This window comes from Thalia democratica, chromosome 2, assembly GCF_965202585.1.
Source record: "Thalia democratica chromosome 2, ktThaDemo2.hap1.1, whole genome shotgun sequence".
NCBI lineage: Eukaryota > Metazoa > Chordata > Thaliacea > Salpida > Salpidae > Thalia > Thalia democratica.
In genome coordinates this window covers 29,182,721-29,254,423 of record NC_139166.1, presented here as the reverse complement: position 1 = coordinate 29,254,423, position 71,703 = coordinate 29,182,721, and the positions used below count along the sequence as shown (strand labels likewise).

The window sequence follows — 71,703 nt, the reverse complement described above, 5'->3', positions numbered from 1 at the left end:
AGTTTATTACCAATGAGTCAACCGAACTGTATTGTCTAAGTAATTTTCTTACTGATAATTACTATTCTTAAATTTAAAATAATTCTTTTTATTTTTTAGGTCATCTACATCTTCTGCTTGTTTGTGAGGAGTAGAGAACCTTTTTAAGTTACGTATCACATTTTATAAAACTTAATGAAAATATCACACATGTGCAGACGTACTAATCTTTAACTTTTATATTTAACTAAAGTGTTTAACTATTTTTCACATTTAAATTATCATAAAATATTTATTCAAATAAGTTCACATCTTATAAAAATTATTTACTGAAGACAACAGAAACATAATTTTGTTTGTAAATATAGTAAACGAGATACTGTAAATACTTTCATACGGTCTTGTAAAAAAACAGGGTATACTCACAATTCTCACCCGCGAACAATTCCACCCATTTTTTTTTTATTATTTATTCATTTATATTTTAATATCACTGTTACCCCTAACCCTTGGTCGATAAGTGGTTCTCGGATTTGATCGGGGGGGAATAATGCGCGAGTAGAACTGAGCGGTTCCCATAAAACAAAAATTTCTAATTTTAATAAAAAACTAATCAAAGCTATTACGAAAGTTTTTAATAATATCTTGAATATTTATTATAACACAAAGAATAAGAATTTGATTTTAAACAGTTGTAAAATCAGTACTAATATTTAATTCGGTTTATTTTCTTAGTTATAAATAATGTCACAATAATAGTAAAAGAGTAAGTTTTAAAAAAAATCACAGTAGAATTCTCATATATAGCGTCACAATTATTATCATTATTGGGGTTTATTATGCAAAGATGAACTCTGGCATTAAAACCTGAGCCGCTTAAACAATACACACGATATTAACCTAAAAACTTTTTTTTCTTGTTTATTACGTTTTGTAAATTAGTCTTTGATTTTTAATTACTTTTTAAAATATAATATCACAAAAAAAAACAACTATAGTATTTAAAATTTGTAACATGAAAATTTTTAATACAATTTATATTAACTAAATTAATTATAACTAACTAATTTAACCTTTCTTAATTCTGTTGTTTTTAAAAACAAAACATCAAGTTTATTACTTTTCCATATTAATACTAAATAAAATTATGAAAGTAAAATATCACATCAAACATAGATAGCATTTAAAAAAAAATTCTTTAGATAGTTCTTCCATAAATCATTAAAGCAACAAAAAATAGTACTTTTTAAAAGCAACAAACTTTAAATTGTATACTTTCGTATGTGTACTTTCAGATATAACTATAAAAAAAATTAATATAAAACCTAACTCAGCCTTTTCATTCTTACACCTTTTATAAAAAAGACTTAGTTAACTTTAATTAAGTGTATTAAAAGTGTTTAAAACGTTTGTTAGACTTTTTCTTTCGTTAAAGAAAGTTTCCTTTTACTACACAAAACATTGTTATATGATAACAAAATTTTCCATGTCGGGCATTTTCGACCACGAGTCAGCTGCGTTATCGTACGCTTCAACCGAGTTTACAAGGGGCAGTTTTAGACTGGTTCTCTAAAGTCTGAGCTACCAAAGGTTAAAAAAAACTTATATTGTTCACTAGAAAACGTTTTTAACAAGAAACTTTACGTATCTTAATAGATTTACTTGCATTTATTAATTAAAAATAATAACAATGAATTTATAAATTATAAATCATACATTATATGCAAACATTATAAATCATAAGTTTCCTTTTAGATCTGACTTCCACTTACAATTAACTATTACAAGTTTCAAGTTGAAAATTCATTGTATAAAAAAGTTTGAGATACAAGATGTCATAAATAGTTTATTCAAATACATTGTAGAATATGTTTCGGGTAACCCATATAAATTACATCGAATTCATTTAAAAACCGTTTCCTTGGCGATCGTTTTGCCCTATACACAGTTCTAGCTAATGTTTTTTCACAAGTGTGAAGTTAGCTTAGTAACGTTTTTAAAGAACTTTTTAAAAAATTCCAAACTTTAGACCCAATTATTTTCCTTATCTTAATAGCTAAATAATTTTTTTTTTTCATTATAGAAAAAGGTTTTTTGTACTTAATCAAAAAAAATTCATTGGATTGGGGTTTGACTTTTAGTGTGGGGCCCCTTAGAAAAGGGGTCCCCCACAAAATTGTTTTGTGATCAATTTTTACTAAGCTCGAATTTAATAAAAAAAATTAAGAATAAACTAAACTTTTTTTTAAATATTTATATTTGTTTGTGAATAAATGTTATACGACTTTTTTTCTAAATGTTAATATTTTGTACTATTTGGCCTTATTCTAGAATTCGTAATTACAGAAAAAGGCAAAATAGTACGAAATATGAGTTTTGTTATCAATTTTTACTTAGCTCGAATTAAAAGAAAAAATTTTTTTTTTTTTTTTTATATTTATACGTGAATAAGGCAATCCAGAAATTTTTTTTCCGAAAAATCGTTTTATTTGGCCTTATTCCGGAATAAGGAGTTCTGAAATAAGGCCAAATAGTACAAAATATTAACAGTTGGAAAAAAAGTTATGTATAACATTTATTCACAAAAAAATATAAATGTTAATAAATATATATATATATGTTAATTTTATATTAAATTCGAGCTTAGTAAAAATTGATAACAAAACTAATTTTTTTCTAAGGCCCCCCCCACACTAAAATTCACACCCCAATCCAATGGATTTTTTTAATTAAAAACAAAGAACCGTTCTCTAAAACAAAAAAATGGTTTTTATTTAGCTATTAAGATAAGGAAAATAATTGGGTCTAAAGTTTAGACATTTTTTGAAAAATCTTGAAAAACGTTACCAATATAACTTCACACCCGTGTTTTTTTTTTAATTTTAACTTTATTGTACATAAAGCAGAATTGGTAATTCTCTTTTCTTTACTGGGTATACTTTTATTTTTAGAAGTTAGACTTTTAAAGTAAACTTTACTAATTTCATATTATGTATGTGAGATTTATATTTCAAAAACAATACTATTAAAAAAATATTATTGCTTTTCAAATCAGAATCTAAATAAGCTTACTTAATTATTTTTTAAATTGTTTTTATTCTTTTTTATTTAATTAAACTTATAAAAAGCTTCAAAATTAACGTAAACTACTTAAGTTATTCAAGTTTTTTTAGGAAGAAACCTATTTAAAATTTTAAGAACTGTTTTAGAATTTTAATTTCACATCTATGAACTAGAAATTTATGCAACTTTAAGAAATCAGGAAATAAAAGTGTATATTATAATCATAAGATCGTAACTTCAAAAAAAGTCTTAAAAGTACAATCGGGGATGAGCTTCAAATACATAGAAAGTTAAAAATATAAGCCTTTATTTAAACTCTCCTTTTTTCTAAACAGAAGAGCATGGACAAGTCGCTGTCAGACTAATGTTTGCAATTCAAATCCCATAAGCCTGAACCGAAAACGAGCGATGCGGAAATGAGAGATCCGGATTCCGGAAATTAACGTTGGGAGCAAACTAACCGCTTCTCTTAGTTTGCTGACCGTAATTGTTGTGGCCTTTCACAATTAAACTTAGTGCGTGGGCAAAAGTGAAATTTGAATTTTTTATGCTAAACTAAATTAATTTAGTTTAGCTTCTTTTTTTCATCGAGTTTCTAAATAAATGTAACAAAACAACAACATTTATTTTGAAACCACTAATTTCAAACAATTTTTTTTACAATAATGTTTTGAATGTTTGATATTAAAAAAAGAATTTCTACAATCTAAATGAAAAACATCAAAATGTTTTTTTTTGGCCCTATAACCAAACGTAAAACTTAATGTTTGCTAAAAACTTTAAAGTCAAAAGTATTTGAAACGTTTAGTTTTTTTTAGTTAAAAACAGTCTAAAAATATTGAATAGATTAACGTTTAGAATAAAGTTTACTTTCTAAAATGAATTGAACTTATTGTTTTAATTTAACTAGTATCTTAAAAAAAGTATTAAAGAAAAAATAGAAATAGTAATATAAGTTTAGGTAAAACATAAAAGAAAAGTAAATTTTGTTTAATTTGTTTAGCAATAGTAAAAAGTAAACATTTTTACATTTTTTCTCAATGTTACAATACTTTTTAGATTATCTGTAGATTATTATAGTTATTCTAAGAAAATGGTAATTCAGACTTTGTAACTATGGTAGTTAAAAATAATTAAAAGCAATAGACTGAAGTATTAGTTGTAATAATTTTACCTCACTAATGAAATACGTTCCTAAACTTTTATTGAGTTAATTTGTCTGAATTTCTTTATTTGTGTATTTCAAAGAACATAAAACTTTACTAATTATGACGTATGCTATAAAAAAAGGAAACAATGACGTCAAAATGATCATTGTAAAGAAAATTGATTGCTTTTCATATTTTTTTAGTAGGATAAGTTTTAAATTTTAATGTGTAATTTATTTAGAAAACTTAAAATATGTCTGAAATTTTGAATGTATTATTAATAGTGTTTATTAAAAAAAGCATTTTTTAAGTTATAATAGACTTTTAAATACATTAATACGCTAAACCAGGGGTCGGCACGGTGTACACTGGTGCACACTAGTGTACATGAAATATTTTTTAGGGTGCACGAGACTTTTGGGGTGCATGAAACTTATTTTGGGGTACATGAATTTTTTTTTGTTTCGCTCAGAAACTAAATTAATATTATTTTTTAAATGTTTCCACATTTAAGACATATTCAACCTTGATATCTTGTTGACCATTTTGTTGTTAATAAAACGACCAACGACGATTTTTGTACTCTCCTAAATCTATTTTGTTACATAATGTAAAACTTCTTCCACCCTTTGCCACCAAAAGAAAAACTGAAGTGAGCAAATCTTTCAAGATTCTTAAAAACAAAATAAAACGGTTCGTATTCTATTAATGTTTAATTTTATTAACTCTTATTGTTTAAAATCTTTTTGCTACATTAAAAAATCACTATATTAATCAGCTTATTCCACTGATATTTGAACAGAAAATTAGTTTGGCCAAAAAAATTCAATTATGTTTTACTTATAATAAAGTTAAAGTATAGAAAGGGTCAATAACATCAGGTCTGTCACATATTTAGCTCTCCAAGGATGACTAAGTCTAGTTTTAAATCATGAAAAATTAATCTAGTTAGTATTTTAGACCTAGGTGATACAAGTAAAATATTGTTGTAAAAATAAGATGAAATAAAATTGATACTAAAAGTTTATTAAAATAGATAAGTTAAACTGGTTAATTTTTAGTTAGCGCGTAAAAATTAATTTGGGGTTACCGAAATATTAGTAAAGAGACGATTAAAAGTGTTTACATATTTTTAAACACTAGCGGCGCTAAAAAATGTAAATTGGGGTGCACAGAATTTTAATTTTGTGATTTAAGGTTCACGGATTCGAATTAGCGTGCCGACCACTGCGCTAAACTAAGTTACAGTAAGAAAGATATACTCAGAAGTTACACTTCGTGCACAAGTGTAACTCCATGCAAAATAAACGCCGTGCTAAAGTGATACTTCTTGCTAAAGTGACACTCGTGCTAAAGTGATGCCATATTAAACTGTCATTTTGTGCTAAAGTTACACCGTGCTAAAGCGACGCTATGCTCAACTGACATTTCTACTCTACCCTAATAAGTTACTTTTAGTTTTAAAGTTTGATCTAGACCAGATTCTAGTAAGTCGGATTTTGGTAAACAGTTTTAGCTTAGGGTATTTAATACCATAAAAGTTTCCTTATGCTTAATGAAAATGAGCATGAACTTGTTTCATACCTAGTTTCAGTATAATATAAAATAAAAGAAGAAAACTTATTTACAGCATGTTAACTGTATTAACATTCTTAACTTAAGAATACAATTTAAATATTTTAGTTGACAAATGTTACTCAATCAACTTTTTTTTCTTAATTATCTTAAAAAAAGTTAAAGTTATTGAACATGTGAAGTTTATGTGGGGTGTCACAGGTTAAAGATAATGTACAAGTATCTTTTATAAATAGTTTTAGTGAAAAAATATGTCAGGCAATCATTTTTAAAACCTAATATGGTAAATACTGAATATGGCCACCAAATTATTTCCTGTATATTAAAAATTTTATATTTACAAAAGTTTCATAGTCTTGTAAAAAAAGTGATGTTAATAACTATAGACCTATTTCTCTTTTGTCAAAAATTTTTGAGTCCTTAGTGTGTGAGAGATTGAATAATTTTATTTTGTCCTATGATGTTTTGCATAAAAAACAGTATGGTTTAGGAAAAAATAGTACAACTGAGCTGGCTGTGAATCAGATTGTGGATGAGTTGACTGAGGCTTGTGAGAAAAAGTTAGGTAATTGTTCTGTTTTTTTAGATTTAGCAAAAGCATTCAATACAGTTAATCATGAAATACTCTTGTCAAAATTACAAGGTTATAAAGTTAAAGGATCTATGTTAAATTTACTACAAAGCTACTTAAATAATAGAAGCCAATCGACTGTTATCAATAATGTTGTGTCTGAGCATGAAATTGTTATTGTTGGTATACCGCAAGGTTCTTGTTTGGGTCCTTTGTTGTTTCTTGTGTATATAAATGATATTTTTTCTTCTACTGAGATTAATATAAGATTGCTTGCTGATGATGCCTGCTTAAGCTACCAACATAGTGATCCTGCTTGTGTGAACAGTGTTATTAATGAAGAGCTGAGAAAAATTGATTTATGGTAGCGTGCTAATATAAACTTTTTTATTAACTATTCTAAAACTAAATTGTTGCTTTTTAGCAATACTTCTAAACATGTGAGTTTAAAGTAAATATAAATGAATTTGCTCTTTAAGAGACAGAAAGTATAAGATATTTAGGTGTGGTTTTGGATGAAAAACTGAATTGGAGGCTCACTTAAGATCTCTCAAATCAAAGCTGTCTAGAAATTATTTTGTCTTGTCAAAATTGAGGTACTATTTGGATGTGAGTACACTTAAAATGGTGTATTATAGTTTGTTTTATCCGCATATTCAATACTGTATATCTGCTTGGGGTGGTGCTGCTGAATGTTTTATTTGAAACAAATTGTTACTATGCAAAAAAGGATAGTGAGGTATGTTTGCTGTGTGCCTGCTTTGACTCTAACAAACCCATTGTTTGTGAAAACTGGTCTGCTGAAATTGAATGATGTGTTTTAATTGCAAGTTTGTAAATTGATGCAGAATAGTATGACTGGATTTGATGTTGAGCATTAAAGTTGTACTCTTGCTAGTTCTCTTAACTCACACAATACAAGGTTTTCTAAAACATTAAATTATATATCATAACTGAAAGACCTAGATCAAGACTTTTCCCAAACTCCTTTAAGTATTTGGGTCCAAGGTTTTGGTCTAGTGTCCCAGAAAATTTAAAAGAACTAAAAAAGATAAGTTTAAATGCGGTTATAAAATTTTCTATTAACTTGAAAAAGTTAACAAGAAGTGAAACCTGAGTGCTTAAAATAGTATGCCTGAGTGTATTATTTTATTGTCTTATTTTTTTGTCCATTTGTGTATAAACTAGATGGTTACATGACAATTCAAATTAACAACTCAAATTTCAACAATGCAAATTCTTAAAAAAATATTTAAAAGACTACATCTCAAAAAAGAATATAAATTTGAAAAAAATGAAAATTACATATGTAGATCTAAACTAAATCTATAAGCCATTTTTTCTCTTTTGCAAAATCTTAAATATTTTTGAAGTTATTTTAAAATTAGTAAAAATAACTATTTTTTTACTTTATTTAAGCCATATCTCAAAAACTGTTTAATTTTATGCAAAAAGAAAAAAATGGCTTGTAGATATTTATATGACTTATATATTTATTTTTCATATTTGACAAATATACATTACTTATTTAGTTGTGGCCCTTTCAATTTTCTTTGAATTGTCGGAATTTGAATTGTCCAAATTTGAATAGTTGTGCACCCAAACTAGATTAATTATATATTTTGTTTTCCCTGTTGATTTCTGTATAAATTCAAGTTTAAATATTTTATGTTATTTATCTTATTTTTATTATTATATGTTTTGGTTTTAAGAAAACAAATAGAGAGATCTCAACTGCTGGAGGAGAAGTAATATATTTATTCTTTCAAAAATTTATTTTGCAAACTAAGTTTTGGTCAAAGACCTCCTCAGTGCTTAAATAAATCTTATTCAAATAGAATTATTTTTATTATATAAAAGAACGTTTCTGTTGAGATGTTCTACTTTTTCTAATATAAGTTTGATATGAGAGAAATAATTTGTCAAGTTGTAAATATTGATCAAGATTTTTGTTAACTTAATGCTAGCAATACATTAGTTTTTCTTTTAGAAGTTTATTGTTTTGTAGTTATTTGTTTTTAAATTATACTGCTTAATGGTATATTGCTACTTAAATTTTCAACGGCTAATTGTGGAATCACTTGGTGGCGGTCATATCATAATTAGGTTGTTATTATTGTTGTTTTGTTCAGAACCTCGGCAGCACTTGCTTGGGAATTTGAGCTTCAGGGTTTTTTCACACTATGTGGTTTTCAGTGTTGAGATTTTTACCTTGTGAGTGTTTGCCAAATGACGTGTCACCAAGGGTTTTTTCAATAAAGGGTTAGGATTAGTTTTTCTTATGTTTATTTTGATTAGTTAAAACTTCTTTTTTTTTGCTTATAGATAGATAGATTTAGTTTTATTTTTTTAATTAAAAGGTTAAATTTCTAATTGATAAGTTTAAAGATAGGGCAGTTGGAATAAGACTTGTTGAGCTTAAACTCACTTGCTTGACTTTCAGAAAACGTTTATTGTTGAAGAGGGGAGAGTGAGTTCTTTTGATGTTTTTCTACGTTAAAAAAAAAGATTATTTAATTATGCAAGTAGATTATAAATAGTGATGTACCGGACTCACTATCCGGGTCCGTGTCCGGCCGGATATTGCCATTTTTGTCTGATATCTGGATCCAGCCGGATTCTAATTTGAAAAAAAAGTCCGTATCCGGTTCCGGCCAGATTCTAATTTAAAAAAAAAGTCTGGATCCTGTTCCGGCCGGATTCTAATTTAAAAAAAAGTCCGGATCCGGGTCCGGCCGGATTTTGTTAGGATCTGGCAGGACCCGGATCTAGTTAGTAAAAAAGAGCATACTGAAAAGTATTTTTTCAAAAACTAACCCTGTGTAAATTAATAAGAGCCATTTTCGTCAGTTAAAATTAAACACCTACCTTGATTGGCTCATTTTGTACACGTGACTAATTTACATTTGTTTACATTTAAACTATGAAATAAACATTTCAGAAATGCAACTCTTTACATAATTTGTAAAATTGAAAACTTTAGAATGAATACTTGCATTATTTATTGTTTAAAGTTGAGCTCAGAGAATATTTATAGTTAATACGGTTGAATGTACGAGCCAATGAGAATCATATGACAAAATGTTTCAAACTAAATACTGATGCAACAAAACATCAGAACATGACAGGCAGTTTATATGTAAGCAGTTAGTCAGTTTGGTGTGCAGCTTGAAGCAACAAAATATCTTGAACTTTTTTGTGAATGGTTATTGTAAGTAGTGTTTTGTTTTAAAAGTGAATATTTCAACTGGTGTTTAATTGTTTAAATATTTAAGCTAGGTTTATAGTTTGATAGTTTTTTAAAAATTTTACAGTTTCCATTTTACTAAAAGTTTTATTTAATTTTTAGTTTATTGTTTTAAGTCTTTTAATATAAATTTAAAGAGCTTCCAGTTCTTAAAGTGTTACCAAAGTAATTAATAATTTGTATATGCTAGTATTTCTTGTTGTGTTTTATATAAAAGATTCATCACTCAAAACTGTCGTGTCTGATTATAGAAAGTAGTCTCAGTTAGAATTTAGCATTTGTTAGATATTAATTAAATAATATAGGATTTAAATATGATGGGTAGTACTAATAAATTAAGTGTACCACAATCAGTCCACAACTCTACTACCAAATTGTCAACCTTTGCTAGCTGTTCTACTGATTATTAGATTAAAGTAGTTTTTTCAGTTTTTAAAAACCTCATTCTTACTCAGGCTTGTTTATACTCACTCTAGATAGTTTTAATGACGTAAACAGTGGCAACCCTGCTAGTTTGAAAATTTTTGGGAATTTTAGAAAATCTCTGACAGCCTCAGGCTAGTTTAGTTTTTTAAAAAAACTCAGGCTAGTTTTCTTTTAGATTTTGAATGGGTTGAGCTGATCCAGTTTTCAATATTTTGTAATTTTCTAGTGTATTTTGTTCTAGGGGTAGGGAGTACACCACATTTTTTTGGTCATGTTGTAAAATTTATATTTTTCTTTTTGATTTAGATGTGTTTTAGCATCATTAAGAAGAATTTAATATTAAAAAAAAAAATTGCCAAAAAAAAAAATTCCGAACCCAAAAATTGATTGTGACCCCAAAAATCACTTATTTTCATTATTTTTGACTATAGTAATAAAGTCACTTATACATGTCCTATACTTATAGTTTTTATCTTAAATTAAAGTTTACAGTTATAGGCAAACATTTAAAGACATTTCAACTGTTTTTGTTACATTATGATGTCATAATCACACAAAATATGTAAATGTTTTCGATAAAATAGTACTTTTTAAAAATTTAATAAGCATAGCTCTATTTAAAATTTTTTATTCCAAAAGTAACAGTTACTTTAACATTTTAAACAAACTTCTTACTTACCTTTAAAGATTTAAATGATGTGGTACTGGTATGTATATTAGCGTGATGTTTGATGTCATAATTCATTTAGTCTTAAGTGTTTAAAAAACTCTTAGATAATTATTCAATTAGTATAACAACAAAATAAATAACCAAACATTAAAAAATTATAATGTATTATAGGCAAGATAATTTTTTATGGCATCATTAAGTTAATGATTGCAAATAATGATTATATTATTATAAAGAAATAAAGAATATTGCAAAATAAACGAACAATGAACTGTACCATTTAGTTATAATACTTGACTTTACTGGAAAATGACTGATACTTAAAAAAATAATTAAAAAAACTGTCACATGATGATAAAATCTTATGGAATATTTTAAAAAAACGTTAGGTAGACATAATGCTGTTGAAGACACAAAAACTATCATTTAACTTTCTTTAAAAGACATCTGTTTTACTAAAAGTTCTATATGATTATGGTTTCTCAGTGAAAAAGTAATTGATCTTTCATTTGAAACATTCCATTCACCATCAATTTCACAGTCTAGTATAGATTCTGAATGCAAATTAAGCAAATCAGGTTTAGTTGGGCGTTTCCACTTTAAATTGCTTCCATCTTGAACTCTCATAAGGTGGTCCATCTTATAAGTTCCATCACCATTTCTACCTTCACATGTTGCAATGTACCATGTGTCTAACAACCCTTCTTTAATTAACGTGGCATAAAAATGCCCTACCTCAATGTCTGCATTTTTCTCCTTTTGCATATTGAAGGAAGAAGCCCCTACAACTAGTGCTGCATCAGCATTAGTTGGTAATGAACACAGAGACTGAGAGCACTCCTCATCTTCTGCAATAAGAGCACATAAATTTAGGAGTCTTTCTTCATGGGTATTACCATTTACTTTAAAAAGTTCTGGATTGCACAACACTTCAGACTTGTGTGACTCTCTAAAGTAAATTAACTCATTACGAACAATCACTTCATTTTGATCAGGATGAGAGTTTAAGATAGTATGCAACTCTTCAACGCTCACCACAGGCCCACCCCAGCTTTTACACAGTTTTAGACGCTTCTGCACATACTGATCCCTTTTCTTCCCCTTTTCAATTTTTTCTTTTATTTGCTTGAGCTTTAATTTTTTTTGTTCAGCTACCCACTTTAGCTCCATCTCATTCAAAAATTTTACAACTTTATTAAACTTTTTTTCATTTTTAGTTTCAAAAGCATCAGAAATAAGTAGTGTACAATCATTTCTTATTCCTTTTGCTGTAAAGCGTTTGTTCCTAAATTTTGCCACTGCTGCACGCTTTCCAAATCCAGCAAGATGTCTTTCACATTCTAAGTTATTGGTCGGGAGTCCTGCCAGTTCTTCATTAGTTAACAAATGGAGCTCAGTCGCACGTGATGGATTTGACAAACGAAAGTTTCCAAATCCATATTCTCTGCCTGTTTGGCGATCAAAAACTTGGGCGGCATGGAGACACATCTTGTTAAGAATTTTTAAACACAGATCAGAAGTTGGCTTTAACACCTTATTGTGTGGATAATGTACCACATAGGCATCCAGAGTGTTCATTTTTCCACTGCTAAGATCTTTATACAGCTCAGGAAATACTTGTAGAAGGTTTTCTTGAGAGCTAACCTCAACAAAGTGTAAAAAAGGAAGTGTTACCTTGTGAGTAAAGTAAGAAAGTGCCTCAAGTTCGGTAACAATAAATTCTGAGTCAAGCAGTAGTTTGAGCAAGTAATCAAATTTTTTTGAGTAAACTATAAAACACTTGAAGATCTTGTAGATATCTAATACTTTTCAAAACACTTAAACAATAAACTAAAAATTAAATAAATTTCTATCTAGTGTGTAATAAAACTATAAAAAATTTAAAAACTATTAAACTTTTAAAATAATTAAATTAAAGCAGATAACATATAATTTAACTTTAACTTTTTATCTAAAACTCAAAATTAATATATTGATGATTTGTTGCACGAGCCAGTTTTACTGCACTGGTAAAATAAAACTGATAAAAAGTTGCATCATTGATTTTAAACTTCATTTCTCATAACTGCAACAAGCTCTAAATATTCTCTTGAGTTCAACAATGAATGATGCAAGCATTAGTTCTTTACACTAATGTAAAAGCACAACAGCAGAATAAATTAGCTCTTTTTAATAAAATGTACCCTTACAGTCAAAATTTACATATTTTGTGATGACGTCATAATGTTACAAAAACAGTTAAAATGTCTTTAAATGTTTGCCTATAACTGTAAACTTTAATTTAAGATAAAAATTATAAGTATCGGACATGTATAAGTGATTTTATTACTATTTAAGTCAAAAATCATGAAAATAAGTGATTTTTGGGGTCAAAATCAATTTTTGGGTTCGGAATTTTTTTTTGGGAATTTTTTTTTTTTTAATATCAAATTCTTCTTAAAAATGCTAAAACACATCTAAATCAAAAAGAAAAAAAAGTCTAGCAAACATCACCCAAGTACTCCCTACCCCTATTTGTTCAAGAACTTGATTTCAGATTTTTTATTGTAAATAACACCTAAATTTGTAGACCATGTGGCTAGCTGTTCTACTTATTATTATATTAAAGTTCTTTATTCAGTTTTTAAAAACCTCATTCTGACTCAGGCTAGTTTATACTAGTGATGTACCAGACTCACTATCCGAGTCCGGGTCCGGCCAGATATTTCCATTTTTGTCTAATATCCGGATCCGGCCGGATTCTAATTTAAAAAAAAAGTCCGGATCCGGCCGGACTCTAATTTGAAAAAAAGTCCGGATCCGGTTCCGGCCGGATTCTAATTTGAAAAAAAAGTTTTGATCTGGTTCCGGCTGGATTCTAATTTGAAAAAAAAGTCCGGATCCGGGTCCAGCCGGACCCAAAAATGTGGGTCCAGTACATCACTAATTATAAATAATATTGTTAGTGCAAATTTAGTATTTTATCAAAGTGGCCTAAAATCCTGGAACCCTGAAAAAACCTGGATTTTGAGAAATTAAAAAAAAACCCAAAAAACCTGGGATTTTGAACAAAAATTAGTAAAAAACCTGGAATTATAAAAAAAGTTACATGGTAGGTAGTAAAATTTTGGCTTAGATATGTAAATTCTATCATATAGATAAAATTATTAATTTGTTATCATGATTTTTTTTTTAACACATTAAAAGTAGCTTTACAATAAAAGTACCTTTTAAATGTTGTTATAATTAATACAATTTTTAACCTTAAATTTATCTATATACTATAAATAGACATAAAAATATGTACTTTTAAAAGCCAGGAAGAAATTCAGAAAACCTGGAAGAAATTTCTCAAAAACCATAGGCCAACCTGTTTTATTCATTACTAATTTTTTTAAGCAAAAAAATATTAATTCAAGTCAGGCATAATAAAACAGTATATTGCACTTAACACAGTTGCTTTTCTATAATGATAAATAAAACTAATACATGCATTAAAATATAAAATTTTGCATATTCAAAGTTTTAAGCTAAGAGTAAAACTTATTTGTAGTTTTTGCATTGTAAATTTATATTTTTACCAGGAAAGGTGGTAGTGAATGAAATGTTTTGTTTGCACTAATATTAATACAGGGTTGCCACACACTCATGGAAATTTAAAATTATAGAAAATCTCAGGGAAACTCAAGGAATTTTATAATTTTTTTAAACTCAGAAAACTCAAGGCAGTTTTAATTTTGTCTTAAATTTCAGGGAAGTTTTAATATTGCAAAAAAAATCTCAGGGAAAATTTTTTATAGATCTATAATGAGATTTAATTAATCCAGATTTAATATTTTGTTCAAAAAATTTTGTTTATTTATTGTTAAGTGCTCATTTAAAACTTTATTAGCCTTGCCTTTAATATTCTTAGAATTAACATTGATGAGGCTGAAGTTCTATAGACATTTAAATTCAACATTCTTTACACATTCTCATTTTCAGGGTTGCCACTTGGTCAGGAAATCAGGAAAAGTCAGGAAAAATTTAAAAAATGACAAAAGTCAGGAAAAATCAGGAAAAAAAGGGGGTTTTTGAAAAAAAGTCAGGAAAAGTCAGGAAATTTGATAGAATAAAAAAAAGTCAGATTTTGTCAGTTTAAGTTTACAAAATTCCTTGCTTTCCAAAGCCTTTAAATGGTAAAAATTAATTACTAGTTATTTAAAGTCAGAAAAAGATTCCAAAATTTTCCTAGAAGTTTACAAATATATTTAATTTTATTTCCAATGCCTTCATCTGGTATAAATTAGTAAAATATCCTTTACAAAACTGCAAAAATTTTCTATTAACATATTGAACAAGTACCCTACTTGAACAAGCAGATTTTGTAAGCTTTTTAGTATTGATGATCTGTATCAAGGACACTTCCATAGTGAAACTGTGATATATACAAAAAGTTTAATCCAACATAGTTATAGAATCAAAGTGCTTTTTGTTTAAGTAAATAATTGAGTTCTTTATAACTAAGCAGTTAGTTTAGTAATTTATGTAGCAAGTTAATGTGTATACTTTACCTCTTTATAATTTTTTCAAAGTTATAAGAGAGGTATATGCCAAGATTAAGTTTATTTGTATTTTTTGTAGAGTAACTTAAGTTTTTTAAGTAAATAAGATTATATTTATTTGTTACAAATTTTATACTAATCGATAAGAGGAAATATTTTATAATTGAGAGTAAAAATAAATGAGTGCCAACAGAAAAGAAATGAAGCCCACAAGTTGTGGCTTGATTTAGAGAAAAGATTCTCTTCAACAAGTGTAGGGGCAGCAGATGAGAGCGATTTAAATAAAATGAGGCAAATTATTTTAACTGCCAAGAAAATGAAGCAGAATGCAGTTTAGAAGAAGGAAACCATATCTTCATTAAATGAAGAGGAAAATAAAAAACGGAAAAAATAAATTTTAGTACCTACATTTAAAAAAACAGTATTTGATTAAGTTCTTTATTGTTTTAATGTTTGAACTGTAAAAGTTTGTGATTGTTATAAGGTTTGAGTTGTGAAAGTTTCTTATTGATTTAAGGTTTTAATTGTTAAAGTTCCTTATATGTCGTTTCGTTTATTTAGATACATTTATGCTAGGAAATTCTAACAAATTGTGTTCTTTATTGTTTTATAATTTCAACTATAAAAATTTGTTATTGTTTTAAAATTTTAGTTGTGAAAGTTCGTTATTAATTCAAGGTTTTAAATGTAAAAGCTCCTTATATGTCGTTTTTTTATCTAGATACATTTATGCTAGGAAATGCTAAAAAGTTATGCCTTTTTTCAGACAAGCTGTGTTTTAAAATAATAATACAAGTATTTTGATGATAGAGCTGTTTATTACAAACATCAATCATACACAGATGGTTAAAGTGATGTACTGAAAGTTTGATGATAGAAGTAGCAAAAAACTGTTGTTTTTAACCTGTATCAAAATTAGATTGAAAGCTTTATATAGTTTCAAGTGTTAGAATATGTATTTTAGAAAAGTTTAATTTAAGAGTTTGATTTAGAAAAGTCAGGAAATTTTTCTGAGGTTGATCAGTGGCAACCATGCATTTTTTACTTATAGTCATTACCGGCACTTTAAAACCGCTTGTAGTCACATTAGAGCTATGAAACTCCAGAACCTTGTTTGTGTGTGTAGAACTATAGACAAAACAAGATTTAACTTTCACCTTTCAAAAATAAAATAGTTATGGTACCTCGAAAAATACCAAAAAAAATTGTAGTAAAAATCATTGAATCATGTAATTTTTTGCTTGATTTATTTTATTTATTTCACGCTTGAGTGAATAAAATAGTTATTTCTTAAAAATTAGGTATTTCATATTCTTAACTTTAATATTGCCTTAGTCTTTATAAAAGTATTGAAACCAATAGTTTAAATTTTATACAAAATTAGTAAATTGTAGATAATATTTTATTCTAATAAATGTATTTGTATGTTTATAAAAAATAAATAATAAGTATAACATTTTGGAGTGTTTTATTGACGAAAATAGCTTTTAGTTAGGAATGAATGTGGCTCATGGAAAAGGTGAAAATGGCTTTTTTATATTTGTTAAGTTTGTGTTAGAATATTAATTATCAAACACTGGAACATTGTTAAGATAACTATTTATAATTGACAAATTTTGAGGACTGTTACACACTCAGAGTACTTGGAAATTCAAGGTTTTTTGTATATGTTAGAAAATCTTATGGAAACTCAGGGAGACTAAGGAAACTCAGTGTATATTGAATTTTTTTTTTAAACTCTGTGCAGTTATAATTTGTTAATAAAATCCCAGGCTATTTTTTGAAAATTTAAAAAATCTCAGTCTAGTTTTTTATAGATTTTGTATGAGACTAAGTTTAATTTTTCTTTTTATAATTAATTTAATTAAATAACTCAATTTTTATTAGTTTTGAAAAGTTTTTGTGTTTCTTCTAAAGATATGAAAAATCTCGGGATTTTTAAGGTCATTCAGGGCAGTTTTAGGTCACTCAATGCATTTTATTGAATCAAAGAGTGGCAATCCTGTAATTTCAAAAGAACCAGGCTAATATTTTTTTTAATAAAATGATATATTAATGATATGATTTTGTTTTTTAACAATTAGTTGCGTACAAAAACTTTTATCTTATAGTTAAATTTTTAACTTTAATTTTATTTTCCCAGAGTGCTTTTGTGATATTTGCCACATGTAATTGGAACTGCAGCTGAAAATTCAATGGTTGCCATTTTTATAAGCACCTGGAAATATATTGTTTAAATTTATTATTAAGAAAACAACTTTAAATTTGATGCTGTTAGGATATTTTTTTAAAGTTAGTGTTATGATCTCTTGTTTTTAAAAAACTGCTCTGAATTTTGTTAATCATTTAAAACCACCTGACAGATTAATAAAAAATCTACAAGAGATAAAAGCTGGTGAGTTCCTAAAGCTTCTATAAAATTAAGGCACATCAGTGATTTTATTTTATTTTTCAGTCTTGTTTTTCTTTTGATTATAAAGTAAAACACAAAGGTTGACTAAAGCTCCTAAAAATATATATTTTTTAATGAAGACTTTTTTGGAAAATGATTACTATTATTACAAGAAGTACTTTTAAGAATAACTAGTAAAGAATGAAAAATTAACTTATTTTTTAAAAGAAATGTATGAAAAAAAAGGTTAATGTTAGATAAAAGACTTTTTTTGCTGTTTTAGATTGCACATTCCAAATGGAAGCTATAGAACTCACCAACTTTTATCTTATGTGTATTAAAAACTGCTCTGAATTTTGTTAATCTGATATTACTATACTATTTAATGATTGCTCCCTTAAAGTTTTATTTCTTTAGATATTAAACAAAAAATGATTACTTTTAGTGGTATTTTGGAATTGAAAAAAAAAACATTGCAGTCAACAAAGCTGTCACACACTCAGGCTATTTTTTATTTGAGGTTTATTGAAAAACTAAAGCTTCCTCAGGATTGCTTGCTTTTTATGAAAAAAAACTAGTATAATTATTTTTAAATTAGTTCAAGTTGGTTCAGTTTTTTAATACTTTATAATTTAATTATTTTTTACTTGTATACGTTTATAAAGTTATTCATGTTTTTTACTTTTTAGATTTTTTTTTGCCTTAAGGCTCTTACTCTACTTAAGAAAGATATTTTCCATAGTTTTTTATAGAAATAAAGCATGAAAGCTTTCTGAAAATAAAGTATATAGTATTTAAATTAAAAAAATAGTTCTCAAAATCTTTAAAATCTTAGCATAGTGAATAACTAAAAGTAGTCTGCCCAGTCAATAGCTGATAAAATGTTTGTGCTTGGAATACAGTTCAACTTACATTAAAGATTTTAAACTACGTGATATGATCACTGACTTGAAGATAAGATCATTTTGTCTTTTTGAGGTTTTTAAATAAACTTAGTCTGGCTCAGGCTAGTTTTTTGCATGTAAGACTGATAACACTAGCACATAAATAAATATTGTTGCTGTACTTTAAATGTTATTACACTATTTTATACACAGAAATTAGTTTATATACAGTTTTCAAGCATATAAGCAAGGTACTTAGTGTTTTAAAAATTAAGTCTAACCATATATACTTAAGAAATAGCCATACTAATTCAATTGCAAAAAAATTTCAAAGGTTTTTAATAGATTAACCTTTGTTTATACTAGCTCATAATTTATTTTAGTCACTGAAGCCGTTTTAGTTTGCGCCTCCCATAAGGATCCTATTGTTGCCTCTTCTTTGACTGGCTATATCTCAAAAATTATTTTGAATTTTTAAAATTGGTAAAAAGTATCTTGTAGCTTAGTAAAAACTGTATAAAATATGATCAAAAACCAAAAAAGGGTGTTTACCCCCCCCTATGCCCTTAACACAACATAATTTTTCATTACTTAAAAAACTATTATGAAAATAAGTACTTTTGTAAAAAGATCAGAAAAAACATGCATATTTTTCTTTCTGCAAGTACTTAAATCTTAGATATTGAAAGATTTATATGATGTTACTAAAGTATAGTTTATAACAATTCTAAACAAATAATTGTATGTATATATATTTACACTCATGTTTTTAGTGCTTACCATAATTAAGTATAACTATAATGCAGCTTAAGGTAAATTAGAATGCACTGTAGAACCAAAATAAGTTTAGATTATTTGATCACTTGAGTTTTTTAAAGTTGTTGCAAATCAAAAATGCTTCCATTGAGTGTTTGGAGATCTAGAATTTAAAGGCCAATTATTTATAACTGCTTATAGATATTAAAAAACATAATAAGCACATTGTTCAACATAATTTATAATAATATTATACAGGTTGATAATAAATAAAATTTGTCTGTTTATTTTTGTTTTAGAGTTTTTTCACATGACTAAATTTGTTTGAAAACAACTTTTAATATTTTAACAGATTTTTTGTTATAATTTATTTATTAGTATAATTAACTACAAAAATGTCTGATGGTGAAGAAATAAAGTCTGATAAAAAGAATACTGGAGATATTACCTATCCACTAAAAGTAATTTACTGTCCAGGTAGTTTTTTAGATATATTTAATTTATGTTTTAATATTATATTAAACAAAATTTAAATTACTTTAAATACTAATTAAAAAACTTGAAATTTTTAAGCATCTTGGACAAAATCTTCTTCAAGCAATACTATCATATTTAGAAACAAGTTCATACATAAAAGTCAGGAAAAATGGGAGGTTTTGAAAAAAAGTCAGGAAATTTGAAAAAATAAAATAAAAAAGTCTGATTTTGTCAGTTTAAATTTACTAAATTCCTTCTTTTCCAAAGCCTTCAAATGGTAAAAATTAATTAAAAGTCCATTAAAGTCAGAAAAAAATTCCAAAATTTTCCTAGAAATTTACAAAAATATTTAATTTTATTTTCAATGCCTTCATCTGGTTTAAATTAGTAAAATATGCTTTATAAAACTGCAAAAATTTTCTATTAACATATTGAACAAGTACCCTACTTGAACAAGCAGATTTTGTAAGCTTTTTAGTATTGATGATCTGTAGCAAGGACACTTCCATAGTGAAACTGTGATATATACAAAAAGTTTAATCCAGCATAGTTATAGAATCAAAGTGCTTTTTGTTTAAGTAAATAATTGAGTTCTTTATAACTAAGCAGTTAGTTTAGTAATTTATGTAGCAAGTTAATGTGTATACTTTACCTCTTTATAATTTTTTCAAAGTTATAAGAGAGGTATATGCCAAGATTAAGTTTATTTGTATTTTTTGTAGAGTAACTTAAGTTTTTAAGTAAATAAGAATATATTTATTTGTTACAAATTTTATACTAAATGATAAGAGGAAATATTTTATAAATGAAAGTAAACATAAATGAGTGCCAAAAGAAAAGAAATGAAGCCCACAAGTTGTGGCTTGATTTAGAAAAAAGGTTCTCTTCAACAATTATAGGGGCAGCAGATGAGAGCGATTTAAATAAAATGAGGCAAATTATTTTAACTGCCAAGAAAATGAAGCGGAATGCAGTTTAGAAGAAGGAAACCATATCTTCATTAAATGAAGAGGAAAATAAAAAACGGAAAAAATAAATTTTAGTACCTACATTTAAAAAAACAGTATTTGATTAAGTTCTTTATTGTTTTAATGTTTGAATTGTAAAAGTTCGTGATTGTTATAAGGTTTGAAGCGTGAAAGTTCCTTATTGATTTAAGGTTTTAATTGTTAAAGTTCCTTATATGTTCCTAAAAAATTGTGTTCTTTATTGTTTTAATGTTTCAACTGTAAAAATTTATTATTGTTTTAAGATTTTAGTTGTGAAAGTTTGTTAATAATTCAAGGTTTTACTTGTAAAAGTTCCTTATATGTCGTTTGTTTATCTAGATACATTTATGCTAGGAAATACTAAAAATTTGTGCCTTTTTTCAGACAAGCTGTGTTTTAAGGTAATACTACAAGCATTTTGCTGATAGAGCTGTTTATTACAAACGTCAATCATACACAGATGGTTTAAGTGATGTACTGGAAGTTTGATGATAGAATTCAGCAAAAAGCTGTCTTTTTAACCTGTATTAAAATTCGATTGAAAGCTTTATATAGTTTCAAGTGTTAGAATATGTATTTTAGAATAAGTTTAATTTAAGATTTTAATTTAGAAAATTCAGGGAAGTTTTGGTAAAAAGTCAGGAAATTTTTTTCAGCTTGATCAGTGGCAACTATGAGAGTATATTTTTAGTGAAATAGTGTTTTTTGCCTTTTTAGTTTGCACTAACTCATGTTAACTCAAGTTTCCTTCAAAAAATTGCAATCGTGTATTTAAAACCCCATTTCCTCTAGTATCATTTTCATATGTTTTTGCTAGCCCAAAATATTGTTAACATTGTTGAATTATTAATTGTTATGAAATCATTATTTTAGAAATAAGTTTGAAATTTACCAATTGGATTATACAAAAAATATAAATGTTGGAAAAATAAAAAATTATATTTAATAAAATACTAAAATAATGTATTCTTTACTTAAAGCATATAAACAAAATTTACTTTCACACAGAGTCTACATTACCACTTGAGTACGTTGAATTTATGCCTGAATCAGTAGCTGTTCGTTGTAAACAATGGATAGATGAAAATAAAGATATTCTTGAATCTGAAGGTGTAGATTTAAGTAAACTGTCTCTAGGAGGTATGTAATTAATTTATAGATTTTTTTAATTTGTGTATAAAAATGTCTGACAGAGTACTAAGTTGTTTTATATTTTTGATACAACCATAGTAGTTACAACCCAAAATTTTAATTAACTCCGACATTTTTTTTACAAAAATTAACTTTGGCTTTTATATGAAAGCTTCAAATACAATCTACAAGCCTGTTTTTATAGAATTCAAAAATATAATTTAACTTTTGAGATATTTAGTTTTTTGTAAAAAGTTTCCAATACAAACGTATGGACCGCAAATTTTTTGGGAAATTTAAAAATTCACTAAAAATCTATCTTCTCCTTCATTTTTCAAGCAATCTTCTTCAAATTTTCAGGAAATGTTCCTTATATTAAAAGGAAAAAACCTTACTTTTGAATTTTAATAATGTAGAAAAAAAATAATTATCACAAAAATTAAAAAAAAAAAGTGTTTTTTTATCAAAAAAAATTTTTTTTAAATTTTTTTTTATTCCAAAGTAACGTTTTTTTGTTATTGTATAAAGATTGGACTATGAAAGTTCGAAGAAGATTGTTTGAAAATGTAGGAGGAGATAGGTTTTAAATAAAACAGTCTTTTTTTGCTGTTTTAGTTTTCCCTTCCCATACGGCGACCTATTATGCGGCCCGACTTTGACTAGTCATATCTCGAAAAATAATTTGAGTTTATAAAATGATTAAAAGCATCTAAAAGCTTAGAATACCTATAAAATAAGATCAACTAGTAAAAAACATCGCTAACCCCCCATGGCCTTAAAGTCAGGGTTGCCACAAAACTTCGAATTTTTAACAAAAATCACTAAAAAACTTGGAATTTTGAACAAAAGTCTCTAAAAAAGCTGGAATTAAAAAAAAATATAAATGTCAAGTAGTAAAATTTCATTTTGACACAAAAAATCTATCATACAGATAAACATTTTTATCATCACCCAAGTTTTTTTTAATGAAAAACACATTTAAAGTAACTTTACAGTATCTTTTCAATGTTGTTATACTACTGAACACAGTTTTTAACCTTAAATTTAACTTAAAACTTAAAATAGACCCAAAAACGTGTACTTTGACAACCTGGAAGAAATTCAGAAAACCTCAAAGAAGTTTCTCAAAAACCAGTGGCAACCCTGTAAAGTAGATTGCGTTGTAAGATCTTTAGATAGCAGTTTGCAGCCTTTAAAAACAGGAGTCAACTTAAAAGTAAAAATATGCAGCCCGTAATGTACTTTCAAAGAATCAAAAAAATGTTTTTTATAAAACTTACATTTAGCCCTTATATAGAAATAACTAACTACTTGTGTTTTATTATTCAAGATTGCCTTAAAACCTGGAAAGACCTGGAATTTAACAATTTAGTCAAAAAAAGCCTAGAATTTTGATTAGATACTAAAAAGCTATCATATTTTTTTCTTTTTACAAAAAATACATTTAAGGTAGCATTTTATTATGTTTTCTGTATATTTAAGACAGTTTCTACCTTGAATTTAAAATTCATACTATAAACGGACAAAAGACTTGTACTTTTAAAAACCTTGAAGAAATTCAGAAAACTTGGAAAGGAACTATGACAACTGCTTACTTTTTAACACTATTGCTTTAAAATAGTATTTTTATAGTTATTATTACATTTATTGAAATAACTGAGGCCACAAGCAACTTTTTTTTTGTAAAATTGGCCTGCGACTTATAAAATACTTCTGATCAAAGCTGTAATATAATAATCCAAAATTTATTTAGAAATTTTAAGTTTTAATTTTTGTGAGAAATGCATTTTTTTGAACATATTAGTTTAAAAAGATAAGACTAAAATTGACTTATAAAAATCAAAATAAATATTGAAAATTTCAAGCTAATCATATGTTAGTAAAGAGAACTGTGATTTTTTTCATTAAAATCAAAATATCAATGTATTTTGATGACAAATAATTTTTAACGCAGCAGGTAGGTCGCAGCTCGTAAATTTCTAGTTTATGATTTAGTTAAAGGATTAAAACAGAGTTGCCAAAAAACCTGGAATCTGGAAAAACCTATAATTTGACTATTTATTTAAGAAAAACTTGAAAAACCAGGAATTTTATAAATTTCTAAAAAAACCTGGAATTTCCAACAAAATAATTAAAACACCTTGAATTTTAAATAAATGTTATATGTTATGTTAAGTAATGAAGTTTCGATCAGATATGAAAAATATTTCTTATGTGAAGAAAAAAATGTTATTAAAAGGTTTTCCGTTAAAAAACACATTTAAAATAGCTTTACAGTATCTTTTTATATATGATAGATGGTGTTATACTACTTAAGACAGGTATTTACCTTAAATTAAATGTTATACTAAAGACGACCAAAATGTTATTGTACAAAAAACCTGGAAGAAATTTAAAAAACCTTAGGCAACCCTGTTTAAAACTAGTTATATAAAGTAATTTTTCATAATTTGAATTTGAAGTGTATAGAATTGAGTTAAAGGTTGGAGGTATTAAATTTTTAAGACAATTGGTTTAAGATTTAAAGTTAGGGGTTAACTTTAAGATCTTTACTTTTAAGTTTAAGATAATGATAGAGTAGAAAAGTTTAGATTTAAAATAGAAAAGTTATTTTAAATACTAAGAATAAGGTTATTTGTTCAAATATTACATTTATTCAAAAAAAACAGTACTTGCAAATGTAATTATATGTGCAAATCTAATACTGATACAAAAAACTGTAAAAAATATGAAACAAATGAGTTTTGTATAACTGTATTTGATATATAATTTTAGTTAGTCAAACCTTAAAAAATAATTGAGTCAATTTGAAAACTTATAGTTCAAGGCAACTCAATATGAATTCGTGTTAAAAACCGTCCCTTTATTTATGTAATCTTAAAGAATTAATTGTGAGCGTTTTAAAAATTATTGCATTTGAAATGTAATGATATTTGTAATATTTAAACAATTATCAAGTCAATTGATTTTTTATAAATATAATTTAATAGTAATTATTGTTGATGACTAGTTTTACAATCATCACTGCTTTAAATTCACTCAAAACTTTATGAGACATATTTGATTATTGTTATTTTGAAAATAAATATTAAGCTGTTTTTAACCACGATAGCGTATCAATAAGTTTAAAGTAAATTAAGTATTTTCTTAAAGAGACCAAAAATTAATACTTTCAATAATTATTATTTATAAATTTACACAACTATATCCAGCTATTGTTTTTTCGTAGTTTAGTGTATAACAAAATCGTTATTAATTATTATAAAAGTTTATTTATTCTAAAGATCTGAAAAAGTTTCATTAAAGTTTTAGAAAATTTATTATTTATTTGATGATTAAAAACTTAAATATTTTCAAATAAAGAAGAGCCAAGTGGAGACAAAAAGCGTCAAAAGCGCGGGGGAAAAGGAAAAGGATTGAAAGTAAAAGCTAAAAAAGAACCTCAGATGATAAAAATAGCAAAAGTGCCGAGAGCTAAACGGAAGTTTATGACCAGAGTGGAAGGACTAGGAACTTTTAGTAAGATAAACTTTTTTTTTTTGAATTCCCACGAGCTGTTTCTCTTGAAAGTAGAGAACTAATTTATAGTATAACTCTGCTAAAATTTTGCTTAAATAATATATTTTTGTAGTAAGATTAAAGATAAGGAAGGGTATAGTAGACTTGGTAAAACGGTGTTAGAAAATCCCAGGCAGTAGGATTTAATTTAATTAAAATAGTAATTTAAATCCTACTGCTGAAGATTTTTTCAAACTTGTTTTTACAAAGTATACCCGGTTTAGGTTGAAATAATCTTATTTTAATATTGTTTATCTTATTCATAAATTATGATTAGGGTTCGTACGCGTTATGCTAAAACTATTGTTAGCTATTATTTTAATAACTTTTATTACAACTTGATCTAAGTTTATAGAGTTGTAACTAAGCTCTGAGTTGCTTTTTACATTTTTTAAATACTAAAATCAATAGATAAAATATAACCGGTAAAAGGTAAAATTAATAGATATAAGATAGATAAAGGATAAATAAATAGAGTAAGATAATTTCCATATGGTAGGAGAAAACTAACAGGAATAAGAAATAAAAATCACTTTAAGTCTATTTTTCCTACATTTTTTGAAATAAATATCTCAAATTTTTAGGAAATATTTCTTGCAATATTTAGAAAAATATGTAATAAATAATTTTTAAAAGTTGAAAATTACTAAATAGTTACCAAAAAAAAATTGTTTTTGTTTATATTAAAAAAAAAAATTATTAGCTTAAAATATAAAAATTCCTACAAGATATTTTATTTGAAATTGCATGGAACGTTTTCTAACAATTTTTAAAACCGTAGTAGGAGATAGATTTTTACAGGGTTGCCACTCGGTCAGGAAAAGTCAAAAAAAAATTTAAAAAATGACAAAAGTAAGGAAAAAATGGGGGGTTTTGAAAAAAAGTCAGGAAATTTGATTAAATTAAAAAAAAAGTCAGATTTTGTCAGTTTAAATTTACAAAATTCCTTGTTTTTCAAAGCCTTCAAATGGTAAAATTTAATTAAAAGTCTATTAAAGTCTGAAAAAATTCTAAAATTTTCCTAGAAATTTACAAAAATATTTAATTTAATTTCCAATGCCTTCATCTCGTATAAATTAGTAAAATATCCTTAATAAAACTGCATAAATTTTCTATCAATATATTGAACAAGTACCCTACTTGAACAAGCAGATTTTGTAAGCTTTTTAATATTGATGATCTGTAGCAAGGACACTTCCATAGTGAAACTGTGATATATACACAAACGTTTATCTAGCATAATTTTTGAACCAAAGTATTTTTTGTTTAAGTAAATAATTGAGTTCTTTATAACTAAGCAGTTACTTACATGTCGTTTGTTTATCTAGATCAGGGGTCGGCACGGTGTACACTGGTGCACACTAGTGTACATGAAATATTTTTTAGGGTGCACGAGACTTTTGGGGTGCATGAAACTTATTTTGGGGTACATGAATTTTTTTTTTTCGCTCAGAAACTAAATTAATATTATTTTTTAAATGTTTCCACATTTAAGACATATTCAACCTTGATATCTTGTTGACCATTTTGTTGTTAATAAAACGACCAACGACGATTTTTGTACTCTCCTAAATCTATTTTGTTACATAATGTAAAACTTCTTCCACCCTTTGCCACCAAAAGAAAAACTGAAGTGAGCAAATCTCATAGATTCTTAAAAACAAAATAAAACGGTTCGTATTCTATTAATGTTTAATTTTATTAACTCTTATTGTTTAAAATCTTTTTGCTACATTAAAAAATCACTATATTAATCAGCTTATTCCACTGATATTTGAACAGAAAATTAGTTTGGCCAAAAAAATTCAATTATGTTTTACTTATAATAAAGTTAAAGTATAGAAAGGGTCAATAACATCAGGTCTGTCACATATTTAGCTCTCCAAGGATGACTAAGTCTAGTTTTAAATCATGAAAAATTAATCTAGTTAGTATTTTAGACCTAGGTGATACAAGTAAAATATTGTTGTAAAAATAAGATGAAATAAAATTGATACTAAAAGTTTATTAAAATAGATAAGGTAAACTGGTTAATTTTTAGTTAGCGCGTAAAAATTAATTTGGGGTTACCGAAATATTAGTAAAGAGACGATTAAAAGTGTTTACATATTTTTAAACACTAGCGGCGCTAAAAAATGTAAATTGGGGTGCACAGAATTTTAATTTTGTGATTTAAGGTTCACGGATTCGAATTAGCGTGCCGACCACTGATCTAGATACATTTATGCTAGGAAATGCTAAAAAATTGTGTCTTTTTTCAGACAAGCTGTGTTTATAAGGTAATAATACAAGTATTTTGCTGATAGAGCTGTTTATTACAAACATCAATCATACACAATTGGTTCAAGTGATGTACTGGAAGTTTGATGATAGAATTCAGCAAAAAACTGTTGTTTTTAACCTGTATTAAAATTAGATTGAAAGCTTTATATAGTTTCAAGTGTTAGATTATGTATTTTAGAATAAGTTTAATTTAAGAGTTTGATTTAGAAAAGTCAGGAAAATTTTTGTAAAAAGTCAGGAAATTTTTCTCAGCTTGATCAGTGGCAACCATGTTTTTAGTAAATTTGTTTTTTTTTTGTGTTTCCCATAAAGAACACATTTAACTCACTAACGATTAAAGTTAAAAAGTTCAATGTGTTCGTTATACGAAACGCATACTAAAAACAAAAAAAAAACAATTTAATTGTATCTAAAACGCTTATGTCTCAAAAATTATTTCGACTTTAAATAAACATTAAGAATTAACTGGTAGCTTAAGTATTTATGGAAAAAAATAAGACTAAAAAAGTTTTTTATCCCCTATGCCATTAAATTCTCATTATAAATTATCCTAAAATAAAATAAGCTCTATAACTTTTATTGTATGTATCTTCATAACCTTTTTTCAAGTAATTAGATTATAACTATTTATTACTTTTTAGTAATTATTCTTCTCTTAAATGAGTTCTACAAAAAGTAAGTTTACGATTAGTTGTAACAGTTTTTTTATTATCTTAAAATAAAAATTAATTACAACCGCATTTAAGTATTTCTTACTCACAATATTACTTAAAAATGTAATATTTGTAATCTTTGAGTTCGAAAAAGGTTTTAGTTTGTCATAAACTTTTTTTTTTATTATTTACAATTTTTATAAACAATTTTCTCTCCTTTTTAAATAAAATCGCATCTGTACAAAATACAATAGTTTTCAGTATATCCAAAAAAAACAGCTGACTAAGGTTTTTAGATTTTTTATAATCTTAGGCAATATTTTTATAATTATATTGAATATTAGTTCTATCATATATGTTTTTCATCAAGGTATCAACAGGGTTGCCACAAAACCTGGAGACCTGGAAAAACTTGGAATTTTACATTTTAGGCTGAAAAAAACTTGAAAAGCCTGGAGTTTTAAACTTTTCTTTACATGTTTAGTAGTAAAATTTGATTTGATACAAAAAATTACCATATAAAGAAAACAAATTTGTCATCATCAATTTTTTTTTAAGTTAAAATACGCATTTAAAGTAGCTTTACAGTATCTTTCAATGTTGTTATACTACTTTACACAGTTTTTAATCTTAACTTTAAACTAAAAATAGACCCAAAAACGTGTACTTTCGAAAACCTGGAAGAAATTTCTTAAAAACCAGTAACAAGTATGTTTCAAAGATCAGTAAACAATTCAGTTAGTATTTTAGACCACAATTTATTTATTGAATTAGATTTTTTTTCGATCTTTACCCACAAATTAAGGCTATGTTTATTTTTCATTTATCTGCAACTATTTAATGTACTTAGTTTAATAAAATTAAAATATTTTTTATAAATAATTTAAAAGTTATTCCTTGGCTATTTTAGTATTTTTATACACAATAGTAGTTTTACACCTATCACCTAAAAGCTTTAATAATTTATGAAATGATCTTTCAGAACTTTTATGCAAATTCATTTCTTTTATATCTAAACATTTGAAATCAGGTATTGATCTTAAGAAAGCGTCGAAGTCGTTTGCACAGAAGTTTTCATGCGGGTCAACAGTGCAGGGCGCCGACAGTATCATGATACAAGGTGACGTCACCTATGAACTCATCGACTTCATCCTTGAAAAGTACCCTCAAGTTTGTTTTTTTTTTTTTTTTACATATTTTAGTTTATGTGAATATTTTTTATAATTAAGTCTTCTCGGTTTTCTGAAACATTTAATTTATTTAAGAAATTTTTTTGAGATATACTATTTCTTTAGTTGTAATGCCCATAAAAATTTATTAAAAACATACATTTTGCAATTTATAAAAGCATAGTTGCCAAATTTTTGTTTTTGCAATTAGCATGTAGTTTACATAAGGGCATGTAAAAAGCTATATTCTATGGCAACCTGCTAAAAATCTATATTCCATTTAAAATATTTTTAATTTTTACAGAAGTTAACAACCTTTAAAATTTTGCTGATTTTAATTCATAATGTACGATCAACTAAAAGCAAAATCAAATTATAAATACTACTATACAGATTAAAAGTATAAATAATATATTAATATTTTTCCAGAAGGTTAAATACTACTGTCCTTTTATTAATACTATATATTAAAAAAAAATGGTAAAAAATACTTAGATACCGTTTCTCGTATTATACTCATATCAGCGTTGCTGATAACACCAACTTAATTGTACAACATACTATTTATGCTATCTTATTACTTAAGTTTATAAGTAAAGATTAAAAGTTGAGCAAAAGTTTCAAATTATGCTTTGTATATTTATGCCACACATTTTAGCTGTTGAAATTATTTAGTTTTTACGGATAAACGTTTATTTTATTTTACTACCAAAAAGATAATACAATGTTTTATTAATAGTTTTAATACAATTAACTTATACTATTAATAAATGCAAAAGTAAGAATTTTAAACAATTTATAGGTTGGCGAAGATTTCATTGAAGACGTAGGAGAAGTAAAAAAATAGAACAATTTTATGAGATTTTTAGCATTAATTTGTCTGACTAGTTTTTGTTACAAATAAACCAATTTAATATTTTAATTAGTTTACTCTAACCAATTTAATATTTAAATTAGTAGTTGTATTATTTGATTATAGGTACGTTATAAATATTAATATTTATAAAACGATATTAAGTCCAAAATACAGATTAATCACACTAGAATTTATACTACTTAAATTTTTTTATGTTAGATAATGAAAAATAGCATTTTATAAAAACTATGAAATTAGTACAAAATATTATTTTATTAAAATCCTAGCACATGTACAAATTACGATTTATTAATGCAACTATAACACAGTCACGTAGTTTTTGTGAAATAACAATTAACATACAATTTTATACATAAACATTCAATAAAGGAATTCCTAAGATACTATCGCTTGGTCCTTATAAATATTGGCTGATTTTGGGTGTATCTGAAACTAAAATTTAAAATTCCGGTGCTTCTGGTAACAGAGTGGGCACCTGGCATAAGGAGTCATGTCTATCTTTGAAATCATTGTAAATTTGTTGTTGTTGTTTGTATTTTCCACCACCAAGCTTTGCAAACTTAGTCTGGCTTATACTTTTTTTTTCAACTCTTTATGAGTTACGTGCTTAAACTTCAGCCATCCTTTTATGTTGAATGGATTAGTTTTTACGATTTCTTTTGTTTACGTTGAACAACACTATCGTTTGTGATTCGGTGACAAATTTTTATTCCGTTTGATAATTTAGTTTAATGTTTATCAATTGCCATTTAGAAATTTTTATATGGTGAGTAGTCAAAGTCTTTTTCTAATGTAGTAGATAGTAAAAAGTAACTTATAAATTGAATAGAAATTATGACATTTAATAACAGATGATGTATACTGACTGTTCAATTGGTCTTAATAAAACCCTTTAAAGTCAATTGAATTTTGTAAAATTAAAAATCAATTTTGTCTATGTTTTTACTCAAAACATAATAATGTTTAAAAAAAAATCTTAAAAATCAAAGTTGTTATAGCTACATTAAGTTCACTGAAATAAATATTTTTAAAATACTTTGAAAACAACATAACATATTGTATCAGTATTTTCAAACCCTAGTTAAAAATAAGTTTAAAATGTTGTTCTAACATTTTATTGTTGCAAGTTCAACAACTAACAAAATAAATTATTTTAGTGATATAATTTTATACCTAAAAGTTATATTTATAGTTTTTATTATAATTTGAAGTTACGAAGTATGTTTAATTATAAAAATATGAACATATCAAGTTCATACTATTTTAGTTAAACTTTTTTTTTGTATACTTTTATTTTTCTTCTAGAATACAAATAAATTATTTTATTTTTAAACCAAGGAAAAAAAAAAAGTATTTATTCATAAAACAATTTTTCGCTCAGTTAATCAATGAAGTTAATGAGATCCTCAGTTACAATAAAATTATGAAAATTAAAACAACATTTATTGAGACAATAAGCTTAGTCAAGATTTACAAACTATATTAACTAAAAGCTATTAAAAGATGCATAAGGCTACTATCAATAAAATTGATTAAAAAAAGTATAAAAAGTGAGTGAAGCTTGTTAATAAACACTAATAAAACATTTTTTATACTGAATAAAAATTCATAATGCTTATTTTGTATTTAAAGCAAGCGTTAGTTAAATTTACAAAAATGTGTATAAAAACTACTAAAAAAGTTTAAATTTACTTTTATTAAATCAATTAATGAATATTCGCAACTGATTTACTAAAAAGATATGAAAAAAAAGAAAATACTACCAAGCTACTAGATTAAACCTGTATTTTATCTTAACATTTTGAAAACTGTCATAAAAATTCAACTTAAATTTACACACTATATTTTAAAAATAATCTTATAAAAACCTCTGGATTTTAAATATGCTGTGGATGAAGCTATAAAAGGAACTTCCTGAAAACAATATGTAAAAAGATCGCCGTTACAAGACTTATATAATCAGTATAATTGTAACTTTTTTTTAATATATTTAAAATACTAAAGTTCATGAATTTTTCTGTGCTACTTCAATACCACAATACTGTATATTTGAGAATAAATTACTCTCAAGAATTTAGTACTTTAAAAGATTACAATATTTTTGGTTAGGTATGTGCAACTATATGCTTTATACTAACGTAAAAATTCTATGCTTTTGTCAGGCATGCTGATAAAGTTTAAATATATGACTAAAAGAGTAAATTAGATAGACAAGTCGGTGAAAATAGAGAAATCTATGTTAACTAATAATGTATAAGTGTACTTTTTTATATGGAATATATATACAGTTGTTTGAAGTGTATTGTCTTTTTGTAAGTAGTTACTTGTCATCTTCAGCTGCACTTGTTAACGTTTCCAATTTACAAATATAACAGCTTTTCTTGCATTAAATATATTTATTAACTCTCTGTCACACAATAGACTATTAAAAATTATGACTCAATATGGTATTGATGATAACTTGGTTAAACGAATTTTTAAATAGTAGGTCACAAAGTGTACTCATTAACAACACATTATAAGATCCTCTGAAAATTCACAGTGGAGTACCACAAGCTGGAGTCATTGGTCTTCTCTTTTTAGTTTACATCAACGATATTACTTTAAATACTCACATTCAAAGCGAAATAAGTCTGTTTGCAGATGACGCAAAAGAATTTAGCAAGTCAGAAACTTCTTTACAATTAACATTAGATAATATTCACGAATTGCTAAAAACAAGAAAGCTTGATTTAAATCCAAAAAAAAAGCCAAGTTCTCACCATCAATAAAATAAACCCTTCCCTGTTAACTTTTTAGTCAATAAAACTAAAATACCAGCAGTAAAATTTTTAAAGACTTAGGAACATATATCTAAAATCGAACGAACATGTAAATTATTTATATAAAATTACTCAAAACTCATCTTATCAAATACTTAAAAATTTTAAGACCAGTTCTGCTAGTATTCTTACTAAATTATTTAAAATCTACGTTCGCCCTAAACTCGAATACAATACCCCAATATGGTCCCCCTATTTAAAAAAAGACATTATTAGGATTGAGTCTGTGCAGAGAAATTTTACCCGTTTTGTTTGTAATAGATGCAACATTTCAAATACCTCATACATAATTAGATTGGTTAAGCTCAGATTGGAGTCTCTACAGTATAGAAGATGGCAGTTTGATTTGATAACACTTTTTTAAATTGTTAATGGTAAGTATAAAGAATTTTTCTATCAGTTTTTTGTTTTTTCTCAGACCAATTATAATTTGAGAAGAAATCATTAAAAAAAATGTAAATATAATTTTGTCAGCAGTCAGTGGCAAAATGATTTTTTCTGCAGAACAACAAATATGTGAAATAAATTATCGCAGGATGTGGTTTCGTGTGGGAGGGTGGAATATTTTCTATTAAAACTAAAAAAAAAACAGATTTAAATAATATAAACACAAGTAAAATACAGTGATTATCGATTTAAAATTTATTATAATGATGGTTTGAAGTAATTTCTATTTACTTATTTTAAAGTATTAGTATCACTAACAATAATTTTTCTTCGCTACGCCTTCCCCCTACAGATTATAAGTTGTTATATATCATTTTTGTAAATGTGTAATCTTTTATAGTCTATGTATAAGTTTGTATATAAGAATTTATTTCGTTTTGTTTTTTGTGCATACTAAGTTATAATTGATCATACAGGACTATTTGTTTGTAATTTTTTACTATTTTATGTTTAGTTTTTTAATTTTCATTGAATGTAATTTGTTTGTTTCATTTTTTCGTGTGTATTGTTTAAGCGGCTCAGGTTTTAATGCCCGAGTCCATCTTCGCACAATAAACTCCAATAATAATAATAATATTACTTACTGATAAAGAATATTCTCATTCATATTTGTTAACAAAAGGTTTGATGATACCAATTCGATCATCAGACCACAAGCCTTCGGTAGACTGAGACCGGTTTCATCCTGATTAAGACTCATCAGTTATGATATGATCAAACCTTTTATTAACTTGAGCTAGTCTCTCGGCATACAAAAATTTAGGCTTTGGCTATGTAGACTTTCGCCGATGTTTTTGTTGATCATAATGACTTGTAATATCATTTAAACTGCTGCAAATAGAAATCTGATAACACTGTGCTATTCTTTAGTTAACGCAATTTGACTTGGAATTGTGACCAGTATAGTTTTGAATTAAATCCATGTTGAAACAAATCTTACCGCAATGTTTTATGTTTAAAAGCACAAATAAGTCAACAAAAGAAATAAAAAATGTATGTTATTGCAACAAATGCTTTTCATAACTCTTAAGCTCTTAAAGTTAATATAAAAAGTCGTTTTTTTATATTCTAGCTTTTATTTTTGTTGAAAATTCTTATAATTTTTACTTTAAAGTAGATTATAACTTAATCTTTTATTAATGATGTTTTTTTCTAATTTAGTCGAGATTGGCTAAAGAGTAGTGATTACATAAAACTAACTTTAAACCATAAAACTTTAAATTAAAAAACTTTTATAATGTAAAGTACTTTAAATTTTTCAAATGTATTTTTACAAAATGTTAGATAAGAAATCAACTGTTACTTCTTTTAAATTTAGTTGCTGTTAAAATATTATCTAACACTAAACAATGTAAATTGTTTTATTACTTAAAGCTTTTTTTAAGTAACTCGGACTTTTCAAGCCGTTAGCTAAAAGTAACAAGTCAATGTATATTTCAAATACAATTACTTAATACTTTTAGTGTTTTTTGTAGAGTTTGAACTAAAAATATTTTTTATCAAACTGTATATAAGTGAACTTATTTTGATATGAAATGGTTATTAAAAGAATTTATATTAAATAAATATTATTTTTTTAAGAAAGAAAATTGTAATTTAATTAATTTAATTTAAATATTTCATATAGGATACTACAAATTAGTCGTTTTTATATTATGTACTACAAATCTTTGGAAAAAATATTTTAATAAACTTGGTTGATTATATACACATATCAAAACTTTTATAAACACGACATAAGCTGATCATGATGTGAAAAAGTTTATTCTTTGAAAATTTAAACTCATGCTGGATACGTATTTTTATAGTGTATCCAATCTAGCATAAAAAAATGTCCTACTAAGAAAATATTAAAACATATTTTATACCACAATACCCACCATTTTTCATCAGTCAGAAAAAGCTAATATAAACTATAAAAATTGTATAAGTCCATCATAGGTCCATTTAATTATGCATCTACTCAGTTCATAAAGTGTTAATCATACCAACTCGACCATCAGACTACAGGCTTTCGGTAGACTGAGACCCGGGTTTGTTCTATCGAAAACTTCTGATGACCAAATTGGTATGACCAAAACTTTTATTTGGGCTTGCCTTACGGTATAAGAAAATCCAGGCTTGGCATCTGTAAACATTTGTCGATGTTTTCTTTGATTACTACATTTCATAAAGAAACATGTTTCAATCGTTTTTTATAAGCTAAAAAAAAATTAGTAACAGTAGTTGTTAAACTACTTGTAAGCTAGGTATAACTTTTAGCCTACTTAGAATTAAAAAAAAAAATAAAAAGAGTATTTTTGTTTAATGAAAAAAAAGCTAGTTTTTTGAGTAGTTGGTATATATTTTAATATGGTTCATTTTACCTTCTAATTCTAAGTATTTAATTAACTATACTACTACAAATAATAACAAAAAATTATAATAACATCACTTTTAGTAAATAAATATATATTTATAATTGTTTTTAAATATAAATTAAGTTTGAATACTGTGTGTTATAAACTAAAAAAAAAATTAGCTTCAAGTTTATAAAAGCATGATATATTTCATATCTTTTGTACACAAGCGTCTAGTTTATTATAGCCTAGTTTTTGTCATATTGACAAGTTGTTGAAGCTGTCAATTTCCGATTTTTACACAAATATTTCTTTAACATAAATTATTATTTTAAAATACAAAACTACAATCAACTTTCAGATAAATTATAATTTAAAGTAGGGATGAAAATGACAACCTACACCATGCAGACAGGATTAAACCGAATAAATTTATTTTAACTATTATGATTTAAAGAGTTTAGTGTCAAATATGGAAGTGTCAAATATCAAGTTTAAGAATTTGACAATATTAATAAAATTTTTGGAAAAATATTAATGACGCAATTAATTTTAGCCATTTAAAAAAAAAATTACTAATTTTTTATTACTTTTTTGTCTACAAAAGTATTTATCGTTGTTTTCTATTAATTGAAGGCTATAATTGTTTTTCTAACGACAAAAAAAGAGCTCTAAAAGTTTGGTCTAAGGACCTGGTGAAAGAAAGAACCTTTTCGTGTATTTAACTTTTCGATTAATGTATCTGTAAGTTTATAAATACTAGTATTTCATTTTGTAGAGACAAAGAAATGTAAAACCATAGAATGAAATAAAAATTGAAGCAGTGTTTACGAGTTTGATGGTGGTGTCTAGTGTGATGATCAAAACACCTTTCCCATCACCAGTCCGTTGTTAATAGCTTTAAGCGTTCGCACTTTTGTTGTATTTTTAAGCGTTTTATGTTAACAAAACCTTGTCTTAACACAGCACTAAATATGTAACATATTTTTTGATAATAAATTTTTTTAAGATAAATTAAAAAGTTCTTACTTCAGAAAGCTTTTTTGATTTACCAAATTTGTTTGCTACTGCGAAGTATTGTACAAGGTTTTTTTTTCTTTTCAAAAATTAATTGGTTACTGGGGCGTGTCTAGATATTTTTCAAAGGGGGTTCACAATTTTTTTCTTATTTGCCGCTTAAGTACGCATTTCTTAGGTATGTACTGCCAATTAAGTTCGCATTGTGCGTAGTGCGTACTACGCAATATTTAGTAAACTACTTACAAATTTTTCTTTCAAATTTTAAACTCTTTACATTTAAAAACTAAAATAAACTATTTATAATGAAAATATTTTTTTAATTAATTTAATCAATAAAAATTAAAATGTATAAATGTTGTGGCCAAGAGATATACAAAAGTAAAACAACTTAAATAAAATTTGGAATTTCACTATGAAACATGTTAGACTTATACAATTAAATTAAAATATCTTTAAATTTTAATTAAATGTTTGCCTGATGGAGCAGGGAATTTAATGATGTTTTGAAATCTCTCTGAGTTGAAAATTTCAAAAAATCAAGAATCAATTTTGTGGCCAACAAATGTACAAAAATAAAATAACTTAAATAAAAACATTAAAATACCATTAAATGATAAGAGAATAAATTGCTAGGTGTTGTAGTGGTCTAAATATGATTTTGAAAACTCTCTGAATTGAATTTTTCAAGGTTTAAAAGCTTCACACAACATTATTAGGTTAGGCATAACTTTAGGTGAGCACCAATATCAAACTGAAATTCTAATACATTCGATATCTTATTTAACAAAAATTTTTAGCTAAACAAACTGATACTTGGTTTTAAACAAGCTATATAAATAAATATCAAAAAAATAAATTTAAATATTAAAAACTAAAAGACTTAATTAACTTTATTTTACAATATCGTAATCAATAAAAACTATTGTATTGATATAATCACTTTATATTGTAAAATAGAATCGATTAAATATTAAAGTTTTGTTAACTTATGATAAATAAGTTTAATTTATTTGTATTTTTATAAAATAAAAACGTTTAGCTTAAAATTATATTTAAATAAGACATCAAATTTATTATAATTTCAGCTTGATATTAGTGCTCACCTAAAGTTAAGCATAAACTATTATTACATAAAATCTACTAAGTAAATAAAACTTTAGTGGTTATATTGGACATTTTTTGAGCAAAATTGTACTTACTAGTTGAAAAACAATACTTAATCAAAAATTGTTTACACTAAGTAACAATTTATAATATGAACTAAGAGTATCTTAGTAAAAAGTTTCCTAGAAAAAATGCTACTTTAAAACTTTTACCTATTATGATGTCACAATTAAAATTTTATTTAAAATCTATTTCAGCTTGGCAAAAACGAGCATTTTTTGTTAAGGAAACTTTTTAATCTTTCAGTGTTATAAATTCAACATTCATTATTTAAAGTTTATCAAATAACCAAAACAAAGTCAATAAATAAGGTTTTTAGTGATATTCTAAGTATCTTTTTTTCTTTTTTTCTTTTTTCAGGGGGTTCACAGGAAACATGACACCAGTCAAAACACGCCCCTGATTGGTTATTATAATTAGTACATACCTTTTTTTACTGACTAATAAACTCCAATGTCTATACTTATTTATTGTTTAATGTGCAAGTCTATTGAGATAGATCGTACTAAATCTAGCGTCCTGTTAATAAAACAATGTTTATTGTGATAGTTTTATAAAGTTATGCGTCAATAAACTTGCTGTTAATTGATTTAGGAAATTATGTTTTGAGAACAAATAAAGATTAAGCTCAGTTTTGAGAATTAAAAACATATTTTCAGCTTAAGTTGTGCAATGAGTAGAATGTCTGAGAATAACAAAAATGAAAATCGTATGAGATGCTTTTTTAAGTTGTACAAATTTTAGGTGTTTAAATAAAAAGACAATAAGTTTTACATTCTAACATTGGTAAAAGTTGTAATTTTCAATGTAAGAAGAATTTCAGATAGTTAATTAAAAATCATAGGCACTACTTAAGTCGTAGGTTGTTATCAAGACAATAGCAATGTTTTTAAAACTAAACCTTAGTCCTAGACCGTAATTTTGCTAAACATTTATTACCAGCACATTTAAATTTAATAAAAATAAAAGAAACTCTATTATTTTTACTATACGATTACAAAAGAAAGTCGTTTTACTTTTTCTCGAGCTCTAATTTAGACTTGCACTATATTGTTACTCTACATTTTGCTTTAATTATTCTTTATTAAAAAAACAGTATCAATTTTCAGGTGTGTTTTTTTTTATTTTGTTTTGAACACACTTTTTAATAAAGTCAATATTTTAATTAGTATAAGAAATATGTATATTAAGAAATATTTGTTTTCTAAAAAGATTATTGTAATTTGTATGATAAAACTTTAAAAACCTATTTAACTTAGTTTTATTAAATTCAAAGACTTGACTTTATTAAAAATTACTAATACTAAGTTGTTTATTGAATTAAATACTTTTTTAATATGATAAATAAAGCATGTATTTTAACTTTGTTAAGATAAGCTTTGTTTGTTTGACTGTAACAGTTTTTATTTTACAATAAGTGCTTTAAATTAAATACAAATTTTGTAACTACTATTTATATACTAAGGATTTTTTAATTTTCAGTTTTTCAATAAAAAATTTTTTTATTAAAAATTTAAAATTTCAAAAGTTTATTCAATTTAGTTTAAGAAAACTAATAAAAAATGTATTGAAAAAAATCTTTGCTGTTAAATCAGAAACTATAACTTTACTAATACTTTCGCACTACATTTAACATAGTTTTTATAGTGTTTCTACTTAGTATCCATGGTAAGCTTTCAACAATTTATTTAAACTATAAAGTCTTATGTAAATTTGGGAGAAAAAAAAACTATCAATTAAAAATTAAAAGTCCTAAAATGCAAAATATACAAGTCCAAAATTAAGAAGTCAGTTGAAGAATATCAAATATAAGAATTTATTATATTTAAAAACTTACAATTACGATGATAGTAACAGTACTTTTATTGGCTTAATTTGAAGTAAATCAGTTGTTGTTGTATAAATATCAATTTTGTTTTGTATAAAATAATTAAGACCTTTTTACACAAAGCTGTTGTATTAATGACTTTAAAAATTTTTTAGAAGAGATTTGTTTACATTAGTATATTTTCTCATCATATTTATTAACTTTAATTTGGTTCATGTATGGTAGTATAATTTCAACATATTGCATTTAAAATAGAATATTATATAAAAGTACTTTAAATTTATTTTTTTAGTAAGAATTTCTATAAGCTCAATTAAGCTAGTCATTCTTTAACTTCTTAATTAAATTTTAATCTTAAAAAAGTGTTTAAAAATTTGCACTGATATGCAATGTGTATAAAGATTGCTATACATATAAATTTGAATTTTTGTGACATTACAGTAAAATATGTATCACTGATATATATCAGGATTGCCAATAATCCTTGAATCGAAGAAAAATTTAGGTTTTAAAATTTTGGCATAAAAACCTAGAATTTTGATCAAAAGTCTTTTTTTTGAATATGTCTTGATCACTTAGTTCGATCTTGCAACGTTTAACTTAAAAAGTATTTAAAGCCGTCATTTTTGATTAGATACAAGAACTCTATAATAAGAAAATAATAAAATTGCATAATTTTTTTTAAACATATTTTAAGTAGGTTTACAGCATATTTTCAGTGTTTTTATACTATTTGAGAAAGTTTTTTACTTTTAATTTATATTAAGAATAACCCAAAAACTTGTTTTTCAAAAAACCTTAAAGACATTTACAAAACAAAATTTTGGCAACCCTGTTTTATATATATAAATTTATAAGATAGTAAAAAATAATTAAAGCATAAAAAGTTCTAACAGTATTTAAAACACTTTTAAATTTTTTAGTTTAATGTTAGGTTGATTGTTTAGATTTTAGAGATAGTTTTCAATGCTTTGATTTGTTTTTTACAGTCTTGTGTTTTAGTTTTTTTATATACAAGTAGTCTTTAAATTTTTTAAATTAAATTCTACCAAAATCTAACACATGACTTGCCGCCTTATTTCAGATAACTTAATATTTTCAAAAAAAAACTTCTGAATCAGGTTTTTTTCTTTTTGAGAAACTCAGGCTAGTTTAAAGATATTATGAAAAATACATGCTAGTTTTTTGTTAGCCTTTAAATAAGTTTAAGTTAGTTTACTTTTAAATATTTGGATGTTTTAAAACTAATTTTATATTTTACTATATCATTTTTAGAAATTTATAGTGTTGATTTTTATTATTTTTAAGCCACAAGATTTTTTATCCCTTGCTGCTAGCTGTGCTTTATAAAGTTATATTTCATATTCATTTTTTAACATACCTATATATTACTTTGTTATATTTACTGTCCTGAACTTTCCTACAAAAAATAAAGTATTAATTTATACTAATGGTTCTCATTATCTTAAACAACTAAGCACAGTGAATCACCATAAAAAATGTGCAGTGAATAAGTATAATAAGTAAATCAGTATTAAAAATTTTCACTATAATGGAAAAGCTGTTTAGATATTTTTAATAATATAATTTTTAAGGATAAGTTATTTTTGAATTTGCATGAAATATTAAAGTCTGTTAGTAACTATAAAAAATTGAACAAATATTTTTATGCAGGTGTTTACACATAATTTTTTACCTCAAATAATTCCTGTTCAGACTAAAACAAACTATGTGCATACTACTGTGCCTCAGTTTTTGTTAATATAATTGTTGTAATTGCTTTGCTTTCTCACATTTTCACTGTTAACATTTATTTTTAACAAATAAACAAAAATACTTTAAAGTTTAGAACTGCTCAATTTAAGAAAAGTCTTTAACAGCCCTGCTTTAATAACAATCAAAGTTGTTGCAATGTATATTTTTACCACATTGACAACTCTGCTGTGCACAATCAACACTGGATTCAAGATAATTGAGGTTTTTAAATAAACTCTGGCTAATTCAAACTAGTTAATAGTCACACAGACTAGTTTTTTTTGTCTAAAAGAGTGACATCCCTTATAACAACCATAATCTTGATTGAAACACTTGATCAACTCTACATATAATTTGTCTTTTCTTGAATTTTTATAAAGTTCTTAAAACTATCTAAAATAAAGTACTATGTTTTGTGTTGACACTCTGAGTGAAGTTTAGTTGAAATATTTTTATAAAGTACCATTTAAGTAGTATACACTTGTAGTAAAAACAAATAGAGGTTGTATTCTAATTAGTTAGTTCTTAAGAAAGTTATCAGATATACAGCTACTAACAAAGGTTAATTATCAATAAATTATTTGAAAATTAAGATTTGAAAAATTTTGTTTTTATTTGTTTAGTTATGAATTAAGTAAAGAGTTTTTTGAGGCATATTTAAATTATTTATTTTTATTGTTTAAACACAGAGTTGATATGCCTTTGGACTAGCTGCAGGCAGTTTAATTCATTTTTGTCAAATTATTTTTTAAACTAAATCAAGTCAAAGCTACAATCTTATAAGGGTCAGCAGCCTTTTAAGCTAATGATTCAAAGTTGCTTAAAAGGTCTATTTTTAGAAAGGGTCTTTTATACAACAAATTATTTTTAAATTTTACATATTAAAAAAAAGCATAATAAAAATTTGAGTTTGCTCATGGACTAGATTTAGTATACCCCTGCTGCTATTGAGTTTTACATGTTTTTTTGTTACAGATGTTTCGATATTTTACTAAATAGATTTAGTTCTATTAAAAGTAAATACTTTTTGTGTTTTTACTAACTTAAAGTAATAATAGTTTCTTTTAAGTTTAAAAAGTAGTATAAATGCTTTAAATAAGTATTTAAATATTAAATTAAAAATTTGTTTTAAATTTATAGATACTTTTGATTTTATACTATTTATAGGAAGCAGAATTATTTTAATGTATGTTTGTTTTATACAAGAATAGTTTAATATGAAAAAAAAAAAACAGAATTTAGTTTAAGTTTATCGTTTCAACTAAATTTTAAGCTATTTAGTACAATTTAACCTCACAGAACTTTGTAAATAAAAAATGGAGATTGTTTATGTATATACAAAAAAGAGAGCTGAGTTTGGAAGGCAGTGTAACTTCAGTGATAGACCTGCTGAACTTCATGTTGATGTTCCTAGTGATTTGTCATTCACAAAGGAGTTTATTGAAAGAGATCCTTGTGACAATGCAATACAAAATGTTCAAGAAATGTCTGAGCATGAGGTAAAATTCTTAAATAACTTACAACAAAAGTAGCTGTTTTTACAATAAAAGTATAAGTTACATACTTTTTTTTATAATATATGTTTATCAAAAGTTTTAAGTGCAGTAACCTGCTAACTAGGTACGCACTTTTGAGCAGTGTTAGTGAGCTAGGAAATTTGTTGATGAGCTCTTTGTTGATGATGCTGCACTTTGGCTCACTCTGCCCAAGATCTGCTGACACTACTGAGTCAGATTTCATTAGCATGCTCGGATTTTAGCCTTACTATAACTCTTAAGAAGACTAAAGTTAAAAGTCAAGGAACAGATATCCTACCATCGATCGAAATCAATGGCAAGGACATTGTAAATGTAAAACATTTGTATACCTTGGCTCAAATGGTGCGTCAAACGCATCATTGGACACAGAAACAAATAGTTGCATTGGTAAGGCCTCAGGCACATTTGCTTGTATGACTGCAAGAGTTTTGGATAACCAAAAGTTAAGCATTTGCACAAAGGTTATTGTTCCTGTGTATGTAGTACTCTGCTATACGGCAGTGAAACATGGACATTGTCTAGTATGCAGGAGAAAAAAAATAAATACCTCCACCTACAATGCCTTTGCAGCTTCTTTAGAATTGCATGGCAACAAAAGATCACCAACAAGGAAGTGTTAAGACGTACTAGTTTTACCACCATGTACTTTACCCTCAGTCATGTTCTGAGGATGGGTACTGAGCAAATCCAAAAATATCTGTTTAATGCCGAGTTGGTCGTTGGCAAATGCAACCGAGGTTGTTCAAAATTGCATTTTAAGGACGTATGGAAGCGCGACCTAAAAAGCTTTAATATAAGAACTGATGAGTCAGAGTTACTTACAAATAACCGCGCCAAATGGACATTTGAAAAAAAGGGAAAAAGAATACTTTAAGAAACCAAAGAAGATAAAGAAATGAGAAGCACAATGTATTTTATTTATTTTCATTTATTATCTGTTTGTTTTATTTATTGCATCATTGTGTTTTTATTTTATATTATTATTTCATTAAAATCTATTATCTATGCACAATTACGTATAGCCAATTCTGGCTGATAGTGGGCCTTTTATTATTTTTATTCAACGCACAAAGTTTTTTATCAGTCTTGTATTTCCTTTTACATTAAAAATTTACACTGTACATATATTATTTACTAGTTTGAAATAAATACAGATTTATGGAAAGTTTTATCATGCTTTAATTTAATTGTGTTTATTCAAAAAAGATAGTTAAGGGTTTTTTTTTCCTGCCTTCTTATTATTTGGAAACTTTTCTTTATTATAAATTCTTCACATTTATGTTGCAATCATTGGGGTAAGTAAATGTCAATTTCACTGTTTATTTTTCGTTTATTTTAATTATGTATGAGTTTTTAAGTAATTTTTATTTCTATATTTTAATCATAGGGAATGCAAATTTTAATTGCACTGTTCAATGTATTTGTTAAATAAATAAACTGTAATTTGTTTGTTTAGAATGTTGATTTGGTATCCAATTTTTGAGTTCATAACTTGTTTTCTGCTTCCTTTACTCTTAATTTATCTAAATTTAATGAAGTTTAATTTATTTATAAACTTAACACTTATGTATTACTATTTATAGTTTGTTTTTTTAACTTTAATGAAAAAAATAATTGCTTGTGAACAAAGCGTTTTTCAACTCAAAAATGCATACCATACTGGAAGTTTGTACCTAGTTAGCAGGTTACTGTAAATAATAAATAATGAACATCACCAGACAACTATCTACTACAGCATCCAAGAAAACCTACAACCAGTTTTGTCCTTATTAGGACTCATCAGGCAAACATAGTTGCAAGAAACTGCTCCTAAGATCTAATCAAGCTGGCTTATATGCATATGAACTAAAGCTGCTGTTTTTGGGCAAAATCAAAAAAAAATTATACAGTCAGATTGTTCACAGCCCAACGTCTAAGACGCCTTGGATGCTGATGTTGATGGTTGTCTGGTGAATTTATTATTGATGGCCGTAGTCAATACATATTAAAAAGTTTCCAGATAGTTTGAGGATATGTTTTGTCCAAGACATAAAGCAGAAGCTTATCTTATTTTTTAATCATTTGTAAAGTTATTTCAACTCTATTTTGTTTAGTACTTACGCTTAATGTTTGAGCTTAATTTGTATTTATAGAATATCATCTTAAATTATTTTTTTTTTTGATAATCAGCTTGACCTAATAATGAATTTATATTACCTTTGCTTTACACAACTAAATTTCTTTTAGAACCAAATTTAAGTAAAATTTTGTTTTTCATACTATACTCAAATAATTCTATAGGTAAACACAGAGAGATGTGACTATGCAAATAAGGGTGTTAAACACGTTGAGGGGGGATGGCCTAAAGATATTAATTCAGAAGAAGTAGATCAGACAATAAGGTTTAGAAAAAAGATTGAAAAAGAAGAAGGATATCAACAATCTATAGTCAATCTAGGAAGTGTTAGTTTTAAAAAAAATTACAAAATGACTGTGCTATAAAAATTAAAAACCTAGTTTTATACTCAAGCTGTAATAAAATCATAGAAGAATTTTGGTTGAAATTTTTTATTGCAATTAAAGTTATTTATTTTTTATAGAACTGTTGTAAAATTTACTGCAACTTTAAATAATAAATTTTGGCTAGCATATTTTTTATGATATCTAAAAATGTAAAAACTTAAAAAAATATGCAAGTAGTAACCAATTCCAATTGTCCTGTTCAGTAATGGATCAAGTTTTCATTAAATCACAATACTTTAAAGTATTATTGTTTGTATTATTATTTATTAATATTACTATTTGCTTTTTAAAATTGTTTTAACATTTCTATAGTATTACGTTATAAATTATTGATTTATGTGTCACTTTAAAAAACTATTTTTGTAACTTAATTTATACATTTTAAACAAAAGTAAACAGTGGTATCAATCAGAAATTATTTGAAATAAATGTAAACAGTTTTTTTGTTTCAAATGTTTATTTTACATAGTAATCGAATAATTAAAAAAGATACTTATTTTTGAAGAAATTTCTATATAAGTTTCCAAAAATTTATTTTAACCGTTGGCTATTTTTACACTTTATCATCAAATAATCTATATAACGGTCTAAATATGAATAAAAATACTTAATGTAATTTTCAAAAATAATTTAAAATTTATTACTTGCTTGTTTAAAATTAATGCTATTAATTTCATAAGGGTAGTATGTGATTCTTTTCAGAAATTATATGAAAGACTTAAGTAAAACTAATAAGGTACTTTTTTGCATATTATAAACTTTATATTAAGTTAAGCTTTGATAGATATTTATTTTTGTAAATTGTTTCTTATGTAAGCTTATGAAAGACTATTTTATCAAAAAGTTGTTTCTTTTAATTTTGTAATATTTTTAGTAGGCCACTAAAGTGTTATATTCTCCTAGGTAACCTTAACTTTAAGACCTTAAGTTTAAGAAAGTATTTCTTCTTAGGTTTTTAAAAGTTATGAAAAAATATAAAATTAAAATGAGCTAGTTATGACCAAATTCAATTAAAAACTAAAAATCTTTTGATTTTTAGGAAAAAAGTTTTTCCAAATATATTTTTTAACAATTTTATAAAGTCTATATTGACAAATTTTGATAATGATTGTCAAAAAACTGTAGTAAGAGGTTGACTTATAGTTATATAATCTACTTTCGCATTTTTTTGTTGCATTTTTTGTATTTTTAAGATATTCTGTAGTTTCCACATATAGAACTATTGAAGTTTGATTCCTTTTATTCTAAAAATCCCTAAAATTATATTTACGGAAAGGAGTCAAATATTATTTAGAAGATTTAACATTTTTGATAAGTTTTCTCTAATTTAGAAATTCACTACAAGACGATTTACTTTTTTATTATTAGAGCTAGAGACTTAAAATTTTCAAGAATCATTCCTTCAACAATTGTAAAACTTTTACATACTGGTTTTAAAAATAATCTTGATATTTGAAAAAAAATAGAGCTTTTCTCAAAATAAATAAAAAATAAGTTGTAAAAGTTTGAAGAAAAATAGACAAAAACGGAAAAAGACGATAGATTTAATATGTAGTTTTTTTTTTCACCAACTGTACTTAACTTATTGTACACAGCAACTTTGGTCCCTTATATCTCAAAAACTAGTTATTCTGTTAACATTTAAAAAAAATAGGGGTAACTTAGATAAAAATCTACAAAATAAGACCAACTGGCTAAAAAAAGACCCTATGTCCTTAAGCACCACTAGGTGTGTAGAAGCTAAGATAAAAAGTTTCAAAGTACAATCAACTTGTAAATAACAAGGTGGAGTTTTATTGTATTGATGAAAAAATTTCTACTTTATTTTAAGTTAATAATTTTGTGCAGCTAATGGAACACTGCATTAAACAAAACAATGCAATCGACATTTACGAGCAATACTTTCATAGTGAAGATCCAACAGAGGTTGATGATGCACCTTCAGCTAAAACAATAAATGTTTTTAGGTTTTTTTTTTTATAACTTGATTATTTTAAGCAATTGGTATACAAGATTTTCTAAATACTGCATTTAAAAAGCTTTAATTAAAAATGTATATAAAGTGTAAATATTATTTAATTATGAATTGTCACAACATATATGTTTATACATAGCTAAGGTGCAAGTTTGTGTAGCATCAAAAAATCAAGTTGTAGGGAAATATCTTAGTAAATATTTTTACTATAATTTTACAATTAAAATAAAACGCATCATTGAATAAAAGTTTGAATCAAAAACTAATAATTAACTAAGTAAGTTTGCTAACTTAGTTATAAAAAAACATTTAAAAACATTCTAATTTAGTTAGTTTATAAAATATCTATTAATAAAGTTTTAAGTTTTAAATACAATATAGATAATATATTTTTTAAATTGAAGTTGCTATTTTTTTTAATATTCTTTATGACTTTACACAAGTTAAGTTCATAAAAAAGAACTTGTTATTTGAGTATAAATTATCTAGTTGAAAATACTTTTTAATTATAATTAATTAAATGTATTTGGTTTTGCTTTTACTAAGGTATTACTTTAAAACTTTGTAAGTAAATATTATATTATAGGGATCCAAACGCAATCAAGCGGACAGCTACTTCATTGTCATGGTTTCCAGACAATGGTAGAAAAATTGCCGTTGCATATTCTAATGTAGAATTTCAAAGACAACACCCTGACGCATCTTACAACTCTTACATATGGGATTTTGGTATAGTATTGCTATATTACAGTTACTAAAGCTTTATAAAGTTTTAAGCTAAGTTTTTATTTACGAGTATATATTTTATGTTTGTTTTTTAGTGTTTAATTAATATTAGTTTGTTTGGTATTATTCACGAAAGTTTTTAGTTTAAGCAAAAAGTCTACTTTTGTTATCTTATATGTGATAAAAGTCTACGAAAGTTTAGAGAGTATTTAGGTTTTTATATATATTTACTTATATTATTTTTTCACAGAGAATCCAAATAAACCAGATCAAACACTTAAACCAGTTTCGCCTATAGTTTGTATTGAGTACAATCCTAAAGATTCACACATCTTAGCTGGAGGCCAGTATAATGGACAACTTTGTAAGTGTAATGAATATATTTTTAATTTTTAGATTTTATATACTTGTTAAATATTTACTTTTTATTTGAAGTTATTGCTATTTAAAGAAGATACTTCAAGTTGTATAAAGTATTTACAAATTTTTATAGTTTTTAATATTTTTCATTATAAAGATCTACACGTCATCTTTTTAAAGTTATATTTTGGTGGTAAGAGTTATATATATAATAGTAAAAATTTTGTTTAGCAGAATAGTTTTGTGTCATAGCTTGTATGTAGAATAAAACTTACCTTTTATTGTTTTGCACTATGTTTTGTAACTCTGAAGAAGTTTGTTGCTTAAACTACTGTTTATGGTTTAATCTTCATACGCATATATTTATATATTATTGTTAGATTTTTTTTAACACGTAAAGTATTTTTTTGACTTAAAGAAAAGCAAAATTAATTGAAAATTAATAATTTGTGTTTTACGGTTCCAACATTTTCTTTTACAAAATTTTATATAGGCTCTTATATGAAAGATTTAAGTAAAAACTACAAGCCAGTTTTTATACAATTGAAAAAAATTATTTTAGTTTATATTGTAATTGTTTTGAAAAGTTTCCAACGCCAACGTAGGAACCACAAATTTTTCAGGGGTAATTATATTGGAGATTTAAAAATTCACTAGAAGTCTATCTTCTCCTTCATTTTTTAAACTATATGCCTCAAACTGTTAGAAAACATTACTTTTTATTGTTTAAAAGACTTTCAGTGCTGGAATTTAAAAAACAAAATGTTTAGATTAAAAAAAGGGTGTTTTTTTTTATTAATTTTTTATTTAAAAAAACTTTTTTTTTAATGCTGCATTGAACAGAATTAGGTATTAGAAGGACTTACTGTAAAAGTTTGAACAAGGTTAGTTCAAAAATTTTAAAAAGATAGATTTTAGTGAAATAATGATAACAAATTATACAGTATCCTTCTTTTATTACACTAACACATGTTTCTGTGTGTTTACTGATTAACACACTTCAATGGAGCTCTGTAAAAAATAGATACTGTAAAAAAAGAATAGAAGCTAAAGTAGGTATATACATGTGTCCATTAAAAATAATTGATATATATTTTTATAGGTTAATGGTTAATAGTAGGTAAAATACTCAATGTTAAATCCGACTGTTATAAAAATATACAATATTTGTTATTATTAAGTCTAACTATTAGAAATATAAGTTTAACTGTTTATTAATAAAAAGATCCTAGTGAAACAAGTTCACTGGAATATATAATAAAAACTAATTATACAGTACTTCTTTTTTTATACCGACAAGTATTTACTGGTTACTAATCATTGAAAAAACATATCTAATAATTACGTGACAAAATATATGAACATTAGGACTTGCTAGTTAATTTATACTAATTTATTCTTCATGTTTGGAAAAAGTAGTAGATCGCTTTAATTTAAAAAAAGTAATATGTTATCTATTGTGAATAAAAAGTAAAACAACAAACATTAATTATTGAATTATTAATTAAACAATAGTAAAGACAATAAAAGCCATAAAAACTTGGTATAATGTATATTTTTTATTTATTGAATGTTTATAATGGTTAAATCTAAATTATAACAAAATTAAATTTAGATACAATGATTAATAACTAGTAAATTTTTAGAATTAGTACTTCCTTCATTTTCATGTAAGTAATTTATATTATGATTTGTTATTTTATTTTGTATTTTTACTTTAATTTATTTAGCTAGACTTAATAATTACAAATATTATATTTTTTTATAACAGTCCGATTTAATAAGTATTTTACCTATTATTAACCATTAATCTATAAAAATGTATAGCAATTATTTTTATTCTTAATGGACACATTTATATACCTACTTTAGCTTCTATTCTTTCCTTACAGTAATTATTTTTTACAGAGCTCCGTTGAAGTGTGTTAATCCGTTAACAAACAGAAACATGTGTTAGTGTAATAAAAGAAGGATACTGTATAATTTGTTATTATTATATATTCCAGTGAACGTGTTTCGCTAGGATCTTTTGTTAACAAACGATTTAATTTATATTTTTAATAGTGCACTATTTTTAGTGAAATAGTCTTTTTTTTCGCGTTTTTAGTTTGCTCCTTCTGTAATGAACCTGTTGAGTTCACCGAATTTGATCGCTTATATCTCAAAAGTTACTTTGGATTTTATTAAGCGTTTAAAAACGTCTGATAGCTAAGATAAAACTCTACAAAATAAAATCTACTTGTGAAAATCAAGGTGGACCTCCCTATGGCCTTAAACAAAATTTAAAAAAGAGGTTTATGATTGTCAACTAAGCAAGCACAATGCAAATAAAGTAACTCTATACATAAAACTTAACAGCATTTTGGGACACACGAAAAGGACCCCATCCAATTGATTCAACTCCTATTGAGCACAGTCATAGAGATCCTGTATACAAAACAATATGGCTACAATCTAAAACAGGCACTGAATGTTTCACAACTTCTACTGATGGACAGGTTAGTTTTTTATCTAAAGAAAACTTAATTGAACTGCGAAGTATTTTTGAAAAATTTTAAAGTTAAATAAATATTATAGTCTTTAAACTTTTGAACATGTACTACAAAACTTATAAATTTATTTTGAAAGTATCCTTTTAATGTTTTAACAGTAATACTGTTCCTTCATTATTAAGAAACCATAGCACATAAAATAGCTTTTTTTCATGATAAATATGACTAGCCGTTAAAAAATATTTTTTATCTGTAATAACTAGTGATGTACCGGATCCGGACTTTTTTTTCAAATTAGAATCCGGCCGGAACCGGATCCGGACTTTTTTTTCAAATTAGAGAATCCGGCCGGAACCGGATCCGGACTTTTTTTTCAAATTAGAGTCCGGCCGGAACCGGATCCGGACTTTTTTTTTAAATTAGAATCCGGCCGGATCCGGATACCAGACAAAAATGGCAATATCCGGCCAGACCCGGATAAAGAGTCCGGTACACTACTAGTATAAACTAGCCTGAGTCAGAACGAAGTTTTTAAAAACTGAAAAAAAAGAACTTTAATCTAAAAATAAGTAGAACAGCTAGCCACAAAGTTTACAAATTTAGGTGTTATTTACAATTAAAAATCTGAAATCAAGTTCTTGAACAAAATACACTAGAAAATTACAAAATATTGAGTACTGGATCAGCTCAAACTCATTCAAAATCTAAAAGAAAACTAGCCTGAGTTTTTATAAAAAAACTAAACTAGCCTGAGGCAGTCCAAGATTTTCTAAAATTCCCAAAAATATTAAACTAGCAGGGTTGCCACTGTTTAAGTCAATAAAACTAGCTAGAGTGAGTATAAACAAGCCTGAGTCAGAATGAGGTTTTTAAAAACTGAAAAAATTACTTTAATCTAATAATCAGTAGAACAGCTAGCAAAGGTTGACAATTTGGTAGTAAAGTTGTGGACTGATTGTGGTACACTTAACTTATTAGTACTACCCATCATAATTAAATCCTACCTTATTTAATTAATATCTAACAAATACTAAATTCTAACTGAGACTATTTTCTATAATCAGACACGACAGTTTTGAGTGATGAATCTTTTATATAAAACACAACAAGAAATACTAGCATATACAAAATTATTAATTACTTTGGTAACACTTTAAAAACTGGAAGCTATTTAAATCTATATCAAAAGACTTAAAACAATAAACTAAAAATTAAATAAAACTTTTAGTAAACAAGAAACTGTAAAATTTTTAATAAACTATTAAACTATAAACCTGGCTTAAATATTTAAACAATTAAACAACACATGAAATATTCAGTTTTAAAACAAAACACTACTTACAATAAGCATTCACAAAAAAGTTCAAGATATTTTTTTGCTTCAAGCTGCACACCAAACTAACTAACTGCTTACATATAAACTTCCTGTCATGTTCTGATGTTTTGTTGCATCAGTATTTAGTTTGAAACATTTCGTCATATGATTCTCATTGGCTCGTACATTCAACCGTATTAACTCTAAATATTCTCTGAGCTCTACTTTAAACAATAAATAATGCAAGTATTTATTCCAAAATTTTCAATTTTACAACATATGTAAAGAGTTGCATCTCTGAAATGTTTATTTCATAGTTTAAATGTAAACAAATGTAAATTAGTCACGTGTACGAAATGATCCAATCACGGTAGGTGTTTAATTTTAACTGACGAAAATGGCTCTTATTAATTTACACAGGGTTAGTTTTTGAAAAAATACTTTTCAGTATGCTCTTTTTTACTAACTAGATCCGGGTGCGGCCGGATCTCTGTTAGGATCCAGCCTGACCTGGATCCGAACTTTTTTTTAAATTAGAATCTGGCCGGAACCGGATCCGGACTTTTTTTCCAAATTAGAATCCGGCCGGATCCGGATATCAGACAAAAATGGCAATATCCGGCCGGACCCGGATAGTGAGTCCGGTACATCACTAGTAATAACTGACTTTAATAAATGTCGTGCGTCGCAGTCCAGTGTGCTTATTATATGTTAAACCTAAAGTTTAATTTTTTAAATTAGTCATATTTACTCAGCACTTGGTTCTGCACCATGAAAACTCCGTTGAACTGTGTTATTAGTTTAAGCATAGACAATAGACGTCAGTTCAATAATTCACGAATTTTGTAAACTGTTGTTGTTATCACATTTTTTTATTAACTAAATATCTTGTGTTTTACAGGTGTTATGGTGGGACACCAGAAAGTTACAGGAACCTACTGAGACGCTTATATTGGATCCAACAAGGAAAATGTCGATGGATTCAGCTGTCGGAGGCTACGTTATTGAATACGAGTCTACAATGGTACGTAGATGTTATATTTATGTATAGTTTCATCAATGTTCAATTATGATTTTTTATTAGTTCTACTAGTCAGCTATTCGGTTTAAAATACAAATAAAAATTTTGAAGTCTTATGTTATCATCGTTTAGTTCTAAAAAATACTTGAACTTTATCAAAAGAGAGCTTTTGTAAAAAAGTGATTTATTTAATTCAAATGTATTTGAGTAATATAATATTAATTTAAATGTATGAAAACTGTAAAAATAAATTACGCGGGGAGCATGTGCTGATTATTTGCTTCATGTTTTACTCTAGAAAAATTAAACATATATTAGCATTGTAGAACAGACTTTGATATTATCGAATGACTTTGTCTTTAATAAACAAATTATATACTTTTATGATATAATTACTGATGATATTTATAAATTTTATTTTAGATATACGTTTCTTGCTTGTTAAATATGGTTATATTTAACAAATGATCGTCTATTTATATAATTGAATAGTTGCACATTTTAAAAATATGTTTAACAAGAGGCCTCAAATTTTCAGAAGATATTCTTCATAATAATAAAAATTACATTAGGTTTTGTAGAGATTTACATTATCATTACAAATAATATTTTTTGATAGAAAATGTGCTTGCGTAACTACCTAGATGTGCACAAAACTTAAAAAAATTAGTTCATATTATACAGATACAAAGAACCAATTTCCTACAACATTTTAAAAGTATATACATTTAAAAGTTAGTTCTAAGTCTTTTATTTAAGAACATTAAATATAAGATAAATCTTTATGTATATGGTTTAAACTTTTAAACTTATTAAACATTTAAAGCTTATTGTAGAAGTTGAAAACGTATATTTTAACTGTCTATTACAAACAAACAGTTGAATTTTTGGCTTTTTACCTAAGTAAAAGATAATTGCTTCACTGAAGTAAATACTTTTTGTCGTGTTTATTTTGCAATAAAGACTTAAAACTTAAATATATTCCTGATGTCATTATAAAAGTTCATTTAGGACATGTTCCTTGATATATTTAGAAAATTCTGTCAGAAGGAATTTTTAAAAAATTAAAAAGTTAAAACTTTATATAAAAAATAAACAAAAAAAACAGTTTTTTTTTGTTTTTTTGTTATAAAATTTTTATTTTTAATTTCTTTAAATTCTGTTACGACAGAATTTTTTAAATATTGCAAGGAACATTTCCTGAAAATTTGAGGTAGTTATCTCAAAAAACGTAGGAGGAGATAGATTTTTAGTGATTTCTAGTTATTTGCCGTTTTAGTTTGCGCCTCCCATAAGGAACCTATTGTTGCCTCCGACTTTGACCAGCTATATCTCAAAAATTATTTTGAATTTTTTAAATCTGTAAAAAGCATTATGTAACTTAGTAAAAACTATATAAAATAAGATCAAAAACCAAAAAAGGGTGTTTACTCCCCCCTATGCCCTTAAGACTATTTAAAAATTGTTTCTTGAGAAGGTATACAGCTCAAAAAATAAAAATGTAAATAAACTAATAGTAAATTTTCAGATTTTAGAAAAGTTTGCGGTCCGTGCGTTTGTATTTAAAACGTTTTAAATGAGTGTCTATATCTTTAAAGTTAATTGAATATTTTATTTTTATAAAAACTCGCTTATAGTTCATATTTTAAACTTTCAGATAATAAGCAATTTTTAATTAAAAAAACCTTTATCTACTGTAATCCATGGATATAGGTTACTTAAATATTAAACAGTATGGTTATAATATACTAACAAACCAAATTATACACCATAATAAATAATAACAATATTAACCTAAATAATACTGATACTAAATAATACTTAGGGCTACTCTACATAAAACTAGGCATGACTAAGAATGAACATACTGTATTGAAGAACAATTGCAAACTCTAACAAATTTAAAGAACCATACAATATAAAATACTTTAGGCTTTTGAAATAGCTAAAATATTATTAAAACCTTAAAACAATTTTAATTCTTAGAGAAAAGTATTTAAGTATGTATAAAATAATATTACATTTAACTACTTAAAATTTAAATTAAAAAAACTGCTTTTAAGAAATACCATTGTTTTAAAAAGAACTTTACAATGTACAACAAATAATGCAAATATATTTTTGAACTACATGTTAGCAGCAGCAAGGTGGTCTAGAATGAATATGCTCTCCAACTTATGAGTATCTGTATATGACTGTAGTATGCAAAATTGCATCAGTAAAACACGTGACCTTGCAAGCTTTCTCTTTAACGCTTGGATGAACCAGAACTTTAACTTGCTACTAAGACCATAGTAGTGTAACAGGACATCAAACTGCATTTGATAACTGTTTAAATCTAACGGAAACTTTTGAGTCAAAGTTTTCAAATATCAAGAACTAAGTAAACTTTATCTTTTTTACAACAGGCAACAAAGTTTATGGTCGGTACAGAGCAAGGAACAATTATTAGCTGCAATAGAAAAGCAAAAACTATGGCAGAAAAAATAGTGACAGTTTATCCTGGTCACTATGGTCCCGTGTACTCCTTACAAAGAAATCCATTTTACCCAAAGAACTTTTTGACTGTCGGAGATTGGACTGCAAGAATATGGTCTGAAGACATTAAGGAATCAGCTATTATGTGGACTAAGTTAGTTTTTTTAAATTTCTCTAAACGTTTAGTTTTTGCTTTTAGATATTTTTGCAGCAAACTTAATTGGTTGTGATTTTTTAACAAAGTTCAAGCATTGATCAATCATAAAATTTTATAACAAGTCGTTAGTTTTACTAATTATAAATTTTATAGTTGTATGAATAGAGTTTCTGGCTTGTTGTTATCTATTCATTGTTTATTAAACGAATCTTAAACAATATTCTTTTTTAATAATTCCTCTTACTATCTCTGACAACAAGGGCTTAAAATATGTGTTTATTTTAATTTTATGTGGCGTTTTTAAACGATTTTAGCATAAATATTTATTATATGTAAAAATATGTTTATATTTATCGAAATATTTTTTAATTATTATTTATTCCTAAAAGTTAAATTTTAAGCTGTTCTAATTCTTTAGTTTATACTAAAAGTTAATGTTAAACAAAGTATAGTCTAAAAGTAGTTATAATATATTGTAAATTTTTGTTTTAAATGACTTTTAGTATAGATTTTATACGTTCAATAGTTCAGGGTTGCCACACACTCGAAATATTTTGAATTTTAAAAAATTTAAGATGACTCAGTATAACTCTAGATTTTTCGAATTTATTTTTTAAACTCAGGCCGACTCATAATAGTTTTGTTTTTTATATAAAACTCAGAATAGTTTTAAGATTTATGAAAATCTCAGGCCAGATTTTTTATAGATTTTGAATGAGATTTAGTTTCCGTGTTTTGTTATTTTATAACCAATTTGTTAAAAAAGTTAATTGATTTTAAATATATTAAAAAAAAGTATTTTAAGTTTTTAAAAAAATCAGGACAGTTTAAGGTCACTCAGGACAGTTTTTTGACAGAAATAGTGGCAACCCTGATAATTATAGTACTTTATAGTAGTGTATAATAATTTTTAAACTTGTATCTTTTATACATCAGAATAAAACTATGTAGGAAAAAGAAGTAATACTCTTAATGATATGGTATTCGTATTTTTAAAGATAAATAAAAAGTAAAGTATATTTAACAACTCTTTTATCTTTGTTGTACAAACAAATTTTTGTAAATACGTTGTAAAAACTTAAAGTGAAATTTGAATTAATTTAAGGTACCATTCATCGTACCTGACCGATTCAGCGTGGTCACCGGCCCGCCCTGGCGTTTTCTTCACCACCAAAATGGACGGCACATTGGACGTTTGGGACATCGTGTTCAAACAAAACGATCCGACTCTCAGCATACAGGTTACTGCACTAATGTGTTAATAATCGGAAGTGTATTTTAAAATTTAACGTGTTTTTACATAATTTAATGATCTTGTGGTAGTGTTTTTTTAATTTTAGAATACTAAACGGTTTTTTTTGTGGTTGTAATTTTTTAAATAACAGTCTATGGTTATATGTAAATTGCATTATGGTAGTTTTTATTTTTTAATTTTAAGATTTTTTTATTAACTAGTAATTTTCTCTTAAAATGCAAACTCCTGCTTTAGGTTTAAGTTTTACAAGTTACAGTATTAATCGCATATTTACCGTTGTAGGCTAATTAGTTTATCCATTTAGAGGTAAATTTTTAAAAGAACTATTACAAGTAGTCAAAAATAATAGTCTAACTTTATTCTTTATAATTTATTTAAATAATTGAGGACAAATAGTTTTTTAAGTAGTACTTTACATAGTTATATTTTGTATACTATTAATATTTAGCACAAAAAATATATATATTCTTTTTAATTTAGAATTCATTTAAGTTTTTTCATTGTTAGTCTAATTTAGTTTGGTTCTTATTTGTAGTTAAAGTAATGGGAATGTATGTTCTACAATAAGTTTCCTTTTTGTTTTTAGAAAATTCTTGTTATTTACTTTATATTTAAATTACAGCAGAATATACTCTGCAGTGTTATGTTTTCACTAGTATAACTTTTGAACAATGTGAAAACATTCAGTTATTGATAAGTTTTATTGTTTTTTAAACTTGTATAATACTATAGTTTTTTTTGTGCTGGTATAATAATTAAAAGTCATTTTAACTAAAATAATAATTGATTATACATATCCTCCATGAACTTAATAGTTTCACAGATTTTTGTAAACTCGCTTTAATAGCTTTAAATAGTAAAGCATATTAATTAAGTTAGCGAAAAAATGTCTAACCTTATTAATTGAATATAAAATTCAGTAGATATTAAGTAGACATTTTCACTATTTTTAAGGTAATTGTACTAAGAGGCTACCTTACTAAATGCATAGTTGTATAAGATTTAGATAAATATGCTATTAAATGATATTTTTATAAAGATTTAAAATAATTAAAGTTATCATTTTATTTGTTTTAATTTTTTTTTTATAAAAAGAATGGAATAAAACTTACATTTCAAGCAAGATTCACAATTTTGCTAGATTATATATATATAACTTTATATTACTTAATTAAGTTTATACAACTCACAACAAATTATTAACATTTTAATAAACTGCACAGGTTTGTGACGAAGCGCTTCACTCGTTGAGAGTTCAGGAATCAGGAAACCTGATCGCTTGCGGATCCCACAACGGAACTTGCACCATACTCGAGCTGTCTTCTGGTCTTTGCAACCAACAGAAAAATGAAAAAGCTCTTGTCAATCAGGTTTGGTTATTGTAGCTGATTTGTGAAATTAATGCAGACCACATAGTAATTGTTACCAGTATTAAACAAAAAGATAAAATCAATATACAAACAAATTTATTTATTTTGCAACTTATCGCCTTATTTTAAGCTGGTATGTTGTATAATATGTATATGTTATTGTATCGTGTGTAAGTTTTTTAAGAAACAGTAAGCTTTTCTATGAATATTGTTCAATGTTCAAATAAGGTTTAATCACAATTACAACATAGTAAAAGTAGTTTCATGTGTTTTATTACATATAATAAAGTAACGAAATAGAAATTAGTTCTTTGTTGATAAATAAAAAACTGCAAATGAAGTATTGTATAAATCCAAAACTAAATCTATAAATACTAATTACTGATAAACATTTTTTGTATATATGATAAGTTTGTATAGATAAACTGGTAAGCACTTTAAAAAAATTTATATCTATCAAACTTTATTTTAAATTTAAAAGCTGCTTTTTGAATTCCTTAATATTTTTACCTCTTCAATTTTTTTATTTTTCTTAAATAACGTAAGCGTTTAAAGTATCTTCATAGTTTTCATTAAAATATATGTTCAAAAACTTACGATCTGTTTCTTATATATTTTTAAATTTTTAGATAAGGTCTTTAGTTAATTCTAAACCAAGGTTTTCCAAAGGGGGTGATATCGGCTCTTTTTGGGCAACTTTATTGAGTCTTGGGGCAATTACTAGTAATAAGGCGAAAAAGAGCATTTTTTCAATTTGGTGCACTTGTATATTTTTTACTTTTTAGCTTACTTTTCTATATTTAACCCTGAGACAAACCAGGGTTTCCCAAGAGGGCAATTTTGGATATCAGGAGGAAATAACTAGTAATTAAGAAAGTAAATAATTGTGCAGCAATTTATTAAAAGGGTTATATCCAATTAAAAGAGGTAATTTTTTTAGTTAATGCCAGAGGGGAAAATTATAGAAATTTGTTTAAAAATCAGCTACTACAAAAGCATCTTTCTATTCTTTAACTATCTTTTAATTAGTTAAAAGTGTTTGTTACCCGAATCATTATTCTATTTTGTAAAGTTTATAACGTTAAACTTAAAGTTGTGAAAAAAGTATTTTCAAAAGTGATGCCTACAAAATACTCAGTACCAATTTTATCTTTAAAAAAAAAATATTATCCCACACGTTATCGATGTCATCCGTAAGATTGTGTTCTGCTGTGAAAATTTTGAGATAAAAAACAGATAATCACAATGTTCTTCGCAGATGTTTGAACGTGAAGCGAAACGTGAAAAGATCTTAGAGTCCCGGATGAAGGAAATAAGATTGAAGGAGAAGCAACTCCAGCAGGACCATGGTGATGGAGATAATAACGCGGATGGTGACGATATAAAAGGTATTATCTGTATTTTTTAATTAGTTTTTTAATTAGTTTTTAATATTATCATCTTTATCAGCTATATTTATTAGCATTCGAAACTTATAATTTTTATAAAATTTAATCTTAAAAATTTACTTAATTCTAAATCAGATTAAATTTGTGCTAACACCAGTCTTACTTATGATCTTTGCAACTATCCATATTAATGTTTTAGAAATTTATACTTTATTGACTTTTAAACTTGTTATTAACTGCTGATTATACTGCTTTAAAATGTCTATTTTTATAAACAAACTTACTTATAACAATAACGCTAACGTTTGAGCTCACTGGAGTTTTGTAAGTATTTTATCTGATTTTTTTACTATGTAATCAATAAATAGTATACTATGATATAAAGATATGTAACATTTTGGAAATAGGTACCTGATAGAGTGTATCTTTTTACAAAAAAAAAAAAGATTTAGTGTTTTAAATAAAAACAAATTGTACAGTAATCTTCCTTTATTGTACCAACATATGTTTATGATTTAGTGTTTTATGCATTTATTTAAATTTTGTTTTTTAATATCAACAAAATTTACATTGTATATTTAATTTAGTTTGGAAAATTTTAAAAGTTTATTTTTAATGATTTCATAAAAATATTTTTTAATTAGTTCTTATGTGTTTCTGATGATTTTATATGATCGTGTTTAAACAGATGAAGAAGAACTAGTGAAGCAAGCAGAGGAAGAATTTTTTAAAGCTATTAAAAAAGAAGAAGAAAAAAGAAAAAATAAGTTACAAGAAAAAGTATGTTGGTTGATAAATTTGATATTTTGCATATTTCATTAAATGTTTTATATTTATTTGGCTTTTTAAATTTTGCAGGAGGGGTAGAAAATGTAAGCCAGCATGGATGTGAAGTCAATTTATTTTATATCTGTGAAATTTAGAAACTTTTTTACTGTGTCTTATTTCTCACTGTGATTTATATTGTTAATAAATTTTTAATGTTGTTTTAAAAGCAAACTTTAAATTTTTAATCAAACTAGTAGGCTTTTTTGGTTGAAACCTTTTGATGCATAAAATGAACTAAATAAATCTTCAAAATAACCAAATAATACTATAGATACTATATTTTTATACAATAAGACAAATAATAAATATGTTTTAATATAAACTAGAACAGACATTAATTTAGTTCTTAAATAGTATATCATAGACTCTGGTAAACGGGATACGTTCAAAATCCACCCGATTAAAATCCACCTAGTCTAATTCGAGAACCGCTAACTGATTGAGGGTAAGGTTTAGGGATAAGTGATAGTGTAAAATAAATTAAAAAATGCAAAAAATATATAAAATAAATTTATAAATAATGAGATATACAAAAAAAATCGGGTGGATTTTGATAGTATATTTTGGTAAACTGTTTACGAACTATATTTCTGATCATCTAAATTATCAAACTGTTTCAATTCGCTTAGTCAAACTAATATTTTTCAAATTTGTACTATTATTTACTTAATTATTTATATAAAACACATTTAAATTAACATGATTTTTTTTTAAGTATAAATAGAAAAAATAACTTTGGAAAAATACTAATTTTGTTTAAGTATTTTTTCTGAATATTAAACATGAAAGCTGTGATAAAACGATGATTATAAAACAACTAAATTGTTTTTTTTTATATTGTTTTTAATAAAAAAACAGTTAATAAAACTATATGCAAACTAATTAGTGTGAATAGTGATTGTTAAAAATGTAACTTATTTTTGTATTTTTGCACTTTTTCCAGGTTTATGATGACTGTCTAAATTTATCTATCACATTAATGTTTATAACTACCTACAACAAATTAAGCCTAAATTTTTGTAATCTATAAAAATAAATAGTTTTTTTAGTAGTCTAATCTTATATATTTAGTAGGGTCGTCAAACGGAAACTTCTAACCTAATATTTTTTTTAATTAAAGCAACATCCTACCCGTAAAACAATTTTTTTTTCATATCAAAATGCTTTTTTATGAACTATTTAAATGAAAAAGGGAACTTTAGATATATTGTAAAACGACTAATTAACAAAATAAATGATATATTTTAATTTTCTAGAAAAGTATTGCTTCTTTTGACTGATATCAATACTTTTAGCACCTTTCTTAAATGACTTAAACCTACATTTTATATGATCGAACTACAATGTTAGTTAAATTTGCGGTTAATTTCTGTGATACATATTATGATTAATTAATTTAAGTTTGATAAATGAACGTAAAAACAAGTAGTTTTGTTTTTCAATGTGATTTTTCAAAATAGAAATTACATCAATATTAAAACTAAAAGTTTATTAAGTAACCTTTTTCTTACAACAATGATTCTTATTTTGCACATTTTTTATAAAAATATGTCAAACAACTAACTAAAGCTAAAAATGAGAGTAACTTTATTGACTTTTTATAAAACAGTTCAAGTTTTTTGTTTTACCAAATTGTAATAGTCAGAATATAGTGTCGATATGTAAATTGAATTTATTTATAATTTCTTCTACGCTAATGGTATTAAGAAGAAAACTAAACAATTTGAATTTTATATTAAAGTTAATGAATGCAACAGGTTGTAATATACATTTAGAAGACCCTTATTCTTTCAAAAACCTCATAAGAAAGTATGCCTTAAACATAGTCTACAAACTTGAAAATGGTAACAAAAAATTGCAATTTTTTTATCATAAAACACTTTTATTTAAACTACCCGGACTTAAAACCTTTTTTAATGCAAATTGTATGACGCACATCTTAAATTTGTAGATATTGTTAATATTCGGATCCTTCTGTTTTTTTTAACTGATGATTGTTATAGTTTTATACAAAGAAATATTGAATGTTAAATTAAAAACTCACTTTTACTCACAAAATCTTTATCAACTTCATAAACGTTATTTTTCTATAAGTGTTTAAAAAAAAGTTAGCTGTATAGTTATACGTATTTAAATTATAAATAAATTTAGATTAGTTCTTCCCAAGTTTTAATATTTATTCTACAGTGAAAAAGTTTAGAAAAATAAAAGAGCACACTAGAACTTTAAACATGAACTTATCTAAGCAAAACCTGATGATATAATAGTATTGTTGTTTTCATAAGTAAAAATATGCCATAATGTTTACTAAACACAAAAAAGAAATCGACGTAAGTATGGTATAAAACCCTATTGTAAAAAAAAGCATCTCGATCACCGACGTGGGAATCACTTTTACCAAAATCATCAATTAATAATAGAAAAGTACTGCATGAGCGGTTTTTAATAAAATACAGACCAACTTAATAACTGTTGTACTAATCAACAAGTTTTATATTTACATTAAACCTCTACTTGCACAGGTGCGCACTTTGAAAATTTTTTTTTGTGTATATAAAAAAGTGCTTTAGCTTATAAAAACGTTCGTAAACTAAAATAATTAACATAAAAAATAGTTTAAAACAAAATCTTGTTTAAAGAAATTAAACTTAAGTTGATTATATATAAATCTCTTAATCACCAACAGTAATATTTTTGTTAAACATAACCATATAATTCTTTAAAGCTAAATAAGTATAAACAGACATTGTGAGATAACTTTTGAGTTATTTAATCAGTTAAACTCTTAGTTTCAATTAAAAAAGTGTCTAAAGTTTTTTTTAATGCTAAGTGAATTATTAATATTAATTGAGTCGTATAGGAACGCTGTTAAAGTTCTTTTCAATAGTATAAAAACTTACCTAAAGTAATCATATACTTAGATTGTATAAAATTAGTAAAATAAACTAAATTATATAGGTATTAAAATAAAGTGAACTCATAATCTAAACCGATTTTTACATATTTTGCTTTTCTTAGTGTATGAATAATAATTTTTAGATTAATTATGGGAGCTTATATAAGATGTTTTTAAAAAGATTTAAAAACTATAGTTTCAAAATTTTTAAATATAAGTCAGCAAAATGTTTACTACTTTTTATTAGTTTGACTTTAACTTGCACTTTTTATTTATATTATTTATAAATTTCAGCAGTTTAGTTTAGCAAAAATCTTTTTTGATTATTTTTATTTCTATATTTGAAGTAATTTCTTTAAATAATTGAACTAACGTATTTAAATCTATTAGTTAAAAACTTAAATATTTGTACACTAGTTCTAATTTTTTTTGATATTTATTTAAACAAAAAAAATACTTTTTACTTCTACTTTAAGGTTTTTTACATAAAAATATACTAAAATATATAAAGTTATACACAATGTCGGGTAATCATGGAATGGAAAAACTTATACCATTAGTCAATGAAATACAAAACATTTTCAACTCATCAGGTCAAAAACATTTTTACTAATCTAACTTGAATTTTTTAAACTTTATTTAAAATCAAGAACAAGAAACCCGTTTGTTCAAGAAAATGTTCGTTTTATAACCAATAATCTTAAAATATCATACTAAGTTAAATCAATTGAAATACAGCGTTAACTTAAATATATAAAGAAATAAGTCGAACAAACCTTGAGTAAACATTAAATACCAATTTTAACAGGAGAAGAAATGGATTTTCAACTTCCACAGATTGTCGTGGTCGGTGAACAAAGCGCGGGAAAAACAAGTGTCATTGAGAATTTTGTTGGAAAGTTAGCTTTCTTAGATATTCTTTTGAGACTTTTGTTTGTGCAAACTTTCGAAGTCCTTTAATTGAAAGTGATGTTTTTTAATTTTATTTTATTTTTAAGGGATTTTCTACCAAAAGGTTCAGGAATTGTAACGAGAAGACCTTTGGTTTTACAGCTTGTAAATAAGAAAAAGGAAAGTATGTTTGTTTTAGTTATTATTTATTTTTTTGAACTATTTTTCTATTAGAAGTTACAAAAAAAAGCGACTAAAAACAACAACTTTTAAAAATTATTATTTTTTTATAAACTAAATAACTGTTTTTACATTTATATAATTATTTAACTTTTCGACACGATCAACAACAACACCTTCTGAGATAACATACGACCGATTTCGTCCTAATTAAGACTCGTCAGGCAGGCATAGTCGCGAGAAACCGCTGTTGAGATCAAACCAAGCTGGCTTAAGTACAAACTTTTTAGGTTTCTCACGACTATGCCTACCTGACAAGTCCTAATTAGGACAAAACCGGTCGTAGGTTGTCTCGGAAGCTGTTGTTGTTGATCGTGTGGTAAAGTTCAATATTTATTATTGATGGCGCGAATCATTTCAACTTTGTTGATGATGGCTAAAATAAATACTGTTATTACTTAAAAATATTATTTCTAAAGCTTATGCATCACTTTAAGAGAAGTTTGAACATATAAGTAAAAAAACAATTTTTGGTATTTTAATAAAATAAATTTGTAAACTTATTAATATAATACAACATACACTAATATAACTTGTAAATTTTAACTGTTTTGCTTGGTAGGTTTTTTACATCGAGTTCAATAAACTTTAGTTTTACTTTCAATTGTTTGCTCAAGTTAAACAAATAATAAGTCTATACTGGTTTATTACTTTTTGTCAAGGTTAAAATTCTTACAAAATGAAAAAAATCGTAGGGGAATACGCAACATTTTTACACCTTGGGGAAAATAAAAGGTTTTACAATTTCAAAGAAGTAGGAGAAGAAATAAAACGAGAAACAGACAAAGTGACTGGCAAAAACAAAGGGATAAGTTCAAGTCCCATAACATTAACGATTCATTCCGAAAAAGGTATTTTTGGGTTATATTTTTCTTTAAAGTATTGTAAGAAGTTTACTTAAAAATTTAAGACAAATAGATATATATCTTATAGAGTTTTCATATTTTATTTGTAACAGGCTGTAATATATTATTGGTTAAAAAATAAGAAAATTACTTCTAATTTATAAACAGATTAATGTTAAGCTTTACATACAAATAAATAAAAAGTTAGTATCAATATTTTAAAACTTACTTTTGAAAGAAGTTCAAAATAACTTGAAACTTAATCTAGATAACATTAAAAACTATTCAATTTTGTTTTTAAATACCAGTTTTGTTTGCATATTTAAGTAAAGAGCTTAAAACTGTACAAAGGATAGGAAAATCGTTTACACCGTCAAAAGTAATAATTTTCAGTTGACATCTACAAAACTTAATATTTTTTTTTTGCACAGTTCTCAACCTGACTCTAGTCGACTTACCGGGAATAACGAAAGTTGCCATCGGAGATCAGCCTCGGGACATCGAGGAGCGTATCAAGCGGATGATCGAGGAATGGATAGAACCAGATACAACTCTCATACTCGCCATCATCCCGGCCAACATCGACCTTGCAAACTCAGAAGCGCTCAAAATTGCAAGGCAGTTCGATCCGAGAGGTTTGCTATGTGTTTTTTAATTTAATAAAAAGTTCTTTCATATGTTTATTGAGTATTACAGTTATTATCTTTTTTTAGTACTTAAAGCTCCTTTTGCAATTAAAATACCTCAACAACCTACAAATTGTTTTGCCCTGTTTGAGGTTTTTTACAGTTTAGCTTCTAGTTTTCTTTAATTTTAATAAAAATAAAAACAAAAGGCTATTTTTTTTAATAATACAGGTAAGAGAACTATAGGGGTATTAACAAAACTTGACTTAATGGATGAAGGTACAGACTGTTCAAAAATTTTAAAGAATACACATTTTCCTTTGCAGAGAGGTTTGTGTCACAACAATTAATTTTATTGATGTTAAAACTTAAGTTTATAAAAATAGTGTACTTGTAATTATTTCTTTGAAGGTTACGTTGGAGTCATCAACAGGGGACAAAAAGCTCTGAATGGAAATATAGACATCAGTTCAGCAAAAATATCGGAAATGAATTATTTCAAAAAACATCCTGTGTACAGAAATATGATAAGTACTCTCGGTTCACAGTATTTACAAGAACATTTAAATAAGGTTGTTTATAATTTTATATTTCCACTAAAATCGAAATTGAACTAATATTACTTATATAAAACCATATAAACTTTTGAATAAATAATATTGTCCTATACTTTAAGGAAAAAAAAATTGACTTAATTTAAGTAAAAAATCATAAACTGCTTTTGTTTCTTTTACTTTGCACAAAACAACTTTTAATTTTTCAAACTAACACTAATTAACAGCAATTATCCCAACACATTAAACAATACTTACCTGAAATCAGAAGTAAGTTGTTGGAAAAATTGACGGATATGCAGAAAGATTACAATGATGCGAATAACTTCGATCCAAACAACATCGCATGGAAAACAAAAACCATGATCACGTAACAACTTTTAATAATCTACACAAGTTTTTTTAAATCTTCAGCTTTAATAAATAAATTTATAATTTTAGGTTTGAGCGAAACTAAGCTGAATTTTTTTTGGTAAAGCGTAAACGGAAAATTTTTATAAATATTTATTACTTTTTATTAAAATGTTCTTGCAGTTTAATTCGTCAATCGGAAGATGAATTCAGCAATCAATTACAAGGAGTAAGGTCGGGAATCAACTTTAAAGAACTTTCTTGTGGCGTAAAAATTAATGAAATATTTAGTATTTCGCTCATTAAAAATTTTCAGGAGGTAAATGTTATGTTAAACATTTTTAATATGAGTACTTTTATTATCAGACTACTTATATTAACAGGCCAATGTTTTGGTGCCAGAATATTATTCAAATTACGTGAAAGAAGTAGAAAACGAACGTTTAGGAATAATAAATCCAACTATTACGCTACCTCAAAGCTCTAATTTATATAAGGGTCTTTCTGTACGTATATTTTGTAATTATTATATACATACTTACGTAAAAATAGTTTCTACTTTTATTTTTTGTATTTAAAAAAAATCAGCTGTTTAATTGTGAACTTTTCAAAAAAAAAACAAAGTATAAACAACTTAACTTGAGAATAAATTGGTGCGAGATTTGTTTTAATTTTAAAGTTTGGGAGTAGAGATGAATTCGAAAAGAAATTGAAAACAACGATTATTAACCTGCACGGAATAAATCCTGGATTTTTTACACCGAATGTGCTAATACCTCAATTGATTAGTAATGAAATGAAACGAGTTCTTGTTAGTTTGTTTTTACTCAAAACAAAAGAAACACACATAAAACTTTTAAAGTAATTTTTTTTTTACTCATAAACAAGTTATATTAGTTTTTTTTTATACTTATATAAAAAATGGGAACAAATTTTTTTTATTTTTTTTATACAAAAAGCTTGCTCATGTTTAAATTGCAGCTAATTTGTTGAAAATTTTTAACGTAAAAACATTTCAGAAGGTAGAACCATGTTAAAATATACTACAATATAATAACTAAGTGTATATACCTTTTTATAGGATCCTTGCTTGCTTTGTGTTAATGACGTTGTTGGTCAACTTCGGGATGCTTTAAGCAGTTGTTTGGACAAGGTAAGAGAATACGGCTTACTAAAAAACTTTAAAAATAGTTAGACTATAACTCTTTTTTACTTTCTTATTGTTTTTAGTTTTCTCAATATCCGACGTTGCACGAAAAAACTGAAGAGCTTGTAATGCAGTTTTTGATTCAACAAGAAGAAAAAACAAAAGACCTGGTAAATTGAAACTTGTTTTAAATTAAACATAAAAACAAAATACTGTAAAAACAAATGTTGTGAAACTATTTTTCTTAATGAAGATTTTTGCAAGTTTTAATAGATGTAAAGCTTTAGTTAAGGAAGCTGGGTAGATAACTAAAATAATTTTTTAACAGTTATAAAATCTAAAAAATGTTATATAAAATACTGGTATATAAATACTGTATAGAAAAACGTAGGAAAGTATTAATATTTATGTTTTATTATCAATAAACATAAATAGGTAAAAACATGCGTTGAATTTCATGAATGCTGTGTGAATTTCCATAGTGCTCCAGAAGACATCAGGTTTAATAAATGCTCATTGCAAAACGAAAACTAGTGTAATTATATCAAACTATAAATAGTATTCTTAATTATGCATAGTTTTTTCTTCTTTAGTACTGTATAAACTAGTTTTGATTACAATATTTAGATTTTTCTTTCTTTTAATTTATTATTTTATAAAAGTACTTATTCCTACCGAAGAGGCTTTTTCAGATAATATTAAGACAACCTTTTAAATAGTGTTTTTTAATGGAACTTTTTCTAAGCAATATTCATAAGTACTTATAAAAAATGTTTTATATTAAGAAAGCTTGATATTATCAAAATTTATACAAAATAAACAAGCATTTTATACGATGTAATAACTTGAATGTATTTTATTAAATATAGTAACTAAAGTGTTGCTCTACAAAAGTACATTAACCATTTTGCGATAAGTAATGTAAAATATTAAAAATTTTACCTTTTAGTGTAATTAGTTTTTATACATATCAACAAAATTTGAAAAAAATTATTCATTTTTTCAAACATACATTTTCAGAGAGAGTTTAAAAGAAGCAGGTTTTTTGTCGGACATAACGGGGTATTTAAAAGACCGAGAAAGATTAGCTCCAAAAGAAACCTCTAAAGTTAAAAACATTTAATTAACTTATTTTTTGTTTGTCAAATTATACTATTTAACTTTAAGCTCTTTAACTGCACTAAAAACTTCTAAAACTAAAATAAACCTTCAATTAAGAAATGATCTTTATTTTTATTCATAAAACAATATCCTGGTATTTCATTAAAAAAATGTTTTATAATTTATTCAAATATTTTTTTTTAACTTTTTACTTTGTAGACAAACAATGTAGAAAATCTAGTACAATTAAAAGAAAAAAAAAAGTTTTAAACTAAATTAAGCTTGAAGATAAAAGCTTAAAAACTAACGAAAAACCGAACCAAAAACTAAAAGTATTGTTTTAGGTTAATAATTTAAACAGCCATGAATAATTAAAAAATTTACAAGTTAGTATGTGCAAAGCGAAACATCTATTTAGATATATCATATATTATGTTATAGCTTTAAACATCAGTGTTTAACAAGCTGTGAATTTTATATTAACAGAAGGTACCTTTATATTTTTCTTAAGTTGCTTTTCGTCGTAATTATTAAGAAAAAACTACAGTCACAGGAAAAACTTGAACCAAAAGAGCATAAAAGTATACCAGTTAGCGTTATTGTGGAGAAAGATCATGCGAAAGAGAACTACATGGCCAGCGTTGAAAATGGAAAACTGTATCTACTTGAACGTAGTACAGAAAAAACAAAAGTAACTGTTTTGATAGTTTTAATAAATCGTAAAATCAGTGAGAAATAACTTTAATACTTTAAGTTTAAAACATTGTTCAAAGTTTTGAAAAATACTTACAAACTATAAACTTTATACTTGTATTTATTGATTAGGTATCAAAAATTAGATTATTATAGTTTAGAAGAAAACTAATATTTTTGTTAAATATAAAGGTTGTAATAAATTACTAGTAGATAAAAAAGTGTTTCAAAACTAAAAAAAATAATTGATTTATGGCTTACAACTTTCAAAGTAGTTTTTTAATAGTATGGAATTTATCTTAAAATTTAAAACTTATTTGTACAGATTCTTCGAAAAAAACAAACAATAAAACTAAAAGATGTCCATTATGTAAACAGCGTCGATTCTGCAAAAAATCTAACAATATGCTTGAAAAACAATAAAAACGTCAAAAATGTTTTTGTTAGGTAAAAAATAAAATATTTTGTGTGAATTTTTACCTAACATCTAGATATTTTATTAAAAGTGAATTTTTTGTAAAAGAATAAACATAGTTTAAAAATAAACCAACAAATAGTAATTTATTTAAATTTTGCCTGCAACCAGCACTGTGCTTTATGAGACTATTTTCTGTTTTACCTATGAAGATGAATTTGCATTCATTTTTGCAGCTTAATTCTACCTTGAACGAAAGAAGAAATCAACTCTATGAACTAATAAATATACTCAAAACACTTTTAACTAAATACGTTTTTAAATATGATAAACTTGTAATAGTTGAAAATTTTAAGTATAAAGTCTTTTATTTTTGTTTTCTAAAACAAATTAGGTTTTATTAAAAGTCAAAAGTTCTTAGAAAAAAATATGTAATTTAAAAAAAACATAGTTGTATTTACATGAAAGTTAAGTCTATAAAAGAAGTAAATTTTAGAAAACTACCTTATGTCATGTTAACCTGCAATACTGATCAATATTTTTGCTGGTTAGTTGAAAAATTAGGAAAAAATGGAATAAAATTTGACGATGACATATTGGATAAAGTTCGAACATTGAAAAGTTTATACAAAGAAAGTACCCAAGTTTGTTACAAACTGATAATCTAAATCTCAACTTGATTTGTTTTGTACACCTTTGTTTTTATTTATTGTGGTATAATTTCAAGTATTATAAATAGTATATAGAAGCTTAGCTAAAATGTATAAAAAGTTTTAGCTTATAGAATGTATAA

General features: G+C 25.6%; 3 protein-coding genes across 3 annotated transcripts; all 3 read left to right on the top strand.

The window, feature by feature from the left end:
- Positions 1-19,584: 19,584 nt before the first annotated feature.
- LOC145829400 (density-regulated protein-like) lies at positions 19,585-30,416 on the top strand. Its single transcript, XM_082937178.1, has 5 exons — positions 19,585-19,711; positions 21,709-21,840; positions 25,195-25,350; positions 29,356-29,495; positions 30,297-30,416. Exons 1-5 carry the CDS (start codon positions 19,630-19,632, stop codon positions 30,339-30,341), a joined length of 555 nt encoding a protein of 184 aa, XP_082793304.1. The 5' UTR covers positions 19,585-19,629; the 3' UTR covers positions 30,342-30,416.
- Positions 30,417-43,050: 12,634 nt separating this feature from the next.
- Positions 43,051-61,396, top strand: LOC145849711 (dynein intermediate chain 3, ciliary-like). The gene is made up of 13 exons (XM_082954741.1): positions 43,051-43,245; positions 45,565-45,726; positions 47,635-47,753; positions 48,348-48,490; positions 48,738-48,851; positions 51,206-51,345; positions 53,556-53,678; positions 56,084-56,307; positions 57,416-57,551; positions 58,789-58,935; positions 60,194-60,323; positions 61,012-61,103; positions 61,182-61,396. The coding sequence occupies exons 1-13, from the start codon at positions 43,063-43,065 to the stop codon at positions 61,188-61,190; spliced, it is 1,722 nt and encodes a 573-aa protein (XP_082810867.1). The 5' UTR covers positions 43,051-43,062; the 3' UTR covers positions 61,191-61,396.
- A 3,171-nt stretch (positions 61,397-64,567) lies between these two features.
- Positions 64,568-69,235, top strand: LOC145828520 (dynamin-2-like). The gene is made up of 12 exons (XM_082936276.1): positions 64,568-64,640; positions 64,856-64,946; positions 65,046-65,122; positions 65,874-66,029; positions 66,455-66,658; positions 66,881-66,979; positions 67,061-67,221; positions 67,431-67,573; positions 67,738-67,822; positions 68,636-68,707; positions 68,785-68,871; positions 69,137-69,235. The coding sequence occupies exons 1-12, from the start codon at positions 64,568-64,570 to the stop codon at positions 69,233-69,235; spliced, it is 1,347 nt and encodes a 448-aa protein (XP_082792402.1).
- The last annotated feature ends 2,468 nt before the right edge of the window (positions 69,236-71,703 follow it).

Bases quoted from the DNA above. Each gene is read 5' to 3' on its own strand.
- LOC145829400 (XM_082937178.1), top strand. From the start codon at position 19,630: ATGTCTGATGGTGAAGAAATAAAGTCTGATAAAAAGAATACTGGAGAT. The intron at 25,351-29,355 runs GTAAGATAAACT...ATTTGAAATCAG, and splicing joins GGAAGGACTAGGAACTTTTA to GTATTGATCTTAAGAAAGCG. The intron at 29,496-30,296 runs GTTTGTTTTTTT...AACAATTTATAG, and splicing joins TCCTTGAAAAGTACCCTCAA to GTTGGCGAAGATTTCATTGA.
- LOC145828520 (XM_082936276.1), top strand. From the start codon at position 64,568: ATGTCGGGTAATCATGGAATGGAAAAACTTATACCATTAGTCAATGAA. The intron at 64,947-65,045 runs GTTAGCTTTCTT...TTTATTTTTAAG, and splicing joins ATTGAGAATTTTGTTGGAAA to GGATTTTCTACCAAAAGGTT. The intron at 66,030-66,454 runs GTATTTTTGGGT...TTTTTTGCACAG, and splicing joins AACGATTCATTCCGAAAAAG to TTCTCAACCTGACTCTAGTC.
- LOC145849711 (XM_082954741.1), top strand. From the start codon at position 43,063: ATGGAGATTGTTTATGTATATACAAAAAAGAGAGCTGAGTTTGGAAGG. The intron at 48,491-48,737 runs GTATAGTATTGC...ATTTTTTCACAG, and splicing joins CTCTTACATATGGGATTTTG to AGAATCCAAATAAACCAGAT. The intron at 57,552-58,788 runs GTTACTGCACTA...TAAACTGCACAG, and splicing joins ATCCGACTCTCAGCATACAG to GTTTGTGACGAAGCGCTTCA.